This window comes from Xenopus laevis, chromosome 4L (assembly GCF_017654675.1).
Source record: "Xenopus laevis strain J_2021 chromosome 4L, Xenopus_laevis_v10.1, whole genome shotgun sequence".
NCBI lineage: Eukaryota > Metazoa > Chordata > Amphibia > Anura > Pipidae > Xenopus > Xenopus laevis.
The window spans coordinates 120156298-120228386 of record NC_054377.1 but is presented as its reverse complement, the minus strand read 5'-3'; the positions used below and the strand labels follow the sequence as shown (position 1 = coordinate 120228386).

At 39.7% G+C, this 72089-nt stretch overlaps 3 protein-coding genes across 8 annotated transcripts in view; 1 reads left to right on the top strand and 2 right to left on the bottom strand.

Moving 5' to 3' along the window:
- Nucleotides 1-21652, bottom strand: part of micall1.L (MICAL like 1 L homeolog) — a 33228-nt gene extending 11576 nt beyond the window's left edge. Inside the window, exons 1-5 of one of the 4 annotated variants that reach the window (XM_018258867.2) lie at nucleotides 20922-21652; nucleotides 20038-20190; nucleotides 16257-16305; nucleotides 161-302; nucleotides 9-79 (exon numbers count right to left, since the gene is read on the bottom strand). In XM_018258867.2, coding sequence (XP_018114356.1) covers nucleotides 9-79; nucleotides 161-302; nucleotides 16257-16305; nucleotides 20038-20183 — 408 coding nt within the window. In that variant the 5' untranslated portion in view covers nucleotides 20184-20190; nucleotides 20922-21652. The other 3 variants (XM_018258865.2, XM_018258868.2, XM_018258866.2) reach the window with 3 other exon arrangements.
- A 16671-nt stretch (nucleotides 21653-38323) lies between these two features.
- eif3l.L (eukaryotic translation initiation factor 3 subunit L L homeolog) lies at nucleotides 38324-49159 on the bottom strand. The gene is made up of 15 exons (NM_001086876.1): nucleotides 49075-49159; nucleotides 47944-47992; nucleotides 46596-46806; nucleotides 46005-46084; nucleotides 45214-45275; nucleotides 43573-43642; nucleotides 43363-43436; nucleotides 43068-43239; nucleotides 41846-42000; nucleotides 41552-41722; nucleotides 40867-41000; nucleotides 40049-40222; nucleotides 39771-39960; nucleotides 38741-38821; nucleotides 38324-38465 (listed from the first exon to the last, which is right to left on the bottom strand). Exons 1-15 carry the CDS (start codon nucleotides 49099-49101, stop codon nucleotides 38427-38429), a joined length of 1689 nt encoding a protein of 562 aa, NP_001080345.1. The 5' UTR covers nucleotides 49102-49159; the 3' UTR covers nucleotides 38324-38426.
- A 4372-nt stretch (nucleotides 49160-53531) lies between these two features.
- Nucleotides 53532-63979, top strand: ankrd54.L (ankyrin repeat domain 54 L homeolog). 3 transcript variants are annotated; one of them, XM_018258862.2, is made up of 8 exons: nucleotides 53535-53904; nucleotides 55982-56029; nucleotides 56351-56449; nucleotides 57942-58013; nucleotides 59207-59254; nucleotides 60177-60301; nucleotides 60901-61008; nucleotides 61595-63979. In XM_018258862.2, exons 1-8 carry the CDS (start codon nucleotides 53697-53699, stop codon nucleotides 61667-61669), a joined length of 783 nt encoding a protein of 260 aa, XP_018114351.1. In that variant the 5' UTR covers nucleotides 53535-53696; the 3' UTR covers nucleotides 61670-63979. The 3 variants fall into 3 exon arrangements, with proteins under 3 accessions (XP_018114353.1, XP_018114352.1, XP_018114351.1); XM_018258864.2 differs by lacking the exon at nucleotides 56351-56449 and having other exon boundaries at nucleotides 53532-53904; XM_018258863.2 differs by lacking the exon at nucleotides 57942-58013 and having other exon boundaries at nucleotides 53533-53904.
- Nucleotides 63980-72089: the final 8110 nt, after the last annotated feature.

Genomic DNA, 72089 nt, shown 5'->3' with positions numbered 1-72089 from the left:
CAGCCTACCTGAGGTAAGGAACCTTCACTGGGCTCTTTGGAGGGGGACTCAGAGGCTTCTTTGGGCTGGGGCTTTCCCACTGTGAAAAGAGTAAAGAAGTTGGGGTTCAATTTGGGATCATGGGAATATGGTGACCATTCTCCTCTTGCATTGTACTCACCCGGACTGGAATTACGAAAGTGGTTATAATACTGGGATAAGTACGTCATAATGCTCAGCCGATCGGGCACTTTCATGGACACCATGTCCTCGGGATCAAGCAAAGCTGGGATACCCAGTTCCCGTTCAGCCACTTCAAAAGCCTAGGAACACAATAAGCACATGAGCATTGAACTAAGTGTGGGAAGGTTTGAAGTAAATAATGCCCAACAATTATTGACTCATTACACATTATAGACAGGGAAGGCTTCTTTCACACTAAAGGATCTCGGTTGTTACTAACCCCTCATTAGGCCACAATACCCTAACTTTTTCTAGTTAAATTGTGCTTAGTAAGGGGAATACAAATGCTGGTCATGTTGTATAGTATTTCTCTGTACTGTTCATGACCAGACTAAGGCTGTTTTTCCTGCTAATGATATGCCTGGAATATTCCATAATTACAACTTTCAACTGCCCATGACCTCGAAAACACTAGGACACAGCCCATTTTGGCAGCTTGTAAAGAAATTAGAACACTTCAAGAGGGCTTGGATGAGAATGAGGTTTGACAGGACAGTCACGAGCAGAAAGGAGACGGTGTTAAAGTCGGGCACATGACTGAAGGTGCAAGAAAACTCCTAAGCAGAAGCAAAGGAAAACAAAGTATGAGGAAATAATTATAAATTACTATATAAATATATTTGCAAACACACATATACAGATATATATTCACCCATATATGTTCATACATCAGATTCACCTCTTACTATTTGTATTAGACAAATACAAATAAATTATAATGACCCTTCTAATTTTCTACACCATTTTAAAACCTCAGTTCTTTTCCACCGGTATAAATATATAACAAAACTAATGAATACTGAAGAAAGATCTTAAAGGCGTTGTTCACCTTCAAGTTAACTTTTAAGTATGTTATAGAATGAGCAATTCTAAGCAACTTTTCAATTAGTCTACATTACTTATTTTTTAAATCTTTTTTTTTTTATTTGTCTTTTTCTTCTGACTCTTTCCATCTTCCAACTTATTTTGTCAGTAGATTTTATATTATTTGTCTTTTTCTTCTCAATCTTTCCAGCTTTCAAATGGGGGCCACTGACCCCCAACTAAAAACAAATTCTCTGTAGGGCTACACATTTATTATTATTGCCACGTTTTATTATTTATCTTTCACTTCAAGTCCTTTCCTATTCAAATTCCATTTTCTTATTCAAATCAGTGTATAGTTGCTAGGGTAATTTGGATCCTAGCAACCAGAATTCTGAAATTGCAAGGTGGAGAGCTGCTTGGTAAAAAGCTAAATCACTCAAAAGCCAGAAATAATACTAAATAAAGACTAATTGCAAATTGTCTCAGAAAATCACTCTCTACAACAAACTAAAAGCTAATTCAAAGGTGGACAACCCCTTCAAGCAGTGGTATGTATAGATATGATTACAAAGAGAGCCATGGCTAATGCAAGGAGTGGCTTTCTTTATATGGTAAAGCAAATATCCCCTATGGAAATAGGATTTTTAGCAGGACTGTAATAAGCCAGTGGCATGGTGTATATTAAGAGTTCCAGATATGCCGGATACCTGGAAAGTTAGAATGGAAGGTTTTATGTCTGCTTCAGGTGAATAGAATTGTTATACTAGAAACCCAGTTGCAATTAGCATAGAATGGAGGGGCCCCCACTATTCCCTACCGTCCCCTTATCTTATTCCACTGCCCTCTTAATAGCCCCCACCCATTGTAGATTCCTCCATCCGGTAACAACATCCTGACTGTCAGACTGTATACTCCTCTGGCCCAGGGTACTACTGTAAAAGCACCACACAACCATGTTTTTCTTTTGTTTGGATCCTACAGAAGTACCAGGGGGCCACTGTGCTTTTCAGCAAACAGGAGCACCAACCCAGGATCTAAGGTAAGCCATTATGATCACTGGTGGTGCCTAACATTTGGCACCCCAAAATGATTCTACATTTCTATTGGGTTTTTGATGAGGTTACTTCTGGTTCTAAGGTACACCGAGCGGGTAAAGATTTAGGATCAGGGTCTACCCATAATACCCACATGGGTCTCTGCTCCTAGGGATATTATATAAAGCAACTCCAAAATGACCACAAAGCTGCATGCATTCATCTGAAGATTTTTCTTTTCAGGAAAAAATAGGTAAAAGCTTTAACAATCCCTTCTGACTTGACATGTGATTTGGTAGTTCTCTTGGATTGCTTCACTGAATGTATGATCCATATAACTGTGCATGACAGCTCAAAGTCATTTGTTAGAAAACAGATATCTCACCAGTCTAACAACTTTAAGCTTCTGGCGTTTAGCAATCCAAGATCAACAGCAAAAGCAGGGTTCCTCCCACACTCTGTTATTTAATAATTTTATGTCAATACATTTTTGTTTCTAACCCTTTGTGGACACTGCCTACTAATCTCTCTCTTTCTCTACCTACTAATATCTCTCACTCTTTACCTTTCTGCTTTCCCTCCATCCCCACTTGCTGACTGGCCCTTTATGTATTCAACATAAAAGGGGTAATTTACTTCGATCTAAACAGAGCATGCCCCTCAGCTCATCAAGAACAAGTCTGTCCATGGCCTGCACATTGTGGTGGATAAAAAAAAATTGTTCCAAATGTCCATACAGCACTCAAGGATACATTACAAGGCCTCAATGCAGCCTGTGGTCTACTTAATCTATAGCTCTGTCACTGGGGATGGCATGAAGGGGATAACTACATGCCTATTTCATGAATATAGCACTGCCACTGGTGGATTGAACCAGTTGTTTTTGGACTTTGTACCCTGCATATAATAAATGACCTCTAAATGCTGCTCTCTCAGCAAATCCCTTATACTGACCCCTAGTGAGAGAGTAGAGAGAGAGAGTGTGTGTGTGTATTTGTTTATTGGGCCCGCAGAAATAAATGTTTTTAGGTCACCTAAACATCACGAATACAGCCTCACAAGAAAGGATATACAGTAGTTGAACCCAGCCTTTTTTAAAACAGGTTATTAGTTCTTCAATAAACACAACAGTGCCTACTATGAAGTGTGGTTTCAGTATCCAGTAGAGAAATAAAGCCATAGTTTAACCAGAGAGGGTGTTTAGCAGTGTCAAATGGGGTTTGCTTTACAATAAAAACCAAAAAACATAAAATCAAAACAATAAATATATAAAGAATGACTTCCTCTTGTGTGGCAGTAATGATTGCGTTTATACTAGGGATGCACCGAATATAGGATTAATTTCGGGATTCGGCCTTTTTCAGCAGGATTCGGATTCAGCCGTATCCTTGTGCCTGACCAAACCGAATCATTATTTGCATATGCAAATTAGAGGTGGGAAGGGAAATCACATGATTTTGTCACAAAACAAGGAAGTAAAACAAAAATGTTCCCACTTTTTCCTTTCCTGACTCTAATTTGCAAATTCAAATGAGGAGTGAGATTCGGTTCAGTATTTGGCCAAATCTTTCACGAATGATTCGGGAATTCGGCCAAATCGCAAATAGTGGATTCAGTGTATCCCTAGTTTATACATAAATATAAATGTAAAGGGGAGCTGTATTTAGGCATACCACATAGAAATACAGGTAATACTCACATTGCATATTTATTTGTATAAACTTTCCCTATGACAAATCTTCCTGCATTAATATAACCTGGATTAGCAGTCATTACGTGAAATGAAACAAACAGGGCAAGTGAAATAACTGCACATTGATCTATTAGCAATTAGAATGATGACGTAATTCTAAACCTGAACCAGCGACACAACATACATTTATAAAATATATAAAATGAATCACAGCTTTGCTTCTCAGCCTGTTATTATGATGACTGGAGTATAATTATAAAGCATCAGCATTTGCAGAGAGATGAAACTTACATGGAGCTGTAAATAGTCAGAAATAGGGAAGAAGGCCCTGCTCACTGAAATGTACAGAGGACAATGGAGACCTGAAACAAGGTCACAAGGCTGTTGGTGATCTGAAGATAATATGGAACTTACTAGAATGTCCTGTAAAGTACCAAGAGGGCAACAGTTTTAATAAGTTTCTCCCAGCCGACTGATCTCAGTAACTGCGGTGACTCATATTTTTAGGCTTTTTGATTAAAGTCTTCACTGTTCTAAGCAGTCAAAAGTCACAGCTGCTTTTTGTAATAAGAAGGCTTGAGTCCATTTAAGGGTAAGAATACTCATGATGTTTGGGGAAGGAGGCATTTGTATTACACGATACAACTGGTTTAGACAGGGATTCCCTGCACCGCCAATACAAAGGTATTTTTTGACATTTTGTTGCACTTGCTAGCTTTGGAATACACATGACATAGACCTCCCAGAATTAGTTCACTTTTTCAGATGCGGTCTCTCCTCCCTTAGGGAGATGTCTGATCCGGATACCCTGGTTAGTAAATATAATCACATATATAACCACATTCTCTCCTCCACCACTGGCCCATTTGCACGCTTACAGGCTAAACATACTTGTGCTCAAAACTCAAGCCCTCGCATTCACAAACCACATACTTACGATCCTGTACAAGATCTGCAAAACGTACATGGAAAAAATCCCATATGCAAGCAGATGTTATTCACTATAAATTTCTATTGTCATGCCTCAATCCTGCCCTGTCGAAGTCCAAGCAAGAGAACTACAGTACCCTTATAAGCAATAACAAATCCAATCTACAATGCCTAACTCTATATTTAATACCCTTCTATATCCCTGATAATCAGAACCGACTGATCTCACACACTTCTTTCTTCAAAAACAAAGAGTTGATCTGCAATCACATTCCCACCAAAGTAAAGTTGTTGCACCGTGTTAGCCAGTCATAGGGCAAAAAAAATAACAAAAAGGTGGCATAAAGGTGGTACCATTATTGCCAAGATAATCATAGCAAGCTTTCAGAACATTTTAGTTCCATTTTCAATCTGAACACCGCAGCTTCATTATTTCAGCTTGAAAAAGGAACTAAAATGTTCTGAAAGCTTGCTATGATTATATTAGTTAGCCAATAAAGGTATCACCTTTATGCCACCTTTTTGTTATTCCCACCTCTACTAACACAACTCAGCTTTTCCCCTTCTAAGCCCAATTCCATCGTGTAGCAGCCATCAGTCTCTCTGCTCCTCTTGTCATCCCCACTCACAATTTGCTGTGCCTGTTGTAATTCTACCTGTACACTTTGTTTTTGGTAGATCTCATCCACTCATTTGGATTTAAATATAATTTGTTTTCTGATGATATATACATATTTTTTTACCAACACCTTCATTAACAATTGAAACTGAGACTCACTTCTCCTCTTAGCAATCTCCAACTGGATGAATCAACTGATGAACTGAACAAAAACTGAACTAACCATCTTTCTGCCTAAGCTTGGTCTGACTTCCCTCTTTACTATCTATATTTATGGCAACTCAGCACACTGTCTGGGGATAATCTTTGACTCCTCCCTCTCCTTCTCTGATATTAACAACACTGTCAAAACCCGTCTCTTTTTCTTACGCAATAATGCCAAAATTCACCCCTTTCTTTTACCTGCAACAGCTAAGACACTCATGCATGCTATCATCCTATCCTGACTAGACTACTGCAACTTGCCTCCCTATCTACCACCTTACTCCACTACAGTCTGTATAAATAATACTGCCAGAATTCTCCTTCTCTCATCCAAGAGAGTGCAGGCCCCTCCCCTGCTTAAGTCCTTATCATGGCTTCCCATAAAACAAAGAGTAACTCATAAACACCTTCTTATAACCTTCATTCCTCTGCACCTCACTAAATCTCTCGTGCCCCCATTAATTTTTTTTGCTATTCTCAGAGAAACTGATTGGTTGCAACCCCCACTACTACTGTTCTTTCCCACCATAAACCCTTTTGTCTTGCTGTTCCTTACATTTGGAATGCCATCCCTGAATTCCTCGGAAGAGAATCCTTCCCCAGTCTCTTCAGAAATGTACTTACCTTGGAGCACTCACTTAACATCTGATCTGGGAACTTGCAATTATATTGCAGTGTCACTCACTGTTACTTGTTAATATCCTCCTATTTGTGTCCTCCAGAGGCAACTTCTGGTGACTTTGCGATATGTTGGTTTTACTGCCAGCGATTTCAGTTATTTCCAATGGAGATGCATTTTCGCAGTCTCGCATAAATAATCACGGGCCACAAACCTCCCTGTCGTCCACGGCTCTTAGCAGGGAAGCTGTGCCTCCAAAGATCCCCCTTTTAACTGCATGTCTTCTTTTCTACTGATTCACTGCACATGCTCTGGGCTGCTGTCACTTACCTGATCTTAGGGACCCACTCAGAATATACTGTATATAGAATATAAAATTCCTAATACAAGGCTGATTAGCAATCAACTCAGAGTCACATTACCTGTCAAGCACAGGAGACTAGTTCATGGTGCATTGATTGCTTATTATTTCAGAAGCCCAACAGCATCAGATCAAATTGTGAACTCTCTCTTTCTCTATTGAATATTTATAAATTAAACAGTGGGTTGGTACTGTAAGTTTAGTACATAATATACAGCATTCCTGGCCATAGTCTGTTTTAGGCTTTAGCGTACATTTAAATCATAGCTACAAGTTACTTGGTGCCCATAAGTCCAGCATTTGAGGTGATATGGGAAAGTTAGAAAGAGAGCACCAGGGGACAATTAATAATAATATCCTACCTAAGACAAGTTAGTCTCTTAGCCCTGCAAATCTCTTTTAGGACTTGTATCTTAATTGTATTAGTTTGGGAAACACCTTTGATAAAGAGACTGGGGCTACCCCTGTAGCTGGGACCAAGCCTGCAGGTGAATTAGGCTAGGCTAAAATCAGCTTGCTGAAATATGCAGGCTGATTTCAGCCCCCACAGTGTGCAGCAGCCTCTTCTATTCTCATCTTCAAGCAATGTGTTGGCTCTCTGTGGATTTCGACTGAAGGAGCGTGATTAATTAGCATTTTGGGCTGAAATCCGAATCTGTTCACGCCAGATAGAATGCTTCCTGAAGAGAGCAGAAGGAGGCTACTGCCCATGGTAGGGGCTGAAATCAGCCTGAGTTTTTTTAGCGGGCTGATTTTAGCCACTTGTGGCCCTAGCCTTAGGGTGAAATTTAGGGAGAATGGAATTTTTCCCACATAGAACACCCTGCAAAGTTCAGAGGTGTGAGATCTGTGTTGAAGATTTATTAATCATGCTAGATATTGTTATGACTATGGCTGATGGAGCAGTTGTTCATAGGTCCATTCCCTTGTTATGAGCTAAGGAAGCCTGCCCAAAATGTTGAACTTCAAAGTGGAGCTTGAACAGAGTAAATCAGGAAAACTCTGCTTCATATCTTTTAGATTGCCCAATGTGTTCTTAAAGCTAGAAGCCCGTTGTGTAACTCAGGCTCTTGCAAGTTATCCACGTAGACACAAAGGCTGATTTATACAGTGTGTCATACACAATCATAATATAACAGCCGTGGTCCTGTCTGGTGACTCTATATCTAATTCACATACCTGTCATATGTGGACACACCCCGGCATCTGCCAAACCCCAAAACCTGTTCTAACATGTCTATGAGATCAGAAATTTCTGAGTTGAACTTTTTCTCCACCAATGTGTCATTTAAGTTATTAAAGCTACATAAACCCTCAACCAACACGCTGGGATTGAATTGTACCAACTGAAATTAGGGTTCATCAGTCTATTACAAGTTATAAAATGAAAGCAAAGAGTGGATTGGTTGCTTTGGGCATTGCTAATATTTAGCATTTATGTTAATTAGTCACTCTGGGCCCACATAGGATACAGGCAGTCCCCAGGTTACATATGAGATAGGGTCTGAATGTTTGTTCTTAAGTTGGATTTGTATGTAAGTTGGAACAGGTACAATTACCTGTTAAATACAACTTAGAAGTTTGTCTTAACATAATATTTATTTTACATTTCTGAACACTGCAGTAGACAACGTACTCCGGAGGGGATTGGGGCAGGTGGTTTCTATTGTTCAGTATAAAAATAAAAACTGTGTAAATAGATAGGCTGTGCAAAATAAAAAATGTTTCTAATATAATTAGTTCGCAAAAAATGTAATGTATAAAGGCTGGAGTGACTGGATGACTGACTTAACAGAACAGAACACTACTTCCTGCTTTTCAGCTCTCTTGGTTTCCACTGATTGGTTACCAAGCAGTAACCAATCAGTGACTTGAAGGGGGGGGGCACATGAGCCATAACTGTTTACTTTTTAATCTGAGCTGCATGCTAAGGATCAATTGCAAACTCACTGAACAATTATGTACCATGTGGCCCCCCTTAAAGTCGCTGACTAACTCAGAGTTAGGGAGCTGAAAAGCAGGAAGTTGTGTTCTGGCTATTATGTTAGACATCCAGTCACTCCAGCCTTTATACATTAGATTTTTTGAATCATCTATTTATTTTACAGGCTATCAACAGTATTTAACCAGTTTTTATTTTTATACTGAACTGTTCCTTTAAAGCTTAATGCGAATAAAAGCCAAACAACCCACAGTACATTACTGTAATAGCCTCCGTTTGTAAGTGTGAGTTGTATGTAAGTCGGATGTATGTAACCCGGGGGAATCCCTGTTTTTAATTTTTCCTTTGCAAAATAAACATGGAACGTATGAGGAAAGATTTTTGCGTGCACAGAGAACTCATTCTCTACATAGCTGTATTTATACACACAAACTGGAGATGCAGCTTCTTTCACCTGCCAACCATAATAATTCACTGTGCTGATTTCTCCAGGGATGGCATAGAAAACATGATATGTCTATAAAGAACACAAACACTTTTTAGTTTCACCAGTCTGAATTTATAACAGCGGTTATATTTCCTGCCTATTAGCTCAGGTATTGGGAATAGAGTAACAATAGGGCCGTGTCACTGCAGCACACCTATAAAACCCGACATTATGCACAAGTAACAAAATGACGCAGATTGCTACCCATATGCTATGCAAATGAATGCTATCGGTCATGCATGCTTATTAAATGCAGCCAGTTTTAGAAAGATGTTTGTCAAGTTAAACTGTAGCTGTTTTGGGCTCATACACAGCTACAATACAATAGGGCAGGGATCCCCAACCAGTAGCTCGTGAGCAACATGTTGCTCTCCAACCCCTTGGATGTTGCTCTCAGTGGCCTCAAAGCAGGTGCTTATTTTTGAATTCCAGGCTTGGAAGCAAGTTTTAATTGCATAAAAACGAAGTATAGTGCCAAGCAGAGCCTCCTGTAGGCTGCCAGTCCACATAGGGGCTACCAAATAGCCAATCACAGCCCTTATTTGGCACCCCAAGGGACTTTTTCATGCTTGTGTTGCTCCCCAATTCTTTTTACATTTGAATGTGGGTCACGGATAAAAAAGGTTGGGGACCCTTGCAATAGGGTAAGTGGAATATCTATATAACAAATATCAAAGCTTTATTGCATTAGGAAAAACTGCAAGGATGTGAAGGATAGTTCCTCCTACCACAGTAATTTTTATTACTGACAGACAGAACACTAAAGTTGAGCATTGATCAGCTGGCTTGGTGAAGTCACAAAATGAACAGATCTTTGGGTCACATTGGGCTAAACCAGTGATCCCCAACCAGTAGCTCGTGAGCAACATGTTGCTCTCCAACCCCTTGGATGTTGCTCCCAGTGGCCTCAAAGTAGGAGCTTATTTTTTAATTCCAGGTTTAGAGACAAGTTTTGGTTGTATAAAAACCAGGTGTACTGCCAAACAGAGCCTCAAGGTAGGTTGACAATCCTCATAGGGGCTACCAAATGGCCAATCACAGCACTTATTTGGCACCCCAGGAACATTTTTCATGCTAGTGTTGCTCCCCAACTCCTTTTACTTCTGAATGTTGCTCACGGGTTCAAAAGGTTGGGGATCCCTGGGCTAAACCAATCATAATGGTGTCCTATACACAGTTCAGTAGAGGACTGGCCAATGGGGATTTTCTATTCCCATACATGAGTCAACAACATTCCAACCTGGTCTGAAGGGGCCACGTCAGAAGATTAAATTTATGGCCAAAATGTAATACAGGAATGGGACCAGTTATCCAGAATGCTTGGGACCTTGAGTTTTCCGGGTAACGGATCTTTCCTTAATTTGGATCTCCGTACCTCAAGTCTACTAGAAAATCATGTAAACATGAAATAAACCCTTGTTTTGCCTCCAATAAGGATTAGTCATATGTTATTTTGTACAAGGTACAGTTTTAATATTGCAGAGAAAAAGGAAATCATTTTTGAAAAATTTATATTATTTGGATAAAATGGAGTCTATGGGAGACGGCCTTTCTGTAATTCAGAGTTTTCTTGATAGCGGGTTTCCAGATAACGGATCCCATACCTGTAGCATTCCAAGTGTTTTGATGGGGTGCTAGTAAAAAAAAATACTATGCGCTACAAGCTCATTAATTGATAGAGGTGATAAAAGCAGCCCATAAGCCATCGCCCATCACAACAAATAGGTAGATATTTTTAAGGTTGATTTTTTTATCCACTTTTGTGGTGAGATTGTAAATGATCTACCACAGTCGCTCAATGCTGCCAGGTTAACCGTCTCTTAATCTCTGCACATAAACTCGTGAATGTGAAAATTCCCTTTATCATCAAAAGATACAGTCATGTGATTTAGTTTCAAGTTCTCTCGTTCCCTGCAAGCTCCAGTGAGCACATCTCTCCTCCTTGTTGCATCTTTATTTTGGCATTGATTTCACCCGTATTAATAACAAGACAAACAAACTACAGAAATTCATTGGGGCTCCCCCCTGTAAATTAAATCACTACTCTTGGACCCCATGCTGGAGTTGCTTTACCTCCCACCAGCCCAGGATATATGGATAGCTGCCTTCTGGGAAGAAATGGTGGCTCATAGGCAAATACTCTGTACCGGGGCATTTTCTTTTAGCAAAGAGGATAAAGTGGTCCAAGATTAGAGATTGTATTTATTGGGGGGGGGTCTAGAAGAGTGGCACCCCAATGAATTTTTGCCCTTTAACTCAATAACGAGGTCAGCAATCCCTTTCATCACCAGTGCTTCCTATAGGCATTTCCTATTTTCCCCATTCTTTTACATTAAAAGAAATGAATGTTGCATCTAAGCCATTCAACTACATAAATAATTAAGCCACATAAAAATGTCAGTCTAAGCTGTATCTAATTGTGATATACACACATGCATTTGGAAGCCATCGGTCATGTTACTGCACACAAGCAAGTGTAGGCTATCCACTTCAAGGAAGGAATTCTGAATATGCTTGTTATGTTTAGGCTATGGCTTTACTCTCGCATTAGCAACTGTGATGTTATACATGATATAAGCATTAGCTGTACTAATTGAACAAGAACTAATGATGGATATATCAGATCCATCATTTTGGGATTTTGCTGAATACCGAATCATCCCCAAACGGTTTGTGTGAATGTCCCATATATTAAATGTCAAATACATTATGATAGGTCGCGGAGGCTTTACCCACATGCAACAAACTACAGGGGCACTGCCAAGTACATCACAAAGGTGCTCAAATATGACAGTCTGTATGTGATCTTGTAACAATGTGTGAGTAAATACAGGACCCTGTACAAGCAAGGCAACTAGCACAGAACAAACTGTGTATAGATGTCACTTGGGGTGGGATGGCACAGGGTCCTGTATTTAGTCACATGGGTCATTATTACAGTGTGTGTGTGTGTGTGTGTGTGTGTGTGTGTGTGGTGTGTGTGTGTGGTGTGTGTGTGGTGTGTGTGTGTTACTGACCTTTTGAAGCTGAAGTGGAATACAAGCTTCTACCATGTACTCAAAGTTTTGAAAGCCTCACCATATCCTCTAGCACTATGGATAATAAACTAAGTATATTTTCCTACAGTATATTTACAAAAAGGATAGCACAAATAGTGAAATAAGTAATTCTCAAGTTTTTCCATTTATATCGACTACTCTATGGGGGTTAATTATCCAAACCCGTCCGACCAAATAACCAATTAACCAAAAAAGTCCGACCAAACTAGAATCCACGATTTGACCTTACTTATTATTGAAAAAACTCGATAAAATTGGTTCGGGAAGAAACTCGAAAAATTTGTGTTTTTGTGAAAAAAAAATCAACATTTTTTCAATTTTATGCCTGAAACTTTCTAATTTTTTGTGGAATCGCTCGAATCCGCTGAATTTTTCCGATCTTTGCCGAAACTCAGTACAGACCATATCTTCAAATTTGAAATTAGACCTTTGCCATTGACTTCTACAGGACCTCGACAACTTGGAGATTGAGTATTTTCCGATTCAGACTTTTAGCAGCCTCGGGGTATAATAAATCACGAAAAATTCAAGTGCTTTTTCCCTCTAAAAATTCGGATTTTATAGTAAAAAAAACCTAGAATTTTCCGAGGTTTTGGCATTCGGACTTTAATAAATAACCCCCTATATGTAAATGTTCACAGCTACTGGACAATTTAGGCTTCTCTAATTATAAATATGCACTAGAACGAAAATGCCCACTGACTTCACATAAATTGATCCAAACACATTGGATTGTAAAAATGATGATGCCATACTAACATGTCTATGGAGTCCCTGAGCAAACTGGGGACCATAAAAATCCCTAGAAGGGCCACATCAGACAGTCAGGTCTCCAGTTGGACATCAAAATCATCATGGATTAGTGCTTACAGTCTGAGAGGAACTTAATGCATTTGATTTTTCACTCTCGTGTTTAGGCTGCAGTCACACAGGGTTGATTCTTGGACTGCAGATAAATGCAGTGCCTTTTGGTGAAGACTTAGGAGCCAGTAAAGACCAGTGGATCAGCTGATTTTCAGCCTGTATTTATCCACAGCCCTAGAATCAGCACTGTGTTGCTGTAGCCTAAACATGAGAGATATAAAGTAGATACATATGCACTTGTGTGTTGAAATCAGCTCCGTGTGTCTGCACCAAGTCTGACAGCGCATGCACAGGGGCCAGCACAGGCCAGTGGATGAGCTGATTTTCAGTTTATCCTAAGGCTGAGAATCAGCCCTGTCTTGCATTATCCTTATGCTACTGCCACGCGGGACTGAAATCAACCTGCTAAAATATGCAGGCCAAAAACCAGCCCCAACACATGCATTAGCCTCTTCTTTAGCCTCCACTCGGCCGATTCAGTGTGAGTATGCAGTTCCAGGTGCAGGCAGGAGAGGAGGCAAATGCATGAGTAGGGCTGATTTTAGGCCTGCACATGTCAGTGGGCCGATTTCAGCCCCCATGTAGTCTTATACCCACTGTCTCTCCCATGAAATCAACAAGATTAATTACATGGAAGTGTGATCACATCCACAGTAATAGGGTTAACATGACAATGGAGCCACTAAAGATCTATAAGTGATACTGGCCATGCAAATACAATGAAAGTTAAGAATATTCTACTATTGTCTAAAGGTGGCCATACACTGTCAGATAGGCTTGTCTAGAGAGGTCGTTTGGCTCATCTACTAAAATCTATGTGTGGATGTGGTCCTCACTAATAGGATTTTCAAACCTGCTTGATTAATATCTTACTAATTTTTTGGGCAGAAATCGGTCAGAGAGGCCTATGGAACGGCCAATAAACTGATGACTTGTTTGGAAGAACTGGGCTGGCAGCTTTTATCAGACAGTGTACAGCCATATTTAGCTACTAGATTTTGCAATTCTCTATTGCAAAATTGGTGTAACAGGGCTGTAAACATGAGAAAAGTAAATGGTTAGTGCTCTGCTGTGCAAAACACCCTCACCCCAACTTACTCTTCTACCTGATTTCTAAAAACTAATGATTTGGAGGTGCTGCTAAATGCAAAAGAGCCAGCCAGGAATGAGTGTTGAAAACAAAATCTCAAGCCCAAGATGATGTCCACCGCAACAAAATGAGAAATCAAATAAAAACTCTTACAGTCATATGCAAAAGTTTGGGAACCCCTCTCAGCCTGCATAATAATTTACTCCACTTTCAGCAAAAAATATAACACTGTTATGTCTTTCATTTCCCAGGAAAGTAATGGGGCATTTTTTGAACAAAGATTTTTAGTGAAGCAGTATTCAGTTGTATGAAATTAAATCAAATGTGAAAAACTGGCTGTGCAAAAATTTGGGTACCCTTGTAATTTTGCTAATTTGAATGCTTGTAACTGCTCAGGTAGCAAATTGCAAGTTGTGCTTCTGTTTGACTCTCCTCTGAAGAGCGACAGCATGGGATTCTCAAAACAACTCTCAAAAGATATGAAAAAATAGGTTGTTCAGTATCATGGTTTAGGAGAAGGCTATAAAAAGCTATCTCAGAGGTTTAAACTGTCAGTTTTGAATGTAAGGAATGTAATCAGGAAATGGAAGGCCACAGGCACAGTTGTTGTAAAACCCAGGTCTGACAGGCCAAGAAAAATACAGGAGTGGCATATGTGGAGGATTGTGAAAATGGTTACAGACAAACCAAAGATCACCTCCAAAGACCTGCAAGAACATCTTGCTGCAGATGGTGTATCTATACATCGTTCTACAATTCAGCGCAATTGCACAAAGAGCATCTGTATGGCAGGGTGATGAGAAAGAAGCCTATTCTGCACTCACGCCACAAACAGAGTCGCTTGTTGTATGCAAAAGCTCATTTAGACAAGCCACAGTTATTTTGGAACAAAGTGCTGTGGACCGATGAGAACAAAATTGAGTTATTTGGTAATAACAAAGAGTGATTTGCATGGTGGAAGAAGAACACCACATTCCAAGAAAAACACCTGCTACCTACTGCCAAATTTGGTGGAGGTTCCATCATGCTGTGGGTCTGTGTGGCTAGTTCAGGGACTGGAGCCCTTGTTAAAGTCGAGGGTCGGATAAATTCAACACAATATCAACAAATTCTTCAGGACAATGTTCAAGCATCAGTCACAAAGTTGAAGTTACACAGGGGTAGGATATTCCAACAAGACAATGACCCTAAACACACCTCGAAATCTACAAAGGCATTTATGCAGAGGGAGAAATACAATTTTCTGGAATGGCCGTCACAGTCCCCCAAATATCATTGAAAATCTATGGGATGATTTGAAGCAGGCTGTCCATGCTCGGTAGCCATCAAATTTAACTAAACTGGAGAGATTTTGTATTGACGAATGGTCAAAAATACCACCATCCAGAATCTAGACACTTATCAAAGGCTATAGGAGGCGTCTAGAGGCCGCAAAAGGAGGCTCAACTAAGTATTGATGTAATATCTCTGTTGGGGTGCCCAAATTTATGCACCTGTCCAATTTTGTTATGATGCATATTGCATATTTTCTGTTAATCCAATAAACTGTTGCTGCTGAAATACTACTGTTTCAATAAGGCATGTTATGTATTAAAAGGAACTTGCTACTTTGAAAGTTCAGCCAATGATAAACAAAACTCCAAAGATTTAAGAGGGGTTCCCAAACTTTTTAATATGACTGTATTAAACATTACATTAAAAAGCAATTGTGTAAAGGTTTATACATAGATTTATAAAAGTTTACCAATGGCTTCCAAATTGTGGCACCAGAAGTCAGAGACTTCAGGTGAATATATATATATATGTGCTTACCTAGATACCTATGTAATTAGACCTATAGGGTCAATATGAGATAAGGGGCAAACACATATTTTTCTACTCAAGATCTTTTTTAACCCATACAGGATGAAAGTATATTCACTTAATTGTATCTTTGTCAGGAGAGTTAAGGGGTGCCCTGACCAATTTTTGATGACAAAAGGAGGGCCTAAACGTTTGAATAGACGCATAGGGATGCACCAAATCCATACATTTTGGATTTATTTACAATTTGGATTTAAGTACAAGCAACAAAACGGCATCATCAGTGAACAAAGTCACTGCCTTCAGTGCTCCAATACTTCAATATCAGATGCAAATTCTTTGGTTGACAAAAGCATTTGACTATATGTGAACTTTACAAAAGGCATTCGGACAGTTCTCAATCCTGGGATCAGTGCACAACTTCATTATGGGCATGGTGACAGCCAATGAAATAAAAATGAGTCTAAGGCATAGACAAAAGTTCATATTGCAATTTCTCCATGATAGGATGCCATAACTTACCAGGCGGTTGTTTTCAAAGACATTTTCTTTAGAAAGAGAATCAAAGTCTCTGAGGATAGAAAGGAGAGAGGCAGTATTAAGAGTGGGAAAGGGGGTAGAGTGTGTACTCAGAGCCAAAGTCTAAACTCGTCTCTCAACAATGCAGAGGCTTTGTACAGAATACAAAACCCTCCTTTATTATAAATGAGCATAAAATGGGTCTCAGTGCTAACAGGTGGTATTACAGCAGCTGCTCCACATTTTGCATGACACAAAAGATGGCAAACAGACGTGAGGGAGTACTTCTCTTAATTCACTGTGCTGCCTCAAAAGTGTTTCCCTGATATGCTACGGAGTACAACTTCTATAAAAGATAAGATCATAAAAGAAAAATGTTTTATTTCTGCACTGTTATGACAGCATTGCTATAACAATTACAGTATCATTTCCACATACCCTTGTGAGCATGACTCAGATTTTCAGACGGATGAATCAAGCTATTTGCCAGTAAGAAAACCATATTTATAGGCAGGGAAAATGACAAAGCAAGCTAAGGAGAGAATTTGGATGGCACTGCAGCTTTGCAGCACTGGGGTCTTGAGTTCAGTCCTGACCACTATCTGTAAAGAGTTTGTTTTTCCTATCTTGTTAAATATGCATGGGTTTTCACTGGGGACTCCAGTTTCTTCCCTAAAAATCAGGTTAATATCAGATGTGGAATTTTTTCATTGAGAGAGAAGTTTTCTGCATTAGGAGAATAAAAGCCATGGCACACAAGGAGACTTTTCACCCGTAGTTAAATCTGTGCCACAGTGGGCAACATACCTCCCGAAAAATACTCTCTATAGTATAATATTAAATAAAACGATTACAAACCATGACCGAGCTTAATCGATGGGAAATTGCCTCCTTTCACATTTTCCGAACAATTTTCATAGAACTTTCAAGGATTTGATTACTTTGATAATATTTTTGAATAATCTTATGTGTAACATCCGGTTTCTGACACAGCTACCAAAGCTCTGCAATCTGCCCGGCCAATACTGCTGCAACTTACAGGTCATGAAACTCTGAGGTGACTTCTAATATCCTTATGTTTTACAACAGGGGGTACATTATTTATTAGAATACAGACGTTTGTGAGTAATGTGACAGAAATTACATCACTAACACCAATTATAACTGATGACATCACTTAAGCATTGTTTATATAGTGAATAAAGTACCCCCTATTGTAAAATATAAGGATATTATAAGTCACCGAGGAGTTCCATGACCATGCTTTTATATAGGTCATGGAACTCCGAAGTTACTTCTAATATCCTCATATTTTACAACAAGGGGTACTTTATTTATTATAATACACAAGTTTTAGCGAGTCGTGTGACAAAAATGACATCACTACTCAATGTTTATAACTGATTACATCACTATTCACCATTTTATAAGGATATAATTTACAAGATATTCATGGCTTTTGTGTATTATAAGGTATACGTTAAAAAATATTTAGGGTTTTTGTGCTGGTCATGACAGAGCCATCAGAATTAGGAGGTAGGTGTGAACCTAACACTCGCCATTAATAATAATTTAACCTTGTATGAATCTACTAGATTGTACTCTACATATAATATACAGATACAGTGCATCACTTTTCTAACAAGCTTACAATTTAAGATAGGATGACTTAGGGGTGATTCAGCTTTAAAGGGGTTGTTTACCTTCCAACACTTTTTCCAGTTCAGTTGGTTTCAGATTGTTCACCAGAAATAAAGACTTTTTCCAAGTACTTTCTACTTGACTGTTTTACTAATATTTGAAGTGTAAGTCTAATTTTTCACCTTCTAAAGATACTCTGGGAGGGGGTTGTCGACTTGCTAAACTGTTTTAAATTGATGCATCTTTGTCCCTGCTGAGCAGAAACTCTGGGTTTCATTAAAGGCAGCTGTTAGAATTGATACAATAGTTGCTAATACTCCAGAGATTCTGCTGAGAAATGTATCAACTAAATGTTGCAAAATTGTAACAGTTTAGACTTTACACCTTAATTACTGAGCTGCCAGACTCAAACACCAGAGAACATTAAAGTTTAAACTTAGATTTTGGAAAAACAGTAAAAAAAAAAGGAAAGCAATTGAAAAAAGTCTTTATCTCTGGAGAACAATATGAAAACAACTGGACTGAAAAAGTGTTTGGAAAGTGAACAACCCCTTTAAGTTAAGGTGGCCATAGACACACAGATCGGATCGTACGAATCGAGGATTCGTACGATTTTCGGATCGTGTGTGGCGTGTGCCGACATCTTTCGCCCGGCAGAGATCGGTCGTTTGGTCGATCGGTCAGGTTTGATTTTGACCCGACCGATCCCGCCGGAGCTCATGGCACATCGTAATCTGATCGTTCGGCCATACGGCCGAACAATCAGATTACCCCCGATATAGCCATGCCTGTTAATGGCATATCGGGGTAAGATCCGCTCGTTTGGCAACATCGCCAAACGAGCGGATCTTTGCATCTATGGCCACCTTTAACGTTTAGTATGTTATAGAATAGCTAATTCTAAGCAACTTTTTAATTGGCCTTGAATTAATTGCCTTCTTCTTACTATTTCCAGCTCCAAATGGGGGTCACTGACCGCATCTAAGAAACAAATGCTCTCTAAGGCTACACATTTATTGCTACTCTTTATTACTCATCTTTCTAGTCAGGCCCTCTCCTATTCATATTCCATTCTCTCATTCCAATCAATGCATGGCTGGATGAATGAGAATCTTCACAAACAATGCATGGCTTTTAGAGTCTTTTGGACCCTAAATCACTGAAACTGCAAACTGGAGAGCTGCTGAATAAAAAGCTAAATAACTCAAAACCACAAATAGTACAAAAGTGAAAAACAATTGCAAATTGTCTCAGAATATCCCTCTTTACATCATACTAAAAGTTTATTCAAAGGTGAACAACCCCTTTAAGGCTGGGAATAAATAGTTTTTTTTTTACTGTGTTTGCACCCATGTTTGAGGGGTTAAGGGTTTATAGATGGAACACGCAAACCTTAAATGTGAAGTCAAAAGGTTTTTTTTTTCAAAGGAAGGGATCATGTACTCCTCAGACACAAATTGGATGTCCAATGCAGATATGTTTACATGCACGAGGCACGGGTACTATATTTGTAGGCTACAATCATTCCCTGTTTTATGATCTCAATGTTTCACACATTTGCATTCCATCTGGGAACATCACACAACCTGACTGGGGCCTTCCAATAAGTCTAAAATATATTATGCCCTCCACCCCCACTTTCCACCCCTCTCCTTTCCCACACTTAATTCTTAAATCTAACGGAGCCTCAAAAAATGCACTTTAACGGGACATGTGTTGAATTATGTCAATCTATGCAAACGTCTTTCTGAATGGCTCATAACTATGTATAATTTTTCTTATTCACTAATAAAATTATAAGTTACAAAAAAAAACAACTTATATTATGTCCCCATTGTCGGACTAGTCCACCGGTATACCAGGAAAACTCCCGGTGGGCCCAGGTGTCAGTAGGCCCTCATACTGCTAAACATTTGGCCTAGTTCATGGCCATTCTCTATTTAAAGGCTAAATAGATGGAAGTATGTAAAGAATAGAGACTAGTAGAATAGAGGTTGAGTGAGGAGAAGAAGAATAATAGTACTGAGAGTGTCCCCTGGTCTATGGTTCTTTGGTGGGCCCGTGGTCTAAGTTTTTTGGGTGGGCCCCTGGTGTCCCAATCGGACAGTGTATGCTCCTTATTAGATAAATTATTCTTACTCACATTAGATCAGGCTGATGGCGGTGAATGAGGGCGCAGAAGGCCAGTCCATCCCGAAAGGAGGAACTGAGGTCGTATATCAGAACGCCAGGGTAACCCTCACACTGCTGGGAGCACCACAGCTGTAGATTCCGAGAGGCAGACATCATTCTGGTGCTGCCCAATAAAACAGAAGAAAAACAAATAAAGCCTGGTACTCTACATGCTGCCCTCAAATATTGGATATTCATTTTACAGAATAAAGGATAACACTGGGTTGTGCCATGCTGAATGAATGAATTGATGAATGGCAAATGAAATAGGTTTGCAATGAAGAAACGGGAACAAATAGACCAAGGGATGTCCAGACTAGATTTCTACAATGTTGCCCATGACTCAAGATTGTTTGTCCTGGGTCCCTCCATTCTGTGCCAGTGCCAGGCTGTGTGAGGGTGGGGGGCTGCACTATTGTAAAGTTGGAAGGAAAAGATTCCATAGAAGTGAAAGGGGCTGGTGGGGGCACAGAGAATACAGACTGGCACCTCAGGGAACTATAAGAGGCAAATGTCAGGCTGGGGATGGAAGAATGAGCAAGTGCACGAGGCAAAGGGGAGTCCCAAGTAACAGAAGGCGATTGGGGATGAGGGGGCAAATAGAGGGCACGGAAAAGTTACTGGCCAAGGGGGTGGGGTTTTTAGTAGGGCACCGGGGAAAGTACTGCAATAAAAAGCGACAATACGTCAATACAGGGACGTACGCCTCTCCGTGTAGCGACAACTCCCTCCCTAGGGGAGATTCTGGGAACTGTAGTCCAGCAAGAGCCGCACAGGTTGAAGCCCTGAAGTTCTGGGGACACCGGTTCGTGGGGTTCTCTGGGTAAGGAGACTGAATCTGAAGGCTTCTCGCACCTGATATATATCCAGTGGCACCGCCGGAATCCTTCGGCCTGGCTCCCAACTCCTGTTCCCCGGTCTTCCTCGATATCACCAGCCCGATTTCTGCTCTCCGGGGCGGTGCCTGTCTGTGGGTCGGTGTCTGCGCCTGGATGTGCCGCCGCTGCTCCTCCTCCCTTGAGGCGGGGAATGACTAAGGACAACACTGCCTCTGTGCGGATGTATTGTTACTGGGCGCTGCTACTCGGCAGTCTGTGTGGGGAATGCTCTCGGAAACGAGCATGAGAGTAGGGCTAGTTTCGGTTTAAGGGTATAGAGGGCCGGGACTCTAATATCAAGGGGCAGCCCCGCTCTACTGCAGCGGGATGAGGGGACTTAATGACGTTGATATTTTGGGAGCTAACAAAAGTAAAAGGTGGAAAGTTGTAAATATTTCAATTCCGTAGTGGTCTGAACCTTCCCGCATCCCCCCCTCATCAGGCGCACACAATGGGATCTGCGAAGTGTGTCGGGAAATCTCCACAGAGTCAAAGCCTGACAGGACAGACTGGGCTCCTAGTGACAGGACTGTACCAATAATTATATTCATGTGGCCTTTTCATGGATAAAACTCAAACCCCTGGCACTGCTGTCAGCTTTTTCTTGTTCAAAATTGAAATGATGTGTGTGACAATGACAAGCATATTTCATTCACAGTTATACAGTTATGGAATCAAGGACCACGAAATTCCACAGACGTGAATAGGGATGACTGCTGGAAACACCAAAGTTACAAAATGCTTCCAATGCCCCGTCAGATCCCCACATTACCACACATGGCGGGTGGCTTCAGACCAGGCCCAGACTGGCAATCTGTGGGCTCTGGCAAATGCCAGAGGGGCTGCTATAAGGTCCCATAGAAAGTCAGAAAGAAGATTTTTTTCCCACTTTTTCCGTCTTCTGCCCCTAATTTGCATATGCAAATTAGGATTTGGTTAGGTATTCGACAGAATCTTTCACCAAGGATTCGGGGTTTCGGCCGAATCCAAAATAGTGGATTCGGTGCATCCCTAATTGTTTTTAGGAAAGGGTGCACTGAATCCACGCTATACAGTTAGGTCCATAAATATTTGGACAGAGACAACTTTTTTCTAATTTTGGTTTTGTACATTACCACCATTAACAGATGCAGTTGAACTGCAGGCTTTCAGCTTTATTTCAGTGGGTTGAACAAAAAGATTGCATAAAAATGTGAGTAACTCAAAAGTAATTGGACAAATTAAAAAACTGAAAATAAAATGTTCATTGCTAATACTTGGTTGAAAACCCTTTGCTGGCAATGACAGCCTGAAGTCTTGAACTCATGGACATCACCACATTCTGGGTTTCCTCCTTTTTAATGCTCTGCCAGGCCTTTACTGCAGCGGTTTTCAGTTGCTGTTTGTTTGTGGGCCTTTCTGTCTGAAGTTTAGTCTTCAACAAGTTAAATGCAGCTCAATTGGGTTCAGATCAGGTGACTGACTTGGCCATTCAAGAATATTCCACTTCTTTGCTCAGGGTCAGACTGGCCTGCCGGGGTCCCGGGCCTGCTGGCAGCCATGCTCGACCAAGCCATCACACTGCCTCCGCCATGTTTTTATAGTGATGTGGTATGCTTTGGATCATGAGCTGTTCCACGCCTTCTCCATACTTTTTTCTTGCCATCATTCTGGTAGAGGTTGATCTTGGTTTCATCTGTCCAAAGAATGTTTTTCCAGAACTGTGCTGGCGTTTTTAGATGTTTTTAGCAAATTCCAATCTAGTCTTTCTATTCTTGATGCAGGGCACCCTCTGTATTTACTTTCATGCAGTCTTCTCTTTATGGTAGACTTGGATATCCTACCTCCTGGAGAGTGTTGTTCACTTGTTTGGCTGTTATGAAGGGGTTTCTCTTCACCATGGAAATTATTCTGTTATCATCCACCACTGTTGTCTTCCATGGACGTCCAGGTCTTTTTGCGTTGCTGAGTTCACCAGTGCTTTTTCAGGATGTACCAAACTGATTTTGCCACTCCTAATATTGTAGCAGTTAAGGATGGCTTGTTTCATCTGCATGGAGAGCTCATTTGACCGCATGTTGTGTGTTCACAGCAAAATCTTCCCCATACAAGCACTCCCCCTTTCAAATCAACTCCAGGGCTTTTATCTACTTCATTGATAATGACATAACGAAGGAATTGCCCACACCTGCCCATGAAATAGCCTTTGAGTCAATTGTCCAATTGCATTTGAGCCCCTGAAATGAAGTGATTGTGTTTAAAAAAAGGTTTTAGTTCCTCACATTTTTTTATGCAATCTTTTTGTTCAACCTGAATTAAAGCTGAAAGTCTGCAGTTCAACTGCATCTGAGTTGTTTCATTTAAAATTCATTGTGGTAATGTACAGAATCAAAATTAGAAAAAAGTTGTCTCTGTACAAATATTTATGGAGCTAAATGTAATTAGGGAATCAACTGAACCCTGCTATTTGTTGGCAGTATTTACATTCAAACAAATCTTGAGTGCCCAGATTCTGAAGCCTCAAAATCTCTAGACAAAAGTTTTTTTTTGGATGGGTTTTTTATGGAATCTAAATGTTGGGAGAGTGTCGGACTGGTCCTTCGGGATACCAGGAAAACTCCTGTTGGGCCCAGGTATCAGTGAGCCTGATGCTTCTAGCCATTTGGCCTATTTCATGGGCTATTTCTTTATGGGAACAAAGAGGCGTAATAATGGAATAATAGAGTATAGTATGTAGCGAAAAGAGACTAGGAGAATAAAGAGGTTGAGTGAGGAGAGGAGGTATAATAGTTTAAAAAGTGAGCCCTAAGCCTAAGGTCTTCTGGTGGGACCTTGGCAGCCCAGTCTGACACTGGGTTGGGTTCTCTGCATCCCTACTTTTCAGTTCCTCAGGAACTGTGGGAAACCACCACTGTTGATACCCTAATTGCTTTTTTGTTTCACGTAAGCCACTTTGTTTCCCAAATCAATAGCGGATTCATGAGATGTGAGGCCTAGGCTAGGCTTTCCAGTGGCTACTCCCACGCCCATAAGTTCAGAAATATACCACAATGAATCAGGGTCAGGGTTGCACCTGGAGACACAAGGGGGTCATGGTCTAGCTTTTTTCAATTATTATTTGTATTTTCTTTTCTTTTATGCTTATTTTTATCTGTGCTGCTGGACTTCGGTCTAATCGGGACAAGTGCACAGTTGGTACCTGCTGGGTGAGGATTAGGCAGCCAGGCAAGGCACATATGTGTGCTTGCACTCTCTAAGGCACATTGGGTTCAGTATGCTCTAGTGACATCACTGGTGCATGCTGAACCCGATGAGTCCTAGATAGCTTAGGCATACACCTCTCACTTGAAATCTGACCACTGGCCTCAGGTCTTGGAAAGCCAAGAGCCTTTGAAAGTTTTCACAGGTGCAAAATATATTTAACCGCTGTCAAGGAATACAACTGGACAAATATTTTTTCAGACCAAGTAAAGAGTATGCCAGTTTGAAAGGTAGTTTGAGTCTTTGAAGAACATTTTTTGTCAAATGTTTGCTTTCATTGTTCAACCCTCAGCTACTGATTGGTTGCTATGGGTTACTGCCCATGTGCAGATTTGCCCAGTGTTTATAAATGAGCCCCTAGCGACTAAAAACAGCTCATAACCCACCCAAATATCCTCCTGAAATGAAGAGGGAGGGAGGGAGAGAGAGAGAGAGAGAGAGAGAGAGAGAGAGAGACAATAGGAAGACTGCTGTAAGAGTCACATCTTCCCTAGAAAAGTTTAGGACAAGGAGGGGGTCAGCCCATGCAGAAGAATCATAGGTGGGAAGAAACCACTAAATTAGGGGTGCTGTAGCTGTGAAGTATGGCATTGTATGAACATAAATATGCCTTTACCAATGGCCATACTAATAGCACTGCACATCAACACATGGGGTCATTTTGAGCATTTGTATAGTGGTGATTAACAGTAGGAACAAAACACTTGAAATCTGCTTCCCAAGCTGTATTAGAGTTATGGAGACAAAACACACAATAACACTCCATGTGACATTCCTGTGGCTATGTTCTTTGCAGTTTGTGTTGTAGGAAGATAGAGGTAAACGTAGATGTGGTAATATAACAGGCACCCCTTCAAATACAGCTGTGGCGCATTTAAATTACGTTTTGATTTGCCAGTTTCCTCTTCTAAATTAAATAGGGCCTGGAGTTAGAGATGCAAAAAAGTCAATGGACCTCTGTTTAAGAAAAATACATCTATTATATTAAGGACTTCAGGATTCAGAGGGCTGCAGGTTACACAGTAAAGAACAAACATGGGGATATAAGGGGGTAAATTTACTAAAGGGCGAAATGACTAACGAGGGCGAAAATTTGTCAGCGTGATGTCATTTCGGTACTTCGACGATTTACTAATGGTCGCTGGCGTAATTTCACTATCGAAGGAGATCGAATCTAGCGGTACTTCGCTCCCTATCGCCTGGCGAATTTGCACTCTGGCGAATGGACATAATGGACATAATTCACTAAGATGCGGATTTTACTGAACGTTACCTCTTGCGCCAGACTTGCCTTCGCCACCTCAGACCAGGCGAACTGCAATAGAGTAGATAGGAGTTCCTCAAAAAATAGTTGAAATAGACCCAAAAAACGCTAGCTTCTTTTTCATTTTCAGGGTGATAGGCTTAAAAATAGCGTACATTTTTTTGGGGTGACCGGCTTCCCCCCTACATTTCCTAACATATGGCACAGAAATTATACACTGGGCTCATGTGTAGGGCAATATAACAACTTTATTTTATTTTATTAAGGTTTTCCGGGCTTGTGTAGTGTAATGTATTTGCTGCAAAATATACGTCCATTTAACTTTAACTTCCCGCCATATGCAAATTAGCCAACGCTATCGCAACTTCGTTTGGCTTGGCGCAGTAAAGCTAGGGCAACTTCGCCAGCGTTCGGCGCACTGTACGCAACTTCAGATTATAGTGAATTAGCGTTGTCCAGGTGAATCTACGCTTGGCGAAGTGTTGCACTGTGAGTGAAGCCGTCGCTGGTGAATTTTCGGAGGTTAGGGAATTTGCCCCAAGGAGTGAACTATGTGGGAGCCTTTGTTGGATGTCCCCATATCCACAGATGACATTTTGAATGTGTTTGCACGTGTCTGTAAAACATTTAACCAATAAACTCTGATCTGTAATCTACAAGAAAAATGTACTGGGAAAGGAATATTGCATGCCGTCTTTTGGATACATGTTTTGTTTCTCATTGAGTATTTCTTGGTTGTGAAACCACCTGACTGTGTCTGATCAGATTTGACATTACAGGATAGAGGATATGATTTTATAACATCTCACACATCATGCTGTGGTGTCCAGTTTCTTGGTGAGATTTTATGAGGCAGATACTGAACTGAACAAAAAACAAAGAAAAAATGAATTTGCAATTATTTATTAAATAATGAATTAACAAATATGTAGACTCTTGGCTCTAATTCACGGTATTGCCTCTTTGGCAGAAACTCCCTGAAGTAGGTGTTTCTTTTAGCTGTGTCTCTGACATCAACTGGGAGAAATGTATTCCTATTACTCCAATTAGAATTGTTTCAGCTGTGTAATGTTTAAGGGGTTTCTTGCATGCACGTCCTGTTTCAAATGCCTTACAGCATCTCAAGGGGATTTAGGTCTGAGCTTCAACTTTCGCCCATTCCAGAACCCTCCTCTTCCAGCCATTCCAGAACTCTTCCCTTCCAGCCATTCTGGAACACTCATCTTTCAGCCATTCCTTGGTGGATTTACTGTAAATGTTAGGGTCATTGTCAAGTTGCAAGGTCAGTTTTCAGTTGAGCTTCAATCTTCTGACAGATGGTTTCACATTATCTTCAGGCACCTTCAGGTAGAAAAGAATCATAGTGGATTCTATGATGTGAGCTGGCCATGTCCTGATGATTCAGCAAAGCAGCCCCAAATAATAACATTTCCAACATCATGCTTTACATTTTGTATCAGGTTCTTTGGGTGAAATGCTGTCTTTGGTTTCCACCAAAAGTGTTGGCAAATGTTAGAAATTGTCTCTGCTCTTAGATGATCGTCTGATGATTGATGCCCGATGGTTTGTTGATCTTTGTATATAGCTTCACAGGCTCATTGGCATCTATAGCCTTTCTAATTGGTGCAGAGAACTCCTACAACCTACACATGGTGATAGCGCATCCTTCAACAACAAAGAACAAATATATGAGATGTATGTATGAGATACTGTATGGGATGCTTGAATGAAGCTTGAATGAAGCATGATTGCTTGCTTGATGCAAACTGTGTGTACTTTACGTGCTGCAATAATCATCTCTGAAAATGTAAAGACTCTATCCCACAGAAACCACAAATACACATCCTCAAGTGTTAGCAGGAAAAGCAGTACACCAGGTTCCACATAAAACATGCTGCAAAACCTCCAACCATGTTTTCTGAGGCTTCCATCCTTTCTTATGTGTTCTGAGCTCTGTTATTATTGACTCTGTGGTTTTGCCATGGTGAAGTGTGTGTTGTAACATGTCTGAGCAATGAAGTTGTGTGAACAGATGATTAAGCTTTATAAAAAAAACCCTGGCTTTGTAGTAAGAACTTTCAGCAAATGTGATACTAGAAATATCTAGGTTGTGCAAAACCTTTAATAAGTGTTTCATTAAAGGTGTGAATATATGTTTTTAGCACCTCTTCAGGCACAGATCTAAGTGAATATACCAACGCTTATCATTCTGTTTCCGGCACATGGGTGTGATTCAGAAGCGTGATATCATGTGTATTCAGGCTTTGTTGTATATATAACACAGCATGTATGTATTTGGCTTCTCCCTAACAAATTACATAAGCATTTTTTGTTACCCATAGTATGGGGAGGCCCACTCATAATATAAAGGGGAATATACTGTATCTTATTAGTTCAGCCCCAGACTGTGGCTAAAAATACAAATGTCTCCATCTTGGGTAGATCGTTTCTAAGTTCCTTATATAAGAAAGGTTGACCTGGCTAACTGTATATGTTGTATTTGTGATGTCTCTATTAGCAGGCTACGGAAGACGGAGACATTTGTATTTGTAGCAGGGGCGTGACTATAGAGGAAGCAGACCCTGCGGCTGCAGGGGGGCCTTGAGGTATAGGGGGCCCCATGATGATCTACTTAAAGGAGAAGGAATAGCATTTTACACTTGGGGGTGCCAAAAGTTAGTAAGTGACTACTTTTACTTACCTGACACCTGGGCCGGTGCACCACAGAGAGATCACCTTCCGGCTTCTTGTGAACTTCTTGTGGCTGCGCATGCACAGTAGATTGAAAGCCCGAATTTTAATGAAAAAGACAGCTATTTGGCTCTACTGTGCACCCCAATTGTAAAATGCTATTCCTTCTCTTTTAATGAGCAATTTCAATATATATTGGTAATGGATAGAAGAAGTTTGAGACAGCGCCACTGCATTTTTCTTATTTCTTAAAAGCCTTTAATTGTGCATAAGGGCATCACAGCTGTGATGCCCTTATGCACAATTAAAGACTTTTAAGAAATAAGAAAAATGCAGTGGTGCTGTCTCAAACTTCTTCTATCCATGATGTTTCCAATGGAGAGTGGCCATTGAAGTGACGTGCACTGCCTTGATTGAATTTGATAATCATTGTGCTGACTATCTACTACTATATAATATATATTGGTAAAACAGGACAACCTCTGGATATTATGGGGGCCCTAAAATAAATTTGCTGTGGGGCCCAGTAACATCTAGTTACGCCACTGATTTGTAGCCCAGTAAAATATCACTCATACTACTGTAAGTTAAATTTCAACTTTCATACAAGGACCTGCTTAGTGCCTGTTTGAAGTTCATTTATAGGTTTTGGCCAGAGTCAGCAAAGCTGTGCCAGCAGCTAAAAGGCAATGCACTATTGTATACAGTTTCAGCTTCACCATCATCCATATAAACAGTAGTTAGTACAGACATGCCAGTTTATGCTCTTTCAGTACCAAGAGGGTTTTGTAAACTGTAGTTTGCATATTGCTTTTGTTTTGAAGGAGTTGTAATTCCAAGGTTTACATCGCTCTGGGCCAGGGTGGAGGATACACTTCAAAATGTTAACAATGTCAAAGTTTTTACTATATTCTCCAATTCTACCAACATGGAACACCAAACCTTCTTCAAGGGGAATGAATCCTTAGAATGTCTCCACCGTGGAGACTGGTATTGGATGTTTTTCTGATTATACCACAATCTCATTACCTCCTGCCTGTTCTGCATTACTGGTTATATTACAAGGGGCTGTTTCTGCAGTTTCTGTTTTGTACAGCCCACCATACCTTTTTGATTGTACCCTGGGTCAGTGCTGTCCAACTTTTGTGGTACCGAGGGCCGGAATTTTTCTGGCCTACATGGTGGAGGGCCAATAATGGAAGCCAGTGCTGAGCACTTCCTGTTTTCAAACCAGGAAGTGCTCAGTAAACCACACCCTTGTTACCACAAGACTATGTCACATTAATGAGGTAGCACACCAACAAATCAAATGGTTGGTGCTCACTGCATGGATATCACTAATCACTCATATGTGAAAAAAGTTATATTAATACAAACTCTTAAATCCATTTGCCTCACTGTCCCCTGTGGATAGCACAGCAGCCCCCAGCAAATGATTAACAACAATTTCTAAATGCTAACAACCCCCCAGAACAATCCCCTACCAGGCTCATGTTTCACAAGTAGAGTAAGGCACTTACAGGCAGGACAGGGCAGGCAGAGTTTGGCACACACAGGAAGCATAGGGCAGACAGAGTATGGCACACACAGGAAGCATAGGGCAGACAGAGTATGGCACACACAGGGAGCATAGGGCAGACAGAGTATGGCACACACAGGGAGCATAGGGCAGGCAGAGTATGGCACACACAGGGAGCATAGGGCAGACAGAGTATGGCACACAAAAATAGCATAGGGCAGTCAAAGTATGACACACACAAGGATGAACAGTTCATACTGTACTATGCACAGTAACACAGTGCTGGTGCCCCTCCAGCAGTTTTATGAGACGTGAACAGGTGAACAATGTGGGCATTTTCAGTCTGAGTCTGAAGTCTGAACAGTACAGGGCTTTAGCAGGTGTTACAGGTGTGAACAATGCAGGGGGATTACAGACTGCACTGCCCTAGGTGATTGCAATCATTTTACTTTTGGATATGTTTTTCACACCAGGACCACCAGTTCAAGTAGCCTGAACTAGATCATGAGTTGTTCCTTCCGCTTACTTACAACTGGAGGATTAACTAGAAGTGTTTAAATAATCTCATTTTATTTTCCAAGAAAAGAAGCTTCCATAAAACTTTGTTTCTCTCGTCCGGATCACAGAGAAAATTGGATCCACAGACACCACTCCTCATCTCTAAGATCAGCAGATCCACAAGTGAGCGGCACATCAACCAACCTCCTCTTACTACCATATTGAACTTTCAGGTCTTGACTGAGAATCAAAATAGGACCTGGCATTTCAGGTACACTCAGCCCCCCACCAACCCAATAAACAGTCACTGTCTCTGGCAACTTATGGCAACCCCCTCTTGCATTTTCAAGAATCCAGATTGCCAGTCCAGGTCTGCTGTCAGCCCTTGGTCAGATGAATATTTTTTATGTAGATTTGTAAAATATCAAACCACATAACAGCATTCACAAATTATGCAAAGTGTATGGTCAACCTTTAATATAATTCATGCCTTCAGTTGAAGTGGAGCACCGATAGTGTTAATATTGTAAAAAAAAATAATGTGAATATTTATCAAGCCATATTTGCCTTTCAGGTGGTTGCTTCTTTGCCAATAGAGCACGTTGCAACAAATCTGTTTTGCCTTTCCTTGGATGCTGAACCCTGTCAGCTGAATACAGCACCTTTAAAGCAGAAGGAAAGGCATTTGTACTTCTCCTTTAACTGTTCATACAACTGTGTATGTTATGTACAGATTATGCCTTGCAGTTTTCATTTATCATATTTTTTGTTATTTCTGTGCAAAGACCAAACTTTGGACTACACATTGTAAAAATGGTAGAATAGCAACTATGGGACCTGTTGACCAGAATGGTCAGGACCTGAGGTTTTCTGGATAAGGGATCTTTCCATAATTTGGATCTTCGTACCCATAGTCTACTAGAAAATTAAATTTAAATCAACCAAATAGGCTGGTTTTGCTTCCAATAAGGATTAATTATATCTTAGTTCAGATTAAGTACAGGGTACTATTTTATTATTACAGAGAAAAAGGAAATCATTTTTAAACTTTTGGATTATTTGGATAAAATGGAGTCTGTGGGAGAGGGCATTTCTGTAATCCATAGCTTTCTGGATAATGGATCCCATACCTGTATTACAGTTATTTGCTATTTACATAATATGTAATTTATGCTTTTTCTTTTTAGTTTAGTTAGGGTTGGGTGCAGTTTGAGTTTTTCCTGACCCGCACATCACTAATGGCCACTGATTTTCTTAGCCAGTGTTCCATGTGGTCAGTGACAAGCCAAAACTGGCAAGAAGACTCCCCCTTTAGAAGGTAGTAACTATTAAGCGAGGGTGTAAGCTGCTTGTGAATGACAGTGCTGGGGTATGTTAATCATATATAGTCCGTGTATAAGTACTGTTTACTACAGGATAGTTATGAAATGTATTACTTGTTACTCTGAGTTTTACATCAGTCTTGCACCTTAGCTAAAGGGGAACATCGTTTTCATTCAGTTTAAACACTGCATGAAATGATTCAGTTGTGTACTCTTGGGTTACCAACAAGCTGGCATAACATAACATAACATTCCTGTGGTAAGAATGCCAAGTCTCTGATTTTTCTTTTGGCCAAGCAGGATTCCTGTGTTGAGTTCCCTTTGGAGCAGCTAGTGAGCTTCACTGCACATAGAAATGTGTGAATGCTGCTTATGTTTTATTAATACCTTTAAACCTCTGTTTCTCCTGTATTCCAAATAAGCACTGGTGCACGTTGCTATAGGCAGTGAAAATTGCTTCGATGGCCCCCAACCTATGGGCTAGGAATAATTTTTTACTTCTGTAATCCCTGAACACAGAGACAGAAGGACAAGGGATCAGAATAACTAGTGGATAGATAACAAAAATTATGTCATGTGCGCAGCACAGAGGTGCAGTGGTTAGTATTGGCAACTTACAGCGCTGGGGTCATAGGTTCAGTTCCAGCCAGGGCAGTGTCTGTGTGAGTTTCCTCCCACAGACACTGGGCAGGTTAATTGGCTCGGGCTCCTAATAAAATCGGTCATTGTGTGTGATAGGGACCTTAGATTGCAAGCTTCAATGGGACAGGGACTGATGCATGACACCTATAAAGCGCTACCAAATATGTCAGTGCTATATAAACAAAGAAATATGATAGCTGTAAAGAGGCAGAATTTTATCTCAGAACCACAAGAGGGAAGTAGGGGGTGATGAATTTGCTAGAGGTAGAGAAAGAGAGGGAAATTATATAAGGGGGTAGTTTATTACCTGAGCTTCTGAGTAGCCAGTCCTAGTGGTGGTAGTTTAGGTGCTGTTTTCTCTGGAAATAGAGGTATTCCTAGTACACAGTGATTTAAGGGAAAGGTCTAATAGCACTTTCCTATGGGACTCTGTCTTATTATTGTTTGTAGTAAATGGGGTCCTTTTGGTTAAACTCTGTGCTATATTATTATTAGGGATGCACCAAATCCACTTTTCTTCAGGTCCCCGGCAGCACCACAAGAGAGAGAGATGGCCCCTCCTCCTAGGACAGGAAACAAGAACAAAACACCCCCCTTCCCGCTATCCCCTGTGTTCTTGTTTCCTGTCCTCCGAGGACTAGGTGAGTATTAGGGGTCCAGCAGGATTCCTGGGGGGGCTAGGCAACCATATTCTACCACTCACCCCAGCTGTGGGTTCCATTGGTTTTTTTGGTATCTCCTACCAGCGTTGTGGGAGAGGAGTTCAGTCTTACTACTGTTTGGAGGGGTTCGTGCGGCAGAGGGAGGTCTGATCCGGATCTTTTGCAGGTCCTCCTTTCTGAGCCACAGGTTGCCTCCCTCCCCCGTCAATATGTTTATCTTGGTCGGCAGCTGGTGTATGCCGCGGTCCACTAATTTTGGGTTCCAGCAGAACTCTGCTTCACCAGGGGCCAGAGTACTATCTGGACCCCAGCAGACTAGCTCTATAAGCGTGGATCCTGAATGGCAGTCGTTAACCCAACAAGGGTTATCTTCAGAAGTTATTGCGGTTATGGTTCACAACAGGAAAGCAGGAACTAATAGGATCTATTCTAGAGTTTGGAAGAGATTTTCTTTCTGGCGGAGATCATTCTATTGAAGGCTTCGGTTCCCCAAATTCTACAGTTCCGTTCAGATGGATTTCATAGGGGGCTAAAACCAGCTACTCTCAGAGTTTTAAGTGGCGGCCTTGGGGGCAGTGAAAGGTATTTCACTAGGTGAGAATCAACTCGTCAAACAGTTCATTAAAGCAACAAGCAGATTGAGGCCAACTGTCAGAGATATTTGTCCGCCATGGGATTTGAACCTTCTGTCTGAAGATCCTTTTGAGCCATTATCTTCAATTCATATAACATTTCTGACGTTAAAGACTGTAATTTTAGTAACACTTACTTCGGCCAGAAGGGTGGGCGAAATACAGAGTCTTTCCATTGAAGATCCTTATCTTCAGATATTTCCGGATAGGGTGGTGATGAGGCTTCCACCTACCTTTGTTCCTAAAGTGGCTTCGACTTTTCATTCGTCTCAGGAAATTCTTCTTCCTTCATCCAGTGGGAAATAAAGAACGCAAGCTTCATAAGCTAGATGTCAGATGCTGTTTGGTGTTCTATTTGTCTAGATCAACACAATTCAGAAGATCTAATAACCTTTTCATTCATTTTGCAGGCCCTTCAAAAGGGCTAATTGCTTCAAAACCTACGATTTCAAGATGGCTTAAGCAGGCTATTATTCTGGCTTATGAATTGAGAAGTCTGTCTCCTCCTGCCAGAATTTAACCACATTCAACAAGAGCAGTAGCTACAACGTGGGCGCAGAGAGCGGAGGCATCGGCAGAACAAATTTGTAGTATTAATCTTCTTATTCTGTATACTATTTGTCATCATATTTTTTTTTATGGTTTATTGTGAAAACCAAATAAAATATTTCAAATTAGAACAAATTTGTAAAGCTGCCACGTGGACTTCGATGCATACGTTCTCCAAGCATTACGAGCTGGACGTATATTCTTCAAGGGAGGCTGCTTTTGGCCAGAAAGTGTTAAGACAATTTACAGGTATGAAATTCAATCTTTCTTCAGGTCCCCGGCAGCACCACAAGAGATTTTGAAAAGATCAAGGGGAGGGAACAGAAACTGCTTGTAACACTTTCTGGCCAAAAGCAGCGAAAGATTCGGCCAAATACCGAACCAAATCTGCATATGCAAATTTGGATTTTTTACTTCCTTGTTTTGTGACAAAAAAAACACGTGATTTCCCACCCCTAATCTGCATACGCAAATTATTTGGATTAGGTTCGGCTGGGCAGAAGGATTCGGCGAATCCGAATCCTGCTGAAAAAGACCGAATACTGAACTGAATCCTGGATTCAGTGCATCCCTAATTATTATATGTCTACTTACATTAATTAAATATTAATAGGTACTCCATGGAGAGTTTCTATTTTGTACAGATGGTGACACAGTTTGCTTATGTGCCGGATGAGATACATACGGATTGGTGCAGTGACATGACATAATATCACTGGGCCCCACAGCAAATTATTTTTGAGGCCCCCAAAATGTCTAGAGATTGACCTGCTTTGCCAATATTTATTGAAGTTGCATATTAATTAGGGACTCATGGGGCCATTATACCTCCAGGGCCCCCCTGCAGCTGCAGGGTCTGCTGCCTCTGTAGTTACACCCCTGGATTAGTGGGTTATATCTGCTGATGTGCCATGTAAGACTCTGATGCAGGCCCTTGTTTACATTCTGCGGAGTTTTGCATGTTGAGTACCCATGATTTGGTGGGTCTGGGTCAGTCACCCCAACTAGACACACATTTATGTCAACCCAAATATGGCAGATAACAATATTATGCATTACTACAATATGTTTCAATCAAGAGTTCTAGAAATATAGAATTGTGTAAGGTATAATTAGAATATACAGTATAATCCTATGCATTACTGTGCTGACTTTGTTCTTAACTCTACTACTTGTGTTTCCCAAACGCAGGGCCCTAGGAATATGCCTTAATATTTATGCTAGAACAGGGAGTTGGGAAACAAAAATATTTTTTGTTTCTGGGATAAAACATGATAGTCACATATTTTGGCATGGAGTAAAATATATATATATATATATTTTTTTTATGTTAAAAAAAAATGATATTGATCTAGAACCTGCTATCATTAAAATGCATTTTTTTGTCTGCAGATCACTTTACCTCTTGCCCGTTCTTTCCTGTGCAAGGGCAGGTGGGAGTCTGGAATCCCAATGATTTCTCCCCCCCCCCTTAACCTGCTGAAATTTTGCCAAGTTAATGTAAATTAATCTCCTGTAGTTGGTTGTCTCTTTGAAAAGAAGTAGGAGGAAGCATGTAGGGCAACATCTGTTGGAGAGGAGGTTAAGCCTTAGGAAAACAATGATAATAGTTCTGAATACACAAAACAGGTGCAGTGTGGGAAGTGCTGTTCCCCTCGTCATGACAGTCTACAATAACAGCTGTACGCTTCTCTGCACAACACAAAAGAATCATGTCATCTGTCAAAACAACCAGAACTTGCACACAATTTTAGTAACACTTTTATTCTGCACCTGTTTTCTAGGCAGGAACTCAAGCAACACCCTGGAAGATTCATTTGAATATGAGGAGAAACAGAATTATAAAAAATTAAAATGTACATTTTCCCTTGAACCAGCACTTAAAATTCAGATCTAAAGTAACCAGGCATTGATACACATGATACACTCACAGTCACTTTTCATCCACCTTTTAGGCTGAGGACTTGTATATGAAATAATGTACAACATATATTGACCCTCTAGCTCAGTGATTCCCAACCAGTAGCTCGTGAGTAACATGTTGCTCTCCAACCCCTTGGAAGTTGCTCCCAGTGGTCTCAAAGCAGGAGCTTATTTTTGAATTCCAGGCTTGGAGGCAAGTTTTGGTTGTATAAGAACTAGGTGCACTGCCAAACAGTCTCAGTGTAGGTTAACAATCCACATAGGGGCTACCAAATGGCCAATCACAGCACGTATTTGGCACCCCAAGAAATTTTTCATGCTAGTATGCTAGTATTTCATGCTCTTTTTACTTCTGAATGTTGCTCATGGGTTCAAAGGATTGGGGATCCCTGCTCTAGCTAGTGGCTCAATTCAGAAGGTGGGTAGTGAGCAAACAGCAGGTGCCAGTTGGTTTGTTGGACCGCCTTGTAATCGGATTAACTCATTGTTGAGTGTTTACCTTTAGTATGTTATAGAATTTCATATTTTTAGCTTTTAAATTACATCTCTTCTGCATCTTTCCAGCTTTCAATAGTGGGTCAGTGACCCTAGCAACCAAAAAAAAGGTTTCTCTGCAAAGCTACAATTTTATTGTTACTGTTCCATTGTATTACTTATGTTTCTAGTCAGTTCCTCTTCTATAATCTTGCAGAATCCCATTCAAATAACTGCCTGGTTGCTAGGGTTAAGCAAACCATGGCAGCCAGATTGCTCTTAAAAAAGTCTATCATACAAATAGTAAATTTAACAAAGAATGGGGTCTTAACCTATCTTAATTCCCACAGCTGCTTTATTTACTTGCTATTTCTGTGTATTCATGTTGAAACATTCCATCCCTTTTTCTCTCATTGCTGTATGCACATTTTCCAGATATGTTACGGTTTAGGTTTTATGGCCCTGATCACTACATGCCCACCCGTTGCCATATCTGTACTCTCTTCTGGATCTGAATTCTACTTATTGAAAATGACTATTCCTGGGAGAAGAGTTGCTCAATGCGAAATCTGTGGAACCCGTCCGGCTGCATGGTAGTTATGATGTTGCGCCTTTTCAACTGAAATCTTTATTTCTTTAATATCTTTCTGTAGAAAAGACTTTCAGTACTTAATTTAAAGGGATCCTGTCATCGGAAAACATGTTTTTTTCAAAACGCATCAGTTATTAGTGCTACTCCAGCAGAATTATGCACTGAAATCCATTTCTCAAAAGAGCAAACAGATTTTTATTATATCCAATTTTGAAATCTTACTGTACATGGGGCTAGACATTTTGTCAATTTCCCAGCTGCCCCCAGTCATGTGACTTGTGCCTGCACTTTAGGAGAGAAATGCTTTTTGGCAGGCTGCTGTTTTTCCTTCTCAATGTAACTGAATGTGTCTCAATGGGACATGGGTTTTTACTATTGAGTGTTGTTCTTAGATCTACCAGGCAGCTGTTACCTTGTGTTAGGGAGCTGTTATCTGGTTACCTTCCCATTGTTCTTTTGTTTGGCTGCTGGGGGTGGGGGGAAGGGAGCGGGTGATATCACTCCAACTTGCAGTACAGCAGTAAAGAGTGATTGCAGTTTATCAGAGTACAGTAAGTCACATGACTTGGGGCAGCTGGGAAATTGACAGCATGTCTAGCCCCATGTCAGATTTCAAAATTGAATATAACAAAAATCTGTTTGCTCTTTTGAGAAATGGATTTCAGTGCAGAATTCTGCTGGAGCAGCACTATTAACTGATTCATTTTGAAAAAATGTTTTTTCCCCATGACAGTATCCCTTTAACATTTAAGTTGATGTCTCACTAGTGCCCAAAAAGTGGTAAGTGAAACTGTTTGACCAAATCTGGGCCTACATGCCCAATTAAATCTTATTCAGTTATAGTTAGACCAAGAAAGGATTATTATTGAGGTCAGCTTTACATTTCCTTTTGTCCATAAAGGTAGAGGCACACGGGGAGGTTTGGGGAGATGTCGTCCGACGACAAATCTCCTCTTCTTGGGGCGACTGATCTCCCTGAACTGCCTTCCCGCCGGCTAGAATGAAAATTGTAGGCGGGATTGGCACTTGGTTAGATTCGTTTTCCAAAGTTTCCTCGTGAGGCAACTTCGGAAAACAAACCACTCCCGAGTGCCATCCCATTGGCAATTTTTATTCTAGCCGGCGGGAAGGCAGTTTAGGGAGATTAGTCGCTGGGCGACTAATCTCCCTGAATCTGCCCTAAAGGATTTTTATTTCAACGGAGCCATGTCCGTTGGCGTACATTATCTGTATTAGCAAGGTGTCATTTCTAAAGCCATCACTCATTTACTGTATTTATTACCCAGTTGAATTGCCATCATTATTCCACCATGTAGTCATACACACATCGTCTTCTATGAAACATCTAATTTAAGAAAATATACTACGATGGAGAATTTTGAACTATTTTATTAAAAGTTTTGAAGTCCACTTCTTGTTTATGTTCCAAAGATTTTGTTTGAAAAATTGTATCTATAAATAGTTTGGAGCCATGTTAAGGCTTCTGGCTCATTTTCTTTAGGGTCTTGTTCAGCTGTGGATGAAAAAAGAAAACAATTCAGTGCTGTATCAAAAGTTCTGGATGCCTTTATAAGCCACACTTTTTACTCCTGAAATGCATAGTAGATAATATTTTTTCTTTGCTAAGGACAGCATTAAGTGATATAGATGTAACCTGAAAGGGTATAACAACAGTAACAATGAATATTACGGTTGTCGAACCAAATTCAAAGTGGTGCATAATTCCTGGAATTCATAGATGACCTAGTGCCCTGTAAAAGTAGCACTTGCTCAGTCCTTACTTCTTACCTCTTCAAACTTGTGAATCTGTCGTATGAAGAAGTCTCCATATCGCCTAGCAACTTTAGTATCTGCAATGTGGATCATATCCTGAATATAGAAAACAATATAGTTATAGGCTGCATAAGAGTAAATATATTTTTTTTTCATGCAGAAGGACCTTAAACAGTTAAATCTTTGAATTGCAAGTGCTGATTCAGCATCCAGCTCATATGCCTGAGACTTAGGTTTACGATTTCCAGGATCCAGTAATTGCAAGCCAAGCTAACCCAATTATTCGTATAGAATGAAGTCCTCTGCATAAAGACTTTATTAAAAGTAGGAGTTTAGTGTGACATTTCTGTCACTTGGGCACATTACTATATGTGATGAAGTCAAATGAACAAGGAAGAACAACTCTGACAATGTTGAGATTTAAACAGGGAATCCCATAAGCTCACACACAGCCTTCAGCTTCTATGTAGCAGCCAGTATAACAACCTTTACCCAGCTGTTCAGCACTAAACATTCCCAGCACTCCCTGACTGCATAGAACTGGAATTATACTGCCCCAACACTTGGAGTGAAAAACTTGTCTTAGGTCGATATCTAGGATAAAAAGAGAATCTTTAATATGCAGAAGTGTATCAATAATTTAATAGGGAATGATGATTCAGCTATTTTGACTGCAGTTAGTTGTTACAAAAAAAAGCAGTAACTAGTCATGCTATAATCCCAGTGGCATTTCACATGAAGCTGTATAAGAAATATCCCTGAAGCACCACTCCTCTGATACAGCTTTCACACCCTGCATATAAAACAAAATTTCTAAATTAGGGAGATTAGCTTTTCCTGCTGCAGAATCATGCTTTCCCCCTGCCTAGCCCTCAGCTTGTCCAGAAACGACATAACGGTGGTCTAGGTGGTACGCAGTGCAAACAGAAGTAACAAGGCTATACCTGAAGCAGAAGAATTGGTTACATCACAGCCTGACAATGAATGAATATGTTAGCCTTTTTATTCTTATTCTAAAATTACTAGCTGGAAGAAGAAGAGTCACCTTATCTATGTAGAAGTCTACTTCTGAGGCAGACTGGAATTCTCCTTCAAGGGCAGAAATACCACTGGTCCACACCAGATTTTTCATTTTGTGTTTAAAGACCAGTAGCTGAATACGGAACTCTTGTTCTGGGAGATCCAAGAATCCAGCCAGTTTGGCTACAGGCATGGTTGTATAGAGTTTTAAAAAACTGAAATACAATATAGAAAAAAGGCATATAATAACATCTTAGTGTAAGCCAGCAATGTCTACTGTAATGTAGCAAGGGGCAGACTTGCCTTCTTATAGTGGAAAGCTGGGCTTGCTGCTGCACCTCATCCAGGAACACCTTAAGCTGCTGCAGGTAGGGCTCCTTGTGATAGTTGGGATTAACATTGTCATAATTGGGGACCACGGGGGACAGGAATTTGGGGCAAGCATAATTGAAAAGCTCCTCATAGATCTGAGCATCCCTACAAAGAAAAACAAATTCTGGTCAAGAATAGTATATGGAAAGTAGAAGCAGTTTAACCCATCCCTATGTGCTTTTGTTTCTTTTTAGTCTGTTATTGGAGGAAGGGGGTGGGGGATTATGCTCAACACCAGATCACTCTGCTGCCTGTATTCGCAAGCAGGATATACAATTCGATAACTTCTGGGTGTTGGAAACGGCATCTCCCAAACGGTTAAGTATTGATCAAATATTATTAGGAAGGGCACAGTACCTCAACCCTACTTATTTAAAATAATTTATACATTTTAAAAAAAGAAAAAAGTCCCCCCTACAGTCATTTCAATGGCTTCACTTCAGCCAATGACATTGGGACTAGTACTAGGGGAACTTTCAGTGGCCAATGTTAAATTTAAAAAAAATCCTAAGCGTCTACGGTTGGAAGACTGAACCATTCAGTTGGGTGTGCACATGGAGTTGTCCCCCTCTTTTGACACTGGGAAGGCAGATACTTTGGAGTGGAGTGGAAGATGACTTAGCCCCACTCCCTAGAAAACCAGGTTTGCAAAAGAGTAAATTGGACAAGCAAAAGGGATTTACAAGAACAGTACATGAGATTACTTTCATTGGCCAACAGAATACATGGGGATGTATCAAACTACTCACCCTTTCTGCATGCGAAGCATCTTATCTCCATATTTCTCTCTAAGCTGTGTGTGAATGCTCTCGTCAATTCTCATGGGGTACATGGTTAGGGCGATGGATAGAAGTGCATGCATCTGCTCGTTCTGCTTGTTAATCTGTGCAGAAAAATAGATTAGCTGGCATGTAGAGGGCAAAGAAATGAAAGGACAGGAGAAGTAAGAAATACTGCAGACTTTAAATGTACAGTATATTTACAGTATTTGTATTTATATAGCGCCAACATACTTCGCAGCGCTGAAAAACATTGGGAACATACAATTACTCTGGTCACAAAACTCCAAAAACATACAGGGACATAAATAGGCTCCTGATAAAGTGGACTTTACTATGTAATAGGGATCTCTGATTGTAAACTCCTCTGGGGCAGGGACTGAGAAATTATATATAATCGTTGAAGCATTATTGAAAATGTTGCATATAAAAGCTAATATGCAAACATTAAAGGATAATAATGCAAACAATAAAAAGTTCTGAGGCTCTATCCAGAAACCTATCTATACTAGTAATCATTTAAAGGGGCAGTTCACCATAAAATTTCTTGGTGTGCAGAATATTACAAAAAATAAAAAGGATACAATCATTAGATTAGGTTTAAAAATAAGGAGACAGCCAGTTTGTACATGAGTAAGTAATGACAGGCACCTACCATTTCATATTTGTATGTGGTCCTTTGGAACATGCTTTTCGTCCTCTGAATATAGAGCAGAATGTTGGCAAACACGCGGATGGAATCCTGATATCTCCTCATCATGAGGTATGCAAAGCCTACATAGTAATATGTAGTGACCTGGCACTCAGGAACACGGGAATACATGCTCTGTCAAAGCAGGAAAAAAAACAGTAAAGAACTGTAGGTTATCACGGGTGATGTACATACAAGGAGGAGGAGTCTGGGATCTCCAATTAAAGGCACAAAAAGTTGTGTATTCAGGTATATTACCTTTTTGTTAAGCTCAATATTCTCCAGCACCTTGATAGCTTGATAATAATCCCCTAGCAGGGAGTGGAGGCGCAGGAGACCAACAAGGCTAAAGTAACCCAACATCTTATAAAGAGAGTGGCGTCCATATTCCCCAGCCACACTTTCAGGGTCCCCTGCAAATAAAGAGCTGACTCAGACGCAAAGCTTTTAAAAAAGTAGGCTAATACATTAACAGGACACAATTGTTACTTGGGTTTTAGAAACTAAACAGAACCCCAGTTTTTTTTTTCTACTTAAAGTGGACCTGTCAACCAGACATAAAAAGCTGTATAACAAAAGTCCTTTTCAAATTAAACATGAAATCCAAATTCTTTTTTAATTAAAGTGTTCATAGCTCAATTAAAAATCTCAGCTGTCAATCAAATATTGCCTGCCCCTCCACTATGCCTTAGGGTGACAGGTCCCCTTTACCAAGAGTTCAACGAATAAGGCTTGCACTGAACATAAAAAGTAAGGAAAATCTATGGTTATTACTTTTGGATTAAACAGGGCAAACCAAAATTGGGGGTGGGGTCGTTTATACAGCTCTGTAGCTAAACTAACCCTAATTAATGACAGGGTGGGTAATAGTGGTAAAAACAACAATTCCGTTGTTACTGCTTTATTATTTTAAGAAAATAAAATGACAAATTAAAAGAATTTGCAGAATTGTAAATTCCGCTTACTTTGCTCATGTTCGGAAAAAAAGTATATATAAGTGTACACTCCCCATCCATACTAACTTGATGTACTTAAATTTATTAAAAAAATACAACAATTAAAGGACAATGAACTGCAAAAACTAGCTTTGTCAAACAATAGCCCCTTGCCAAATTGTTATAATTTTCAATAATAAAAATGTCTTTTTGAAATTTGCAGCCACTGCATTAGTTCATGCAGTGCCATCCAGCTTTTCTGTATGTCCATTCTGCACATGTATGCACAGCCCTGCATCGCATCATTGTAAAATAAATGAGCTTAATAAACTTAATGCACAGTATTTGGGATGGTCTTTATGTGCATGTGCTGAGTCTAACTGTAGGAGTACTTGCAGGATTAGCCAAATTGCTATTGAGTTGCAATGAAAATCATGTATATTTTATGAACTTGGTGAACAGCTATTTTAGGGTGTCCTAACAGGCCACAATTTTTGCTTAGGGTTTCTTTGTCCTTTTTACCAAATAGAGCCCTTTTTGTTTACCTCCACTGGTATAGACCTCCAGCTGGCGGTTGATGTTGGACTTATCAACCAATGAGTGCAGAACATTGAGAACACTGTGGACATTCCAGATCTTGGGGTTTGAGCGCAGGAATTCAATCTCCTCCTCTGATTTTTTGGCTGTTTTACATCGATATTGACTGAATGACTGGAACTGAGAGAATGAATAGGAATAAGACAAAAGTCTTATTTCAATATAGAATTCAGAATGGAACAAGTGTATAGTGTGGTCATCTGGAAACTTCCAAATTAGATATACAAGGAAGAATATACAGACCTGGTATATGAATTCATCTATAATGTCCCACAGCCATTGGTTTGGGAGCTCCAAAGGAGCAGGTCCATCTGCATCTGTGATTGCAATACACAGGTTAAAACCGTGATTCCCAGTTATGTTCCACCCATAAATCATGCACAAACACAGACTTTCACCCACACAGTAAACAACCAACAGAATTGTGCACTCAACACATCTTTGTAAACTTACTGAGTATGTAGTTGAAAAGGTTGCAGTAATTATAATAAGATTCAAAGCGCTGCTCCAGTGTTGGCCCACCCTGAATAAATAAATGAGCTTATTACTACAGTGTACAGACTCAGAAAGAAAGTTGTTTAGCGCGAACAATAACAAAAGCACCATAACAGTTTGTAAGGTACCTAAACAATCTATTCTCTTGCAAACGGTGACAGTGGCACCTCTATTTAAAAAAAAAATTCATTCATTCACGCTTGTTTTGATTTATATTTGTATTTAATAACGTATGCCATTTGCAGCTACGCATTCACAGTACTGTCTGTTGGATTGCACAATTATCACAAAGAAATGATAAACTAGATACTGCTGAAACAAGAAAAATTGTAAGTAAATTAAAATTCTCAGTCATTATTTAAAGGGGGTCAGCTTCCCAAAAATAATATTTTTGCGTAATCAAACAAAATGTCATTCCACGCAACGTTTTAGTAAAAAAGTTCAATGATTTTGAAGCACTGCGTATCTTGACAGTGCTATATAAATAAATGATGATGAAGATATGGTAACTGTAATTGAAAGCAGTATCTGTTTGAATTAGTCTCTGGTTCTAAACCTTAAAGGGATACTGTCATGGGAAAAAAAACTTTTTTTCCAAAATGAATCATTTAATAGTGCTGCTCCAGCAGAATTCTGCACTGAAATCCATTTCTCAGAAGATCAACAGATTTTTTTTATATTCAATTTTGAAATCTGACATGGGGCTAGACATATTGTCAATTTCCCAGCTGCCCCAAGTCATGTAACTTGTGCTCTGATAAACTTCAATCACTCTTTACTGTTGTACTGCAAGTTGGACTGATATCACCCCCCTCCCCCCCAGCAGCCAAACAAAAGAACAATGCGAAGGTAACCAGATAACAGCTCCCTAACACAAGATAACAGCTGCCTGGTAGATCTAAGAACAGCACTCAATAGTAAAAACCCATGTCCCACTGAGACACATTCAGTTACATTGAGAAGGAAAAACAGCAGCCTGCCAGAAAGCATTTCTCTCCTAAAGTGCAGGCACAAGTCACATGACCAGGGGCAGCTGGGAAATTGACAAAATGTCTAGCCCCATGTCAGATTTCAAAATTGAATATAAAAAAATCTGTTTGCTCTTTTGAGAAATAGATTTCAGTGCAGAATTCTGCTGGAGTAGCACTATTAACTGATGCGTTTTGAAAAACTGATGACAGGATCCCTTTGAAAAAAATGCTTTCAGTTCTCCTTCAGGCTTTTGCTACATTGTTTTCTGCACTACTGGTCCCGACTCCTGAACAGATTCCATTCTTAACAATTATAGTCACAAATAACTTTAAATCTGCTAAAAATGTTTGAATATTCATAAACAGCTGCACGCTTATTTCAATAGCAATTACATTTACAGATACACTTTAAAATCACTGAAAATTTGAATTAATGCAAACGTGATATGAACTGCATTTTCTATTAGTGTGCAGAATTTTACATGCAGTATTTGGATGGAATGTCTCTTTAAAGGTTTGTTACTATAAAATCATGATTCCTCCAAGAGACCTTTGTAAATAGCCTCGATCAGGAAAAAAATACATTATTGCCAAAGCAATCAACACTACATTCCACAACGGTACTCACAGTGACTTTTGCATAAATATGCCTGTAATATAGTTCTTTATATAAAATCAGGAACACTGCATCTGAAATTGAAAGAATGGGTATTTATAATAATACAGCCAAGTAAGGATCGGTTAGTATGTTTAAATCTACTTTAAAGGAATTGTTCAGTGTAAAACTAAAAACTGGGTAAATAGATAGGCTGTGCAATATAAAAAATGTTTCTAATATAGTTAGTTAGCCAAAAATATAATGTATAAAGGCTGGAGTGATTTCATGTATAACAAGTCAGTCAGAGCACTACTTCCTGCTTTTCAGCTCTCTTGGTTTACACTGACTGGTTACCCTGGCTACCAGGCAGTAACCAATCAGAGACTTGAGGGGGGGCCACATGGGTCATTTCTGTTGCTTTTGAATCTGAGCTGAATGCTGAGGATCAATTACAAACTCACTGAACAGAAATGTACCATGTGGCCCCCCTTCAAGTCGCTGACTAACTCAGAGTTATAGAGCTGAAAAGCAGGAAGTTGGATTCTGGCTGTTTTATTAGACATCTGTTCACTCCAGTCTTTATACATTACATTTTTGACTAACTAACTATATTAGAAACATTTTTTATTTTGCACAGCCTATCTATTTACCCAGTTTTTATTTTCACACTGAACTATTCCTTGAAATATGTATGTCAATTTAAAAAGATTCATTTATCTGTTAGTTAAGTTTTCAGTGAGATCATATTGTTCTCATACACAATCTCTATGGATGCTAGACAGTAAAGCAGCCTTCAGTGCCTGCTGTGCAAAACTACTCACCATTTCCAACTTGAGGTGCAATGGCTTCTGCTTCAGGCCAAGGGGCATTCTTGAAAAAGCGCTCTGTGAGTTTGGCCCAGCTGTGGGATGAAGGAGGATTTAGGTGCAACAGATTTAGAGAGGAACAAAGATCATATGACAAAAGCATCTAATAACTAAACAATTCACCAAAAGTATCCTTTCCAAGCTGGGCCAACTATTAATTCATAAAGAACACCAAAATGAATCGGATACTAAGCACCGAGTGGTACTGGCACTTAGTTCAACAAAAACATGTTTAAATTACACACGCATTCAGCCTGAAGATCCGTTGCAAATTGAAACACAGTTGGCCTGATTAAAGAGTTGCTTATACCAAAGTCTATAAAATGCCAAGTATTAGTCTATAATTCAAGAAACTTTAAGTGCAGATCAACTGCAGAGGCCAATTTGTGATCCCTGTAGTAAATGGGTACCCTTTGTGACCGTACAAAGCAACTTCAAACTGACTTGGTAATCTCCTCTGCAAACAAATTTGGTGATTGGTTTGCAGATGTTCAAATTTCTCTCTTTCCAACAGCGTTTAAAGCATAGATAAGCCACAATATTTACCTGTTTTCATAGATGTCCTGGATTTCATAAACCTTCTGATCTATTAAATCGCTGGACACTCTGCTGGCCTGCAGCTCATATACTTTTTGGTCAATGAGGTCAGACACAGTCTTGTGGAAGTACTGAATGAAATTTTTAATTACTTCAGGGATGACTTGATAAGTCTGCTGCTCATACTGTCGCTCGTAAGCCAGGTCTTGCTTAGGGTCACCTGTGAGCAGAGGCATGCATTTACAAAAGGTTTCCCCTGGAGGGTTGAGTTTGTGTATTGTTAATGGTGTGCCAGAAGCGATGCAATAATGTCTCTCCCAAATGGTCACCACAGCTTACACCCAGTTTGTCAAATCAGATGGTAAACTGCTTCTGTTTTGATAACTGGGTGCAATTTGAAGTGTCCACAACCTAATAGGTGCCCAGGATGGCAAAAGAATTCTGGTGAAAAAAAACCTAATTGCAGTAGCAAGACAACAACAAGATAGGATTAAAAAAATAATTTCCAAAGCTTGGAAATCTCCTGCTATCAACTTTTCCCAGTTTAAGAATAAAATAGACTGGATTTATATGAATGAAAGGCTAACTGGTCTAGCTTCCGAGAATTCCCAAAGGACCTTGAAAATTTGGCAACCATGGCTTTTATATAGATTTAATGGGTCCCTCCCACCTAACCTTCTGTAGACATAATATCTAAGGTCCCCCCTCTTATCTCTCACCATGTAGAGATATCTTCCTGAGTCAAGTACCAGATATGATACCCAATACCAGTACCTCAAGTATGTTTGACCACTCTTTATTCTTTGTTTTTTATTTTCTTTTTCTTTTTACTTGTATTGTTATTTCCCTGCTCGGTTTAACACTTAATTCTGGATTTTTGAGTTACTGTTTATGTAAACAAAACTAATCTATTTAACGGCATTTTTGTTCCGGAGACTACTTATGTGTATGTTATTACAAGATTCACATTTACAGTCTTCTAGTGTACGTACTCAGAGTCAGCTCCCCTGGCTCTTACTGTATCCTAGCACTTACTACGGCAAGCTAAGGGGTACCCCTGGCTCTCAACGAACACCAGTTTGAATGATAGGTATCTTAGCAATATGGAACTACCATTTTTACAGCTGGGACACCCCCAGTCTTGCGATAATGCTATCATTGTTAATTGTATTGACCTCACAGTTGTGATATGTCTTTTTTGAGCTATGTACACTATACCGTTTCTATGCTTGTTTACACTCTGCAACTATTCTACTGTATGAAAAATCTCATAAATAAAAATATTTAAAAAAAATAAATAAAAATAAATAAATAAATAATTTCAATGTATAAATCTAAGCACAAACAATGTACCTACCTGTATGCCCATCATAATCTGCCTGGTAACTGTATGGATCATAGGAACTCTGTAAAGAAATAAAATAGTTAGCGGGGAAGCACGGGAATAGTATAAATAGGCACATCTGGAGCTTTAAATGAAAGAAGTGTTAGGCTGGAGCACTTTCATGGATGCAAGTTATGATGTTCAGAACAGCACATTCAAATAAGCTAGGATAGTTGGGGAACCAAATGATATTCGTAAAGTTCTGCAGCTGCTGGTTTTCCCAGTGATAGTGAATCGCAATACTGTTTGAAATAACAATAATCAGCAATATTAGTAGATGCTCCTAACACATTAGCTATTTTTTAGTCCATTTAAAATCCTCACCCCTCGGCACTGGCTGGGCATCACAGACAAGTATTACTGCTCAAATATATTCACACCCTCATTTGTACAGTAGGAACCCGATGATCACACGGAAAAGGAGTCTAATTTCCAGGCCACATTTAAGATCATGTATGTACTATATATAGATGAGCCCCAATTTTACATACATGGATTTTATGGTTTCCCATAATTGATGCCCGAGAAACATAAAATCTGGGTTCTACTATATATATATATATATATATATATATATATATATATATATATATATATATATATATATAGACACACATATATATATATATATATAGACATATATATATATATATATATATATATATATATATATATATATATATATATATATATACAGTACAGAAGAATCAATGGCACTTACAAAATTTGCTGAATTAGCCTATTGAACTACCCATTGACAGTCTCCTTGAGGAACCAAAAGCTTGATAAAAATAAATCTTTGCAAGACTAATGCAGCAAATACAGTAAGTGCCATTATTGTTTATGCTGTTCCAAGGCCTCTCTTTCAATAGGTGTATACAGGACCACTTTGCAATGAGATATTACAAAACCTGATAGAAAAGAAAGATGACGTGCATATGATTACAATGCAATTGTGCTTTTCACTTACGCACATGGAGGCTCAAGTCCTATTATACCCCATTATAATATCCCACTGCAGCAGCAATAGCTATCGTGCAATTCAGCGCACAGCAAAGCAAGCGTTCACCGCGTAAAAATGGCCTAAAAGCCAACAGTACTCACATCATAGTCTTCCTTTGCGTGGGACATGGCTAAATTGTGCGAATAGGACACCGAACACCGGCACCCGTGGAGCGCACACTACACAGTCAGACAGGAAAGGAAAGGGGGAGACTTCCGGCGCCTTTCTAATACGTCACAGCGTGCTAGTAAGGGTTGCCAATAGATGGCGATGGAGAATCGTACAATTCCGGAAATAGAACGAATGAAAATCGAGAAGGAGTGGATAGTATTATAGAGACTATATGACCTTAGGCTGCCTTGAAATTATAACAGTAACAGTTTTACTGTATAATAGAATAATAGAAAGGGAGACAGCTACCGGTATAATTGCTATTTAAATGTAGGGTTGCCACCTTTTCTGGAGAAAAATACTGGCCTATATTCTTGCCATTTTTTCCCTATTAAAGGATAAGTAAACCTTTAAAATAAGTGAATTTTAAATGGATGAGCGTGCTATTCTAGGCCCTTTTGTCATTTACATTCATTTTTATTTTTATTCCAAGATATATAGTTAATAAAGTACCCTCTCTTGAATAATATAAGGATATTGTAAGTTACCGAGGAGTTTCATGAGCATATAAAAACACAACATACCTCCCAACATTTTGGAAATAAAAAGAGGGACAAAAAAATGTTTTCCGCAATTTTTTGACCACACCCCTTTCTGTGGCCACACCCCCTAATTACCATGTTTGTTTTACAAAATTTGGCAGGTTATGAAAGTTTGAAAATATTTCTCCTTATCTAAACTGTGTTTTTGTGTCTCAAAATTGTTACAAAGTATCTTATTTGCACCTGTTAGTTGTTCTGGGCTCTCTGCTAAAAGCCAATTAAGTGAGAAACTGTTTCTTTTTCTGGCTGTTCAGTGCAGAGAAAAGAGGGACAAATCCAGTACAAATGAGGGACTGCGGGTTGAGCTGTCAAAAGAGGGACTGTCCCTCTGAAAAAGGGACAGTTGGGAGGTATGACACAAGGCCGGAGGAACTCAGAGGTAACTTCTAATATTCTCATGTTTTGCAACTGGGGTAATTTATTTATTATAATACACAAGTTTCAGTGAGTCGTGTGACAGAAATGACACCAGAACTCACTGTTTATAACCGACTACAAGATATTCATGGCTTTTGTGTGTTATATAGTGGATAATGTACCCCCACTGTAATTTATAAAGATATTTTATACAGGTCACATAACTCCGAGGTGACTTCTAATATCTTTATAAAGTTCAGTAGGGGGTACATTATGCATTATAATCTACATTTTGTGTGAAATGTTGGGAAGGGGGTCGGAGGGGTCGGCGTCCAATTTGCGTCAAATTCAAAACCGAGTGCTTTTATACAGGTCATGGAACCCCGAGGTAACTTATAATATCCTCATATTTTGCAACTGGGAATACTTTATTTATTATAACACACAAGTTTCAGTGAGTCATGTGACAGAAATGACATCAGAACTCGCTGTTTATAACTGATGACATCAGAACTCACCGTTTATAAGGATATAATTTACAAGGTATTCATGGCTCTTGTGTATTATATAGTGAATAAAGTACCGCCTATTGTAAAATATAAGGATATTATAAGTCACCAAGGTGATCCAAGGTGAGGCCAATGGCTGAGTGCTTTTATACAGGTCATGAAACTGAGGTGACTTCTAATAATCTCGTACTTTATTTATTATAATACACAAGTTTTAGTCAGTCACGTGACAAAATTGACATCACTACTCACTGTTTATAACGGATGACATCACTAGTCACCGTTTATAAGGGTATAATTTACAAGATCCAATTCATGCGTAGATGGAGCACCAAGATGGCCAAAAATCGATTAAAAACTTAGATTTTTATTTCATCATATTAAAACAATCGACAAACAGCATGCCCTTGTAATCCCCTGGGTCATGTGCTCAACGCGTTTCGTGACAGCTCGTCACTTCCTCAGGAGCTAACCCCTGCACACACCCACACCAATTTATAAAGGGAACGTGAACTCCACAGCACACCTGGGTGAAAAAATCAACCAACCCAGGTAGGTGTTGTATGTTTATAACACCCTCCCACAATTGACAACAGGTAATCCATGGCCCAACAATGTCTATACAAAATCAATACCTAAAACATATATACAATTAAAAACATAACTGATAAAGAAACAAAAAAAAAAGGGAAAAAAGAAGAATAAAGCTCACTGAACATGTAAAGATACTATGTTATTACTATTATCTGATCACTCAGAAACTGCCACAAAAATTGTAACATTAATGAAACAAAAACTCCCTAAACATCAAATGTAGCAAAATGCGGGAGTACTTATATATAGAAACCACAGGGATAATCTACATTAAATTCATCAATTAGAAAAGGAATAATTAAATTGGAATGATTTAATAGAACATGAGTACATATATAATTTACTATAATTTAATTAATTTAATTTAATTTAATTTAATTTAATAAAAACAAGATAATTCCCATTCCCTATTCATTCCCCCACAATAGTTTCCTTGCACAATAGTTTCCTATCTAGATCTATCTTGATCTAGATAGGAAACTATTGTGCAAGGAAGCATATTGGATTTATCAGTTAAAGACTTCGGAGACCCTTGGGGGAATGAATAGGGAATGGGAATTATCTTGTTTTTATTAAATTAAATTAAATTAAATTAAATTAATTAAATTATAGTAAATTATATATGTACTCATGTTCTATTAAATCATTCCAATTTAATTATTCCTTTTCTAATTGATGAATTTAATGTAGATTATCCCTGTGGTTTCTATATATAAGTACTCCCGCATTTTGCTACATTTGATGTTTAGGGAGTTTTTGTTTCATTAATGTTACAATTTTTGTGGCAGTTTCTGAGTGATCAGATAATAGTAATAACATAGTATCTTTACATGTTCAGTGAGCTTTATTCTTCTTTTTTCCCTTTTTTTTTGTTTCTTTATCAGTTATGTTTTTAATTGTATATATGTTTTAGGTATTGATTTTGTATAGACATTGTTGGGCCATGGATTACCTGTTGTCAATTGTGGGAGGGTGTTATAAACATACAACACCTACCTGGGTTGGTTGATTTTTTCACCCAGGTGTGCTGTGGAGTTCACGTTCCCTTTATAAATTGGTGTGGGTGTGTGCAGGGGTTAGCTCCTGAGGAAGTGACGAGCTGTCACGAAACGCGTTGAGCACATGACCCAGGGGATTACAAGGGCATGCTGTTTGTCGATTGTTTTAATATGATGAAATAAAAATCTAAGTTTTTAATCGATTTTTGGCCATCTTGGTGCTCCATCTACGCATGAATTGGATATTATACTTTCACCGATGGGACCTCGGTCGGATGTGCAGCACAAGCTGAGCCAGTGATCGGTGAGTGCTCCCACTACTTACCTTGTTTTGGACATTATAATTTACAAGATATTAATGGCTTTTGTGTATTCTTAAAGGATACATGTGCTGTTAATATGAATTAATTATGTTCTGACAGCGCCACCTGCTGGTCAGCTTCCTACCAGTCTGACCACCAAGTAGTCGAGGAAGTTGTCAGGAGAAAGAAAGAGGCTGCTCTGATGTCCTTCTGGTTAGGAAAAGAATTAGAAACCTTTCTCACATCTTTCCTATCCAGAAAAACATCAAAGCAGCCTCTTTCTTTCTCCTGACAACTTCCTTGACTACTTGGTGGTCAGAAAATGACAAGCAGGTGGCGCTGTTGTAACAATTCATTGATGTTAATAGTACCTTAATCCTTTAATATCTTGGAATTCAAAAAAAAAAAAAAAATAATGAATGTACATTGCAAACGTTCTTAGAATAGCACGTTCATCAATTTTACATTCACTTATTTTTAAGGTTTACTTATCCTTTAATTACAGCAAAACAGTAGCAGTGTGCTGAGTGCTCACTGTGATGTAGGCTGGGTCTGTGCATGCCTTGGTGTTACGTTTCAATAAACACTTGGGATGATGAGGCACCTGCCCTGAAGAGCTCGCAATCTATTCTGCAACAACCCTCCTTTACTTCCTGGGCCCCAGCAGTTACAATCAGCCTTTAGTTACTTATTTCCCTTTTCCTATATCAGAAAGGGTTCTTATGATTTATCTGCCCCCTCCTCCCATGTCCATTTAAGAACTTAGGTTGGACTATTCTAAAACGGAGCTGTCGAAGCTTCTTCTCTATTTCGCCAAAGCCCCATTTCTATTCCACAAATGTTTCCATTGAATTTAGAACGGCACAAGACGTGGCAGTGAACTGAGACCATCTCAAGTTGTCAAGGCCGCGGAATTTGTATCTTTGGTGATTCGCAACTACATTTCCCATAATGCGTCATGTTTGCATCGCATAGGATGTCATTATAGCGTAGGACGTTCAATTCTCCAGCCCCCCATCAATTACAGGAGGAAACAACTGTCAATCAAGATCTTTAGACCAATGAAAGGTGGCTGTATGCCCTTTGCCGCTTTCTGTCAAAGTCTGTTCATGTTGGTTGGCCGGAAAAGCCATCGCGGTGATAAAAAGCTGATTGGTCAAGGTTTTACGCCTCGTAATCTTCGATTGGCTGCCGCCTTCCATTGCTATGGTTACTGTGGCCTGCTGGTCCTTTAGGAGCCTGTGAAGCAAATGGAGCTTGAGGAGCAGGGCAACAAGGCTGTTGCGGCCGAGCTGTGTCATACGCCCACAGCAGGAGACTTCAGTGTTTCAGAGGTACCCGAGCTGTTAAGAGCTTTGTGGGAGGAGCCTGAGCGACCCCGGAAAAACCTTGGAGGTCGCGTTAAAACTCATCGACAGCACCGTCACAGGCTGTGTCCTCTGGGAAGAGACAACTATGGTAATATGTCGTTCAGATATGGGCTGCCTGAATGCCGGATAGGGGGTAGTACGAGAGTATTTCTTACCTAAGTAATGCTTGGACAAGTTTTGAAATAAATACATTTAATTAAATAGTGAATAAAAGCTGCATTCTTAGTGGGGACATTGCAGCCTCTTCTGACTGCCTAACAGCAGCAGCCCTGGGATTACCATTACTGGGCTTAATATAAACAGTCTGACCGATACATGTATTGCTTCTATACATTTATCACCCAAGATGCTCCCCAAAATTCTTATTCACTCTCTCATCATATCGTGTCTAGACTACTGTAACTCTCTTTTAATTGGCCTCCCTCTCCAGAGACTGTCACCTCTCCAGTCCATAATGAACACTGCTGCGAGGCTCATACACCTCAGCAACCGCTCCTCCTCTGCCTCGCCATTCTGTCAGTCCCTGCACTGGCTTCCGTTACCTTTCAGAATCAAATTCAAATTAATGACCCTGACATTCAAAGCACTTTATAACTCTGCCCCACCCTACATCTCTGAACTCATCTCTATATACTCACCCACTCGCTTACTACGCTCCTCTACTGACCTACTACTCAACTCTTCTCTCATAACCTCCTCACATGCTCGCATTCAAGACTTTGCAAGGGCTGCCCCCTCCTCTGGAACTCTCTCCCACCGTCTGTCCGACTTTCTCCCAACCTTTCTGCTTTCAAGAAATCTCTTAAAACGCACTTCTTTCGAGAATCCTACCCTCACTCTGCTTAACTACCAAATGGAACCACATACAATACCACATTTCTCACCCACTTAATTCGATCTTGCCCACTCCCACACCTTGGGGCAGATTCATTAAGGGTCGAATTTCGAAGTTAAAAATACTTCGAAATTCGACCCTCGAATTGAAATCCTTCGACTTCGAATATCGAAGTCGAAGGATTTAGCGCTAATCCTGCGATCGATCGATCGAAGGATTTTTCGTTCGATCGAACGATTAAATCCTTCGAATCAAACGATTCGAAGGATTTTAATCCAACGATCGAAGGAAAATCCTTCGATCAAAAAATCACAGGCAAGCCTATGGGGACCTTCCCCATAGGCTAACATTGACTTCGGTAGGTTTTACCTGCCGAAGTAGGGGGTCGAAGTTTTTTTTAAAGGGAAAGTACTTCGACTATCGAATGGTCGAATAGTCGAACGATTTTTCGTTCGATTTCGTTCGAATTCGAACGAATTTAACCAATTCGATGGTCGAAGTACCAAAAAAATACTTCGAAATTCGAATTTTTTTCATTCGAATCCTTCACTCGAGCTTAGTGAATCGGCCCCCTTGTGTATTACTCCCTTCCCTTTAGAGTGTATGCTCTTTTGCATAGGTCCTTCCTCACCTTTTGTACCGGTATTGATTGTGATGTATGTAACTTCATATGTTCTATGTATATAATTCATGTGATTTAGTTGCATAATCACATTTACTTTACAGTGCTACGCAATATGTTGGCGCTATATAAATACATTTTATTAATAATAATAATAATAATAATATACAATTCTCTTCAAATAACTTTAAAGCCATTGCAATTGTTCAATAAATGTGTACTGAAAAGTTGATCAGAATTACATTAAGAAGTCATAGCATTGAAATAGCAGAACTACTATGCCTGCGTAGGACTCCATCATCTGGTATAGTCGTGGATACAAAAGAAAAATGAATATCAGGGTTGCCAGGTCTAATTTTCAAAAAAGCCAAAGTAGGCTACAAAACCAGCCCAAAACTAGCCAAGAGGCACTTGCCTATTCTATAACATACTAAAGGTTAAGGTAAAGGCATAAAATGCAGTAATAATAGGATCTTTGCCAACAGAGCATTCCATCAGGGAAAATCAGGGACAGGTACTGTATCCCCCCCACCCAGAGTCATTTTCTGCAATGCTAGCTTAATAGTAGAGACTGTTTAGAATAGTATTTTCCTGTACTTTGCATGTACATTACACACCAGGGAATCCTGGTAACTTTGGTTACAGGGAGGAGGTGTTGCAGCAACTAGTAATGAAACTCATTATTCACTAAATTTAATGTACTTTCAGCTTTAAGGAAGCTAAGGGAAGCAGCCAATGGAAACGATTTGGATACAGGTGTGTATTTTGGAAGCTTGATGATGTATTGTAAATAAAAATACATTAAAATAAAAATAGAGTATAATAAGTAAATTAGCATACTTCCATTTCTGTACATTTTTAAACTAGCTTACGGTGACATAAGAATATCCACTTTAAAAGCCAATACAATGAGTGCCCTCCTGTAGCATCACCCTTAATTGTTTGTGATTAGTCACTTTAGTTTCTTTCCATACAGAATGGCCTTGTATGATCAAAGTAGTTCCAGGCTGGATGAAATATGAATGATAATACATATTTCCCCCAGCAGTCAGAATGAACCCCTTTGCTCTCTTCCAGTACGACGATTGCTAGATGAGGGGGCAGATCCATGTGCAGCTGATGACAAGGGACGGACAGCGCTTCACTTTGCATCGTGCAATGGAAATGACCAAATTGGTAATAAGATTGGCAGGGGGGTAGTAAAAATAAAATCATGTTTGCTTGCTTTTAGCAAATCACCATTACCAATATTTGGTGTGAGGGCATAGTACTTTTACTTGCATGAAAATATCATGTAAATACAAAATACAGCAAGGAGTATTTCTAGGCTATCAGACACTCATATGGGGTCTAGTTATCTTGTTGTGTAAAAAGTGGAGTGACGCATTAACGTTGATGTTGCTCATAACAACCAATCAGATCTTTGCTTTTGGTTTGTAACTGTTGACATCTAAGTGCTGATTGGATACTCTGGGCAAAATCACGGGTAATGCTTCACTCCACTTTTTACACAGCATGATAACTAGGCCCCATAGTGTCCCAAGTCCAGCAGGTGATGGTTCTTTTAAGAGTATGGAACAAGAAAGGTAACTCTGGACTAAGATAATCAGAGGTATTGTCTGTTTGTGTTACAGAGAACACTACCATTGTTCCTATATTACAGTACATTGGAAATAAGTTGAATTTCCAGCTTTTCTGGCAGCAATTTGGTAAGAGTGACCCAGCATTACAACTCAGTACAGTGCAGCAAACTGTAGCAGGTCTAAAGTTACAGATGAAGGTGATACATATAATGTATACACTATAGAAATGTATGTGTTCTGCAGTTTGATTAAGGACATTTAATGTTTGGTGTTATAGATCACAGAAAATGTAGATACACAAATGCACCTGAACATCAAAATGTATCATTGATTTCAGTGCAATTTTGTTTATTTGCTTTATGGCTGCTTGGGGTGGATCTCAGTTTGCAGAATAAAATCAGCCACTTTTCTTGCCTGCACCCGAAACCGTTGTGTTTGCCTGGGTGTAGGCACACACTGTAGATTTCTTCTCCAAAATGCAAATGTAAGGGTTCAGGCAAGGAAGAAGGCTTATGCCAGAGTAGGGGCTGATCCTTGGCCTGTGTCTTTCAGCTGGCCGAGTTTCAGCCCTTTGTAGCATCAGCCTTAGGGCTCTTACAGACGAGCGTTTTTACCTGTGTTCCGATTTTCTGCGTTCAGCCGCAGGGGAGCGCAGGGACAGACTCATTAAATTTTTTCCAATGGGGCTGTACTCACACAGGCGCGTGTAGGCGCCGAACGCAGGTTGAGACGCAACATGCTGCATTTTTCCTGCGTTCGGCGCCTACACGCGCCTGTGTGAGTACAGCCCCATTGGAAAAAATGTAATCCGTCTATCCCTGCTCTCCCCTGCGGCTGAACGCAGAAAAACGGAACGCAGGGGAGCGCAGGTAAAAACGCTTGTCTGTAAGAGCCCTTAGAATGTATCAAACTAGTACCTGTATTATTATTGGTAGTTCTTGTTTTATTACTTAGGTAGAAATAGTAAATAATTACAATAAAGTGAAAAACCCTGGTCTTGAGTTTGTTGGATTTCTCTTTAAAACTATTTAAATTTAAATGTTTGTGTATATAATGTAATAAAAGCCTTTTTTTCCACTTTTTAGTAAGATTACTTCTAGACCAGGGCGCTGATCCAAATCAAAGGGATGGACTGGGGAACACACCATTACATTTGGGTAAATTATGAGATTTAAGAAAGGAGTGCATTACTTCTACTAATTAAGAACATACTAGATTAACATCATTAATACACATATCACAGTGCTGATCCAGGAACTGGTACACTTTTCATTTTGGAGTTGGGGTGGGAGTTACCAACCTCCCTTCTGATTCTAAGCCAAGACAGATTAGATTTGCTTGTATGTTTAGGTTGGCGAATAGGCTGATCCGATCATTTGGCCTCGGGCCAACGACTGGATCATAATTGCTGCTTTGCCGGCCGTTGGATTGAGGACTGCATCAATGCGCAGGTGTGGGCCTCGAGCCAAAAGGAAAATCAAACCTGTCCAATCAACATCTGTCCGATTTTCCTCCAGATAATGGTTGGATAGGGCCCCATACACAGGGAGATAATTGGTTTGAAGGGGCCCAATTGGCAGCCTAAATATGCCTGTGTATGGCCACCTTTAGCAAAAGCAAAATGTAGCTTACAACTACAATCCTTAGCTCAAGGTTTGACACTTACAGGTATTTGTAGTTTTATGTTAATCATAAGCCTTTATGTTTGAACAGCAGTTAATTCAATATTTAGGTCACATCTCAACACATCTTTATCTGCCTTGCAGATTGTACTCATGGCTGGAGGTAAGGAATTTCTTCCCTTCAGCCTAGCACTGGTTTCTAATACACCTCGTTTATTATGTTATAGATAGGCTAATTCTAAGCAGCTTTTCAATTTTTCTTTTCATAATTTATGAATATTTGCCTTCTACTGCAGACTTTTTCCAGCTTTAAATAGCGGTCACTGACCTCGGACATCTAAAAAACAAATGCTCTGTAAGGCTACAAAGTTATTGTTATTGCAACTTTTTACTATTTTTTCTATCAAAGCCCTTTCCTATTCATATTCCAGTCTTTCATTCAAATCAATGCCTGGTTGCTTGGGTAATTGGACCCTAGGAACCAGTTATCTGCTGAATAAAAAGTTAAATAACTCAAAAACCATAAATATTAACACAATTAAAACTAAATGCAAATCTCCTCAGACTATCACCCTCTCCATCAACTCCTTTAATTTCAGTTGGTTCCTGTCAGTGATTTGATTTGATCAAAATGTTTAAAATGTTAAAATTACCCCAATTCGGTGTTCTTAAATGATTTGTAGCTGAACTAAGTTGTGTGGTAATTATATTTGCTTCTTTCATTCTAGCTGCCTGTACCAGCCATGTTCCAGTAATCACAACACTGCTGCATGGCGGTAAGTTGTCTTCCATGTGACCGTTTTGTGTAAGTTTATCAATCTGCAAATTCACAGTTGTTGTTTAATAAATCAGTTTCACTTGCAAGTTAATAGTACAGGTATGGGACCTGTTATCCAGAATACTCTTGACTTGGGTTTTTCCAGATAAGGGATCTTTCCATAATTTGGATCTTCATACCTTGTCTTCTAGGAAATCATTTAAACATTAAATAAACCTATTGGGCTGGTTTTTCTTCCAATAAGGATTAATTATATCTTAGCTGGGATCAAGTACAAGGAACTGCTTTATTATTACAGAGAAAAAGGAAAACATCAAAATCCTTCTAATCGTTCACTCGAGCTAAGTAAATGGGCCCCTAAGTCTATGGGAGGTGGCTTTTCCGTAATTCTGAGCTTTATGGATAACGGGTTTCCGGATAACTGATCCCATACCTGTATTACTATTAATTTAAAAACAGCTAATCTCAGAAACCATTAAGAAAATGATTGTAAACTACAAAAGTGCTCAGAGAAAAACTCTAAGTAACTTTAAATCAATTCATTTTTGAACTAACAAAAAAGTAAGTTTTGAGATTCTGTATCAATGCAACCACAGCCCATTATCCGTGAAGATTGTAGTATAAAAATATACTACTAATGCACCTTTAATTAAATGGTTTGACTAAATTTAAAGGGATTAATTAATAGTATTTCATTTGGTAAGCTTTATTCTCTGCATACACACATAGAAAGCAGGCTGAGGATTAGACCTCAAGCACCATAATTAATTTATTAAAATTAGCTCAAAGGGCCTTTTTATATCATGCAAACACCTATAGTTGCTGTACAAGCAGCTGCACTTTTGTTTACATTTATGCTTTCACAAACAGGACGAGTTTTTAACAGTCTAAAATGAATTAAAATGTTATTTTGCTGCAAGGTGCCAGAGTGGATGCTTTAGATCGTGCAGGCCGCACCCCACTTCACTTGGCCAAATCAAAGCTTAACATCTTGCAGGATGGAAAGTCACAGACATTGGAATCACTGCGACTAGAGGTGAAACAGGTGAGAGTGGAGCATCAACTTGAGAATATAGTAGTTATGGGTACTGGGTATGGTAATAGCTAGGTTTAGATAACTAATTCTTTAAGCCAGCCATTTTATAAACAATGCGTACTATCTATAGTGGTGGGGAACATCACTATGGAACATCTGACAACTCATCCGGTTGGCGATCCCTTGGTTGAATTGAGAAAAGCAGAATAGCAGTGTATATTCATCAAAATAACACACTCAAACACTGCAAGTTTTTAAGATGGTCATAAAAAACTGCACTCACAAGCTCTTCCATGTTTGGTTATCGTTTCAACATATGCTCTGTGGTATGGTTTTAATGACACATGTGGAAACTTAGGGCCAAGTTGTTGCAAAAAACTGCTTCTACCTATGAGTTACAGTAATTATAAATGTCCTGTAAATGCAGTTAGTGTATGATTTTTGTTTGATTTTTTTTTTAGAACCTACACATGCAGTGATCATAGTGCTTGAATAGCAAAACATCTTTCTTCTGAATATTTAGACTCGCACACACATACATGTGTTACATAGATTGATCAATAGCTGTGACAATAACTCTGGCATAACATTACTTTAACTATCCCTAGATCATCCAGATGTTGCGGGAGTACTTGGACAAGCTTGGGCAGCAGGAGCAAACAGAACAGTTGGACCAGATCTGTTCTAGACTGCAGCGAACTAGCACCAAGGAACAGGTAATAATAAGAGATAATAAATTGAAAAAATATTTCCTGAAAAACACTAAAATTCGAATTGGTTTTTTTTTTTTGGATACTTCAGCCTTGCCTCCATGTATCCCAGTGGATTTCTATTTGGTTAAGCACTTTTATATAAGGTCCATAATTTGTTCATGGCACCTCTTGGCTCATAACAAGGTTACTGAAAAGCACTGTTTATTTAAAAAGTAACAACATTTTGCAGCACTTTACAGAGGTTGCTCATATTGACATCAGTCCCTGCACAGTTCAGCTAACAATCTAAGTCACTGTCACATTCAAAAGCTGACAACTTACTGTATGTTTCTGTGAATCTGAAATTTGAGTAGTCGTAGAAAACTCACTACTGGATGAATATACTCTTTTATAGTTAGCAGGGCTAACCGCTGAGAGACAATGTTATTGTTATTTCTAAAAGTAGTATTTGAAGTTAATTGAATGATGATGTATCCATACATATATTTATTACTGAGCTAAAAACACACCCTATGCAGCTTTTTTTTTTTTAGATCTGTTTGTTTGCAGCTGTCATTCATATTATATAACTGACTTCCCCATCTTGCAGGTGGATGAAGTAACAGAGCTGTTGGCTAGCTTCACATCACTCAGCCTCCAGATACAGAAAATGGAGAACAGGTAGCCAGACCTCATCCAAGAACTTTCATGTCTTTCAATGACATGGACTTCACCATTAACTACCTGGAAGATGCAGTACCAACATATTGTGCAAGCTTTTTTTTTTTTTTTTTTTTTTTAACTGTTTAATATTAAAGGTACAAAGACTGATGGTGCTTTAACCATGTCTAATCAGGTTTCATTTTAGAAGCGCTTATCCGATGTCAATAAAATAAATTTTAAATTAAATTTTAATGAAAAAAGAACAATGTTTAGTGGATGGGATTGCTACTGAAAAGAAACTGCAGTTTTGAATAAGATATAGCTGCCTGCCTTTTACAAACTGGGTCTTTCTACTGTCCTAAATCAATCTCAAGCAAAATGGTTTCCGGCCCCTGTAGTGTTATATAATTCTGTAATAAAAAAATCCCTGCAAAACCTTTAGGCTAATTTCACAAACAGAACATGTCTGCAAACACCCATAACTGTCTCCTGGGGCTCCCACTGAATGCACAAAAGTGTAGATGTGAGTGCTCCTGCTAACCCTTTATTGTGTTTCCCATAAAGCAAAGGGTGCTAGGGGACAGATATTGGAAATGGGCTCCGTTGAGTAAGCGGAAAACCAATCTCTATACAAGGGGGTATACAAATATGGGGAAATTATTGCATAAGATGAGAGCATCTTTTTACTGTTTTTTTTTATCTCTCCAAAGTGTAGATCTAGGCTCATGTCACACCAGAAAAATGCTGATGTGCTTCCTTCTGCCTTATTGTGCATGGTATAGGCCTGTTCGTTCTCAGATGGGGCAGATTTAGGTGTAGAAATATGGGGGGGAAAAGTATGCATTTCACCTGAAATCCAACACTTATGTAGGTGTAGATCTGCCCACATAGACATTCCTATGTGATATGAGCTTGTGTGTGGTAGTATTGTACCTTTGCCATTACATTCAATATACTGAAAATTTTTTTCACGAATTCCAAACATCACATTTACAGTTTTGCTTTTATGTTTTATGCCTTGTGTATTGTAAGCTCATCGCAATCTCATTTCTGTGAGAAAATCCTTTTGTTTAGGGTTAGCAATGCCATTTTGATCCCCAACAATAGGGTTCAAGGTAAAGTTATATTGGTTAAACTGTCACTGTAAAAAGCAACATTCTTTTTTTTTTAAAACAGAAAAAAACATATTTATTTAATGGTGCAAAAATATCATTGAATGTAAAGTCATTCCCTGTTCATCCCTCCTTCCTGCCTATCTGATTGGGCATTCTCATGCAGCAGTGTATCATTTGCTAAAATACCTTGTACCCTTCACCTGTTCTGTTGTTTGTGCTTCCCTGTCCAGTTACAGATTTGTGTGTGTTTTAAACCCTGTTGTGTTATGTGCCTTTTATATTATGCATGTAGTGCTAATATATACATTTTAATGTTCACTTGGTTTCAAAAATCCTTTGTTTCAAGTGTCATTTAAAGTTAAAAATGACTGACATTGTTGGTTTTTTTTGTCCGAAGTCACAAATAATACTCTTATCAAAGGAATTGTTCAGTGTAAAAATAAAAACTGGCTTAATAGGCTGTGCACAATAACAATCAGTCACTTGACGGAGGGGAGAGATATGGGTCATAACTGTTTATAAGGATAAAGCAAACTCGCTGAGCAGTTATGTCCCATGTGCCCCCCCCCCTTCCTTTCAAGTCACTGACTAACTAGTTAGAGAGACTGGTAACCAATCAGAAAGCTGCAAAGCAGGAAGTTGGGTTCTGGCTATTCTGTTAGACATCCAGTCACTCTAGCCTATATATTTACCCAGTTTTTATTTTAACACTGAACTGTTCCTTTTATGGAAAAGCTGAAAACACTACATGCATAATATACTTGTAACAGATTGCTGTGCAAATTATCCCCTGTGAACGAAGGATGCACCAAACCCTTTGATTGGGAGTTGGCCGAATCCCAAACTGAATCTGAACCCTCGGCGCAGACAGAAATTGTGTAGCAAATCTTTCCCATTTTATATGGTTCGGATTCCGTTTAGCCAGTCTCTTGGATTCAGCCAAGTCCTGCTAAAAAAAGCTCTGATTCGGCAGAATCCTGAACTGAATCCTACATTCGGTGCATCCCTATAGCGGACACCATTTCTCAGAAGTTGAAGCAGCTTTTATGGCCTGCTTCTATATGAAACCATTCAGAAATCCAGTGAAAGTGGGGGTAACACACAATTGCTTGCAAGTGACAAGGGTAATTTTGTCTACAGTGACATTTGCCCACACACATCTGCATATCTCATATTAATGTACACAGTATTTTTTTAAATAAAAAAATTAAAAACCAGTACAGTTTGCGGTTTCTTTTTTTATCAGCAATATGATTGGTTTATTTAATGCTTGTGTACCTTAGTACAGCTTTGTTTTTCTGAGACTTTCCTACACAGAAAGGGGGTTATTTACTAAAACTCGAATTTATCGATTTTTATTAGACCAAACTTGCATTCGCGTTTTTATCTTATTTATCATTAAAATAACTTGAAAAAGCCAGGTTGGGAAGAAACAATGAAATCAAGTTTTTCAGACTATACTACCAAATCGCTCTAATTTTTTTTTTTTTCCGGATTATCGCCTGAAAACCCTACATTTTTCTGATTACCGGGCAAACCCCAGCACAGACCATGTTATCTTCAAATTCGGATAGGGCCATCTGCCATTGACTTATACATGACCTTGAAAGGTTTGAGAGGCTGGGTTTTCAGATTTGGGCTTTTTGCAGTCACGTTGGAAATGGCTGGACAACAATTTCTTCCCTTTGCAACCTCGCACATTCTCATTTGGTGCACTTCTCTGGCTCAGCTCTCATGGCTGTTGTAACTCCTCCCTCTCTTCACTCCGGTAGATAGAGGAAGATGGTAACTCCTGCCAGTGGTAATCTTTTTGTACAAAAAGCCTTAACAAGGAGCGCTGAGCTAGTCCACTTTGCACAGCCTGCATGTTGCCCAGGTCACAGCTCTCTTCAGTGGGTACCACTGACCAACCCACTACAGGCCCTGCTCATTCAGTGCATTATCTTCACGGGCCTCCTCGGATAGTGTAGCATCATGGTCGCCCCTTGTTGACCCAGGAGGTCCTGGTACCTCCTCCCTCTCTATGGAGCCTACAGTGGCATTGCCTCCACAAGATGACCTTCTCTGTCAGGGCCCCCTTCTGCACCAGAACCCTCATCTCTTTGACTTAAAGGAGAAGGAAAGGCTTGGTGCACTTGGGGGTGCCAAATGGACAGGGACCACGGCAGATCTATAAGGAGCTCCAAAAAAAGGGTATATTTTTAAAGATAATATAAATATTCAGCCCAAAATAAAACCAGCTCTATCTAATATACATTATTTCCTACAAGACTACAAGAAGCTTCACACTTTCACAGTAATAGAAAGAATGTCTTCAGGTTAGTGCAACTGTGCAACGCTGAGAGCAGCAAGCGCGAGCCAGACCAAACAGGCCGCCAGCTCTCTGCCTCTCTCTACCACCCAAGAAATTGTATTGACTTACCTGAAACCCCAGGCCGGTGCTCCTATCAGCAGAAAACTGCACCGGCCTGGGGTTATACCAGTGAGCACCACTGAGCGATCTTCTTCCATCTTCCTCTGTCTTTGCACGGCTGCTGCGCAGTAGAACGAAAAGCCGAACTTTAACTAAAAAGACGGCTATTTTGTTCAACTGCGCAACCATTTCCTCCGGGAAATTTGAAGAGAGAAGAAGAAGGAAGTGGATCGCTCCGTGGTGCTCACTGGTATAGGAGCACCGGCCCGGGGTTTCAGGTAAGTGAGCACAATCACTCAGCACACTGCACTGTAGGACAGGAACCAATCCGCAGCTAGGCTGACCTGAGAAGTGAAGCTTGTCTTTGCTTGTGTGACTGCATGGCTATGATTGTCTGTCCCCCTCCTATTGTGCTTCTGGCAAGGACCATTAAGATATGGCCACCCTTTGGTTGAAACATGGACAGGGACCACGGCAGATCTATAAGGAGCTCCAAAAAAAGGGTATATTTTTAAAGATAATATAAATATTCAGCCCAAAATAAAACCAGCACTATCTTATATACATTATTTCCTACAAGATTAGGGTTTATTTTACTTATCCTTATCCTAAACACACTCCTTCTCCACACTGTAACCCTTGAATGTTATATACAAATCTTTGTGTTTCTAAAATCAAAACAAAAATAAATCCACGACTCCCACATCAAATTCTTCAGAAAGACTGATACCTTATTCGTGTCTCCTCTGGACTCCAGAATCTCACTCCTACCAAGACTACACTTACCCGCTGGATCAAAGAGGCAGTTAGACAGTCCTACCTGTTAATGATGTGCGGGTTGAGTAAAATTCAACCCGACCCTAACACGGCGCACCTCCAACTTTATTGATCCGTACCCAACCAGCCCCGCCATGACAGCACTGAAAGGGGTGGGGCCAAGCAGGCACGAGTCTATAAAAGATGTGCTGGAGGTGGAAGCTGGCATAGGAAGGTTGCTGGCAGGGAGATTGGAAGGAAGAGCTCAACCAGAACCCTCCTGCAACCCAACAATGGTGTGTGGAATCACTACAACCTGACACATAAAACGACACCTCCTTTAACACTGCAAAACCATTCTACCCATGGCTTGGAGCTTCCTGGGCTCACAGAAATATGGCATCTGAAAATTTACTAATTCAACACTTACCTATCCGTTGAGGTGGCCTTAGACTGTAAAATCCTCCAAGTGCCTGTTTTTTTAATGAATTCCTCCCTCTCTTGTAAAAAAGAGCACAAAATGTAAGATTACTGTTGATTCTCCTAAAGTAGCCCATACATTGCCCTTAAAAGTGGTGGCAGACAGGGAGATTAGTCGCCCAGTAACAAATCTTCTCTACTTCGGGTGACTAATCTTCCTAAATGCCTTACCGCTGGCAAGAATATGAATCCCCAGTGGGATGGCATATGAATCGCTTCTGATTGCCGGTTGCCCCACGAGGAAATTTTGGGCGACTTCGGAAATCCAAAGCGATACATATTCTTGCTGACGAGAAGGCATTTGGGGAGATTACTTGCCCAGAGTAGAAAAGATTTGTCGCTGGGCGACTAATCTCCCAGTCTGCCACTACCCTAAATTGTGATCTGTGCATCACTGACTCGAGATAAACCGTTGCATGCGATTAACATATTATATAAACATAAAGGCAGGGGCATAACTACAAACAGACCCTGCAGCTGCAGGGGGTCCCAGGAGGTATAGGGGTCCCATGAGGCCCTAACTCATATATAGTTTCAATAAATATTGGTAAAACAAGTCAACTTCTAAGCATTTTGGTGGCCTGAAAAATAATTTGCTGTGGGGCCCAGTAATATATAGTTAAGCCACTGCATAAAGATTATTACGGTCAGTGGTGTAACTAGCGGCCATGGGCCCCGGTGCAGGATATAGGATTGCCGCCTTTTCCCCAGTGGAGACTGGGCAGGGGGCAGAGCCGTGGCTGATCCCAAAGTTATTATTAGGGAAAAAAGATGAATATATAGAAAGGCCGGTATTTTTTTTTCCAGAAAAGCGGCAACCCTATGTTGAATAAATAGACAAAAATGGAATAGACAAAAACAAATTTTAAGAAAAGGCTGATGGCAGGTACTATTAGCAACCAGAAATACTTTTTTTAGTTTAGTGGGAGTAAAAATATTAATCTGCTAAGGAAACTGAGAGCTGAGGTGATGGGGGGCATGGCGATAAACCAACACGAAAGACATTTTTTTTGCTCTCTAGCAGGAAGAATTTAAACAGATTTTAAGGGAGCTATATCACAACTTCCGAGCCAATTACAACTATGTAAAGCGGAGTTACGCCGGCTTGTCACTCCCACAAGGTGGCTACGGGATGCGCCACTGCGTTCACACGTAGTCCTGACGCCAGTCTTGCATGATGAGAATTCCAACGATGCAATTCTCTGTAAAACACGAGACTAGGGGGCAAATTCACTAACCTCCGAAAATTCAGCAGCGTCAGCTTCGCTCACAGTGCAACACTTCGCCAGGCGTAGATTCACCAGGGCAATGCTAATTCTCTAAAATCCGAAGTTGCGTCCAGGGCGCCGAATGCTGGCAAATTGGCAATATCGTTATTGCGCCAAGTGAAGTGATGTTGCGCTATCGTTGCCTAATTTGCATACTGCGGGAAGTTGAATGGACGTAAATATTGCAGCAAATACATTACATCACACAAGCCCGGGAAACCTTAATAAAATAAAACAGAGTTGTTATATTGCCCTACAAATGATCCCAGTGTATAGTTTATGTTCCATATGTTAGTAAATGTAGGTGGGGTAACTGGTAACCCCAAAAAAAATGTACGCTCTTTTTCAGCCTTTCACCATGAAAAAGGAAAAGACGCAAGCGTTTTTTGGGACTTAGAAAAATGTTCAAATATTTTTTTAGGAACTCCCATCTACTCTATTGCACTTCGCCTGGTCTGCGGTGGCGAAGGCAAGTCTGGCGCAAGAGGTAATATTCAGTAAAATCCGCATCTTAGTGAATTTGCGTAGTTATGTCCCTCTGCCAGAGCACAAATTCGCCTGGCGTTAGGGAGAGAAGTACCGCTAAAGTCTATCTCCTTCGCTAGTGAATTTACGCCAGAGAATTTTCGCTCGCGTTAGTCACTTCGCCCTTTAGCAAATTTGCCCCTAGGAGCCAGCAGTTAATAGTCTAGAGAAAGCTGTAAGTAGGGATCTATGGTTGCAGGCTGTGTCTGTGTGTAGTAGAAAGGCAGGCACTCCATCAACCCGGTAATCAAAGTAAGTGCAGCACAGCTGGTCTCCCTTAATACCCAAAATTATGACTGTGCCTCCAATAAAAATTACAATACAGTTTATGTATTAAAACGAGGAGTGACTTGGTTTCCACTGAGCCTTATCTCGTGTGGATTTTATGTTCTTTTCATTTTGAATAGCTAGGATTCTCAGTTCATCCTTTCAAAGAAAAAAAAAAATAACAGAACCCAAGCCTTTCACTGTTTAGTTATATTTTGAAGTCTGCCAGGGTCTGTCTTTATATATTCTCTATTATTTTAGATCATATATGTCTCCTTTGTAATGTAACTGTTACTCCGTATATTTATAAAGAAGTTTGCATTATGGGAGGCACGGTATGTTGCTTGTTTTTAGTTTACAGTAAACAGTGGCTTGGTGTACTAATATGCCGTTTCTCCGGCAGAATTCAGAGATTGTGTCCACAAAGTGACATTTGCATTCTTATGGAAAACTGAAGAAGACCAATGGCCATATTCCACCATGATTTAAAAGGTACGAATGAATCCTATTTCTGTAAAGTTTTGACCCCATATCAAATGAAAGGCGCAGGTACAAGTTAAGGGTAGTAAACCATTAAAGAGGTTGTTCCCTTTCGGATTCACTTTTGAGTCGATGTAGAAGTATATTCTGAGTCAATGTGCAACTTTAACTACAGTTAAAGGAGATAGAAAGTAATTTTTACTTGGGTCCAGTGCTCCTATGAGCAGAAAACTGCACCAGCCTGGGGTTATTCCAGCCAGCACCATGGAGCGATTGTTTTCCTGCTTCTTCTTTCTTCAAATTTCCCAGGGCAGATGCATGAACAGTAGAACAAAATATCCGGCTTTTTCGTTAAAGCTCTACTGCGTATGCGCAGCCACCAGAAGAAAGAAGAAGCAGGAAGTTGATCGCTCCGTGGTGTTGGCTGGAAGTACCCCGGGGTAGTGCAGTTTTCTGCTGATAGGAGCACTGTCCCGGGGTGTCAGGTAAGTAAATGCGATCACTTGTGGGTGCCTAACATTTGGCATCCTCAAGTAAAAATGACTTTCCTTCTCCTTTAACAGATCAGAGTTTGCATGATAGATAACTACTGGGAATTTCTACCATGTATGTCTGTATTTATGCATTAATCCTGATTAAACAACCTGGGGTCCCCCTTCGGCTGTCATTACGGCATCAGGTTGTCAGCCCATGGAATTCACTTAAATACATTTAAAAATATAAATCTGCTGGTAAAATATTATATCAGATGTTTGTTTATTTAATTTGTTTTCAAACTTGGCCTCACACTGACCTCTAACTTGACCTGTTTATTTTTTTTTAATTCAGGCAAGTTTATTGAATAAAAAGTCATCACAAATAAGCATCACTTTCTGTTACAGTCATCGTATTGTAATGTCAAGCTTTGCATTTCTCAATAAAAATGAACATACATTGTTGCAGTTTACAATAAACAATGACTTTGACAGACATCTCTCTTTAGAGCAGGGGTCCCCAACCTTTTTAAACCGTGAGCCACATTCAAATATAAAAAGAGTTGGGGAGCAACACAAGCATGAAAAAGTCCCTTGGGGTGCCAAATAATGGATGTGATGGGCTATTTGGTAGCCCCTATGTGGAGTGGCAGTGTACAAGAAGCTCTACTTGGCACTATACTTAGTTTTTATGCAATTAAAACTTGCTTTCAAGCTTGGAATTCAAAAATAATCATGTTCTTTGAGGACCTTGAGAGCAACATCCAAGGGGTTGGAGAGCAACATGTTGCTCACGAGCTACTGGTTGGGGATCACCGCTTTAGAGTTAGATATTCAGTGTTTCCCCATCTCTCTTTGTGAGATCGGTTAGATCCTGATCCCTAGTCCAACAAATCTGACCACTGTCCCCATATTTTTTGAAATTTTTAGTAAATCCTCTGGATTTATATATTAACTTCTGAGAGCCATTGTGCATATGTGGATGGCAGCGACTCTTTCCACCTTCTAGTTATCAATTGTTTCCCTAGAAATAAACATTTCCTGACTAGCAGAGCTTGATACAGAGTATAGCATTCTTTTCGCCCAACATGAAGCAAACATGCTTGTGGAGTACATGGAATCTCCCCTTCTAGAACTGAATCTAGTTTATCTAGAAGCTTAGTCCAATAAAGAGTTCGAGCAGAACAGTCACACACCATGTGAAGCAGCGTAGCATTGTCAGAGCGACATATAGGACATTCGGGTGAAGACATTGGGAATAACTGGTGCAATTTAGCAGGGGTATAGTATGCCCTTTGAACAAAGTATACTTGTAAAATCCTTTCCCTGTAATTAAGAGAGGCCCTGCGTGGGGATTCCAGTAATTCATCCCATTCCTCATCATCTATGGGGCCGAGGTCCGTTTCCCATTTCCCTCTCAGCTTTTCCAGTGGTTTATTAAATAGCTTATCATGAAGAGCTGCATATATGTTTGTTATTAGACCTTTAGAGGAGCCTTGCATAATCCATTTAGGAACTAGATTCTGGGATATCTGAGTAGGCTGCTTTTTATGTTGCTTTATCATAGACCTCTGCACTTGTATTTATTGCAGCCATTGGTTGTTGGGGAGAAAAAAGTTCTGCCTTAAACTATCAAAACCAACCATTTTTCCTTGTTTCCAGACATCACCAATTGTATATATACCACAGTTCTCCCAGATTTGCTTTTTCCCCAATCTTTCTATTCCTGGGAACCAATTGTTTTGCTGCTTTAAGCCATATCTGAAGGGCATGTTGTATCACAATATTTTGATATGCCATTTTGACCTGTTTACTGGTTATTAGAATGCAGAGATTCTGAGCGTGGAATGGAGGATGTAGGTTTGGCAGCTGGCAGGAGCCAACGGGAAAAAAAGAGATCATATAAAAATCTGCTGCGTGAGTAGGAATAAATCACTGAGCAAGTCCGCAAGTCCTCAAAAAAGAGATCCAGGGTATTGAATTCAAAGATATTCAAAAATACCTTTCATTCATTGTGGGGTGGTGAAGCAAGGTCAGAAAATTGTATGGTACTTTTTATCATGATTAATTGCTTTACAGTATCATATTTAAAGCTTTGCAGCTATCTTTTGGGATCCTTTGAAATCATGGCTTTAGGTTTGCCTAATTGATTGTGTGAGCAATAATTTATTTTTCCAGGAATTTGATTTATTCTTAGAAACTGACTTGCACAAAAAGAAGAAAAAGAAGAAGAAAAAACATTCATCAGATCAAGCAGGTGGGACTTTGTCTTCTTACAAAATGCAGTACAAGGCAGTAAGATCTTGTTATAGCCTTCCTTTGCTACCTACAAATATCAACTCTGTTCTTCTCTCTCTCCCAGCAGGTTCTACCTACTTCTTACAGGTGCCATCCACTCTTCCCATATCCCTAGCTCCTCGCAACCTTATTAGATCTGTCATCCATTATTACTGGCTATCTTTGCATTCTTATTTTCAATTATTGAATCTCTGCCATTTGGTATATATTTGAACCATACCATTGAATGTAGTTGAAATCATTTCAATATATGATGTAATTCAAAGTTAGATTTCAGATCAGTATTTGTTTTCAGCTTGTCTCAGCCGTTCCTTACATACGCTTTGTTTGTTACTCTGTTCCTTCTATCTCTATAAGTTAACTGATG

Coding starts and splice junctions, on each gene's coding strand:
- ankrd54.L (XM_018258862.2), top strand. CDS start 53,697: ATGGAGCTTGAGGAGCAGGGCAACAAGGCTGTTGCGGCCGAGCTGTGT. Junction 59,255..60,176: donor CACAACACTGCTGCATGGCG/GTAAGTTGTCTT, acceptor TTTTGCTGCAAG/GTGCCAGAGTGGATGCTTTA. Junction 60,302..60,900: donor TGCGACTAGAGGTGAAACAG/GTGAGAGTGGAG, acceptor AACTATCCCTAG/ATCATCCAGATGTTGCGGGA.
- eif3l.L (NM_001086876.1), bottom strand. CDS start 49,101: ATGTCCCACGCAAAGGAAGACTATGAT. Junction 46,085..46,595: donor CAGGACATCTATGAAAACAG/GTAAATATTGTG, acceptor TTCATCCCACAG/CTGGGCCAAACTCACAGAGC. Junction 39,961..40,048: donor CAGCTTTCCACTATAAGAAG/GCAAGTCTGCCC, acceptor ATTGTATTTCAG/TTTTTTAAAACTCTATACAA.